The sequence below is a fragment of the Oncorhynchus keta genome, chromosome 22, assembly GCF_023373465.1.
Source record: "Oncorhynchus keta strain PuntledgeMale-10-30-2019 chromosome 22, Oket_V2, whole genome shotgun sequence".
Classification (NCBI taxonomy): Eukaryota; Metazoa; Chordata; class Actinopteri; order Salmoniformes; family Salmonidae; genus Oncorhynchus; species Oncorhynchus keta.
This window is the reverse complement of record NC_068442.1, coordinates 34,552,008-34,624,096: the sequence shown is the minus strand read 5'-3', so window position 1 is coordinate 34,624,096 and position 72,089 is coordinate 34,552,008. Positions and strand designations below refer to the sequence as shown.

The following is a 72,089-nucleotide window of genomic DNA, read 5'->3' as shown; positions in this document are numbered from 1 at the left end:
ATTTGGGGGGAAAACAAGGTAGGGCAACATGTGACACGTTTATGTTTGTGTTACTTTTACCCCCATCTCTACTGGAAATAGCTGACAGGTTCAGTTGTAATCTTGTCCCCCAGACCATGGTATGGCATTTTTGTATATAAATAGAGCAGTAATTCCACATAAATGAATAGAAATGAAAAGGCTGGTTGTTTTTATCCAAGTAAAGACAAAGGAGATGATTATGGACCAGGAAAAGGAGAACCGAGCACGCACCCATTCTCATCTACGTGGCTGTAAAGGAGCAGGTTGAGAGCTTCAAGTTCCTTGGCGTCCACATCACCAACAATCTTACATCGTCCAAGCACATCAAGACAGTCGTGTAGAGGGCACGACAGAACCTATTCCCCCTCAGTAGACTGAAAACATTTGGCATGGGTCCTCAGATCTTCAAAAGGTTCTACAGCTGCACCATCGAGAGCATCTTGACGGGTTGCATCACAGGCTGGTATGGCAACTGCTCGGCCTCCTACCGCAAGGCACTACAGAGGGTAGTGCGTATGGCTCAGTACATCACCAGAGCCAAGCTTCCTGCCATCCAGGACCTCTATACAAGGCGTTGTCAGAGAAAGGCCCTAAAAATTGTCAAAGACTCCAGCCACCCTAGTCATAGACTGTTCTCCCTGCTACCTCACGGCAAGCAGTACCGGAGCGCCAAGTCTAGGTCCAAGAGGCTTCTAAACAGCTTCTACCCCCAAGCCATAAGTCTCCTGAACTGCTGATCAAATGGCTACCCAGACTATTTGCCCCCCCTCGACACCGGTGCCCCTACACATTGACACATTGACTCTGTACCGGTACACCTTGTATATAGCCCCACTATTGTTATTTACTGCTGTTCCTTAATTATTTATTTTTCTTATCTCTTACTTTTTTGGGGGTATTCTCTTAAAACTGCATTGTTGGTTAAGGGCTTGTAAGTAAGCATTTCGCTGTCGGGTCTACACCTGTTGTATTCGGTGCATGTGACAAATACATTTGGATTTGATTTGATTTAAATATGTATTTGAACAAAGCTTTACTTCTGTTTTTTCTTAGCAAGATTTGTTTGTCTTTGCTGTGTGTAACAATCTTGTTCAGTAGAGGTAATATAGATGTGTTTGTCTTTGCTGTGTGTAACAATCTTGTTCAGTAGAGGTAATATAGATGTGTTTGTCTTTGCTGTGTGTAATAATCTCGTTCAGGAGAGGTAATATAGATGTGTTTGTCTTTGCTGTGTGTAATAATCTCGTTCAGGAGTGGTAATATAGATGTGTTTGTCTTTGCTGTGTGTAATAATCTCGTTCAGGAGAGGTAATATAGATGTGTTTGTCTTTGCTGTGTGTAATAATCTCGTTCAGGAGAGGTAATATAGATGTGTTTGTCTTTGCTGTGTGTAATAATCTCGTTCAGGAGAGGTAATATAGATGTGTTTGTCTTTGCTGTGTGTAACAATCTCGTTCAGGAGAGATAATATATACAACAGTTTGGGTGCTTTTTATCCCTTCCTAATTTAATTTATATTTGATGTAACATAACATAAATGTATCATAATTTATGCTAGTTCTCTATTCCTCAACATACCATTTGTAAGACAATGGTCACAAACTGTGTCAGGATGTTAAAATAACTCAGTGAATGTTAACGTTTATGTCAAGATTTCACCTCATCCTATTTCCACTACAGCTATGACAGGGGGCCACGCGATTATTTAAAGTTCTGCTGAAAGTTGTTTACCAGAAAAGTCAGCAGTAATCATACAGAGAATGAACCGAGTCTCCTTACCAGGAACAAAAACACACAGTTCATTTGGCCAACGACAGATGACTACATCTGCGTCTGTTAAAGCAGTAAGCAAATATATTTGTGTATCTGACAGCCTTCACAGGGTCAAATTGAAAAACAATCTGTGGAAAAAGCTCTCATTCAATTCCACCCCGCAACACAGCTCTTGTGACAAGGCTATTGTGTTGGTCGTTTACATGGTCCGTTTCTGCATATACTGTGGGAGGCTAAGGGCACATTTATTTGAGTCCATCTAATTGACATTTGCGGATCGATGAAACAGAAAGCTTCTCTGCAAAGCCAGCCAATACAGACCTATTCCCCTGAGTGTCCCGGGTCCCCCCCAACATGCGTACGAGGCCAGGCACATCATTAGTCACAACTATAGGTCCAGTCACAACATTTTGCACCTGCCCCACCACACAATCCCCATTGATCAGCAGGGGCACCGTATCCCTCCTCCATGAGGCTCCATATTGTTGGAGGGACAGCTCACCGGCGTTAGTGGATGTGTCACCGGTGGCAATGACTTGTCTATTGTCGACCAATTCCATGGGTATAACTCAGCTACAATAGAATGAAATAACCTTGTCAGGATTTCCTATGATAAGTCATAAGAACCGCTGGCCCTTTGATGATTAGTGGGCCTGTGTAACCTTATGACGTGGACTAGTTCTAATGACAGTCCATTTGGCAGTTCCAGCTCTGAAGCATAAGACCCTGCTGAACAGAATTACACAGATGTTTTCCATGTTACTTCCAGTGTCGACAGAGATGGCTGCCTCGCTTCACGTTTCTAGGAAACTATGCAGTATTTCGTTTTTTTACGTGTTATTTCTTACATTGGTACCCCAGGTAATCTTATGTTTTATTACATACAGTTGGGAGAAACTACTGGATATAAGAGCAACGTCAACTCACCATCATTACGACCAGGAATAGGACTTTCCCGAAGCGGATCCTCTGTTTTGCCCACCACCCAGGACAATGGATCAGATCCCAGCCGGTGAACCAAAACAACAATGCTGTAAAACGGGCAGACGAAGCGGTCTTCTGGTCAGGCTCCGGAGACGGGCACATCGCGCACCGCTCCCGAGCATACTACTCGCCAATGTCCAGTCTCTTGACAACAAGGTTGATGAAATCCGAGCAAGGGTAGCATTCCAGAGAGACATAATAGACTGTAACGTTCTTTGCTTCACGGAAACATGGCTCACTCGAGACACGCTATCGGAGTCGATACAGCCAGCTGGTTTCTTCACGCATCGCGCCGACAGAAACAAGCATCTTTCTGGTAAGAAGAGGGGCGGGGGGGTATGCCTTATGATTACGAGACGTGGTGGGCTCATAACAACTTACAGGAACTAAAGTCCTTCTGTTCACCTGATTTAGAATTCCTCACAATCAAATGTCGTCCGCATTATCTACCAAGAGAATTCTCTTCGATTATAATCACAGCCGCATATATCCCCCAAGCAGACATAACGATGGCCCTGAACAAACTTTATTTGACTCTATGTAAACTGGAAACCACATTTCCTGAGGCTGCATTCATTGTAGCTGGGGATTTTAACAAGGCTAATCTGAAAACAATACTCCCTAATTTCTATCAGCATATCGATTGTGCTACCAGGGCTGGTAAAACCCTGGATCATTGTTATTCTAACTTCCACGACGCATATAAGGCCCTCCCCCGCACTCCTTTCGGAAAATCTGACCACGACTCCATTTTGTTGCTCCCTGCCTATAGACAGAGACTAAAACAGGAAGCTCCCGTGCTCAGGTTTGTTCAACGCTGGTCTGACAAATCTGATTCCACGCTTCAAGATTGATTCGATAAAGTGGATTGGGATATGTTCCGCATTGCGTCAAACAACATCATTGACGAATACGCTGATTCGGTGAGCGAGTTTATTAGCAAGTGCATAGGCGATGTCGTAGCCACAGCAACTATTACAATATTCCCAAACCAGAAACCGTTTATTGATGGCAGTATTCACGTGAAACTGAAAGCGCGAACCACTGCTTTTAACCAGGGCAAGGTGACCGGAAACATGACCGAATACAAAACAGTGTAGCTATTCCCTCAGCAAGGCAATCAAACAAGCTAAGCGTCAGTATAGAGACAAAGTAGAGTTGCAATTCAACGGCTCAGACACAAGACGTATGTGGCAGGGTCTACAGTCAATCACGGATTACAAAAAGAAAACCAGCCCCGTCGTGGACCAACATGTCTTACTCCCAGACAGACTAAACAACTTCTTTGCTCGCTTTGAGGACAATACAGTGCCACTGACACGACCCGCTACCAAAACCTGCAGCCGACGTGAGTAAAACATTTCAACGTGTTAACCCTCGCAAGGCTGCAGGCCCAAACGGCATCCCCAGCCGCGTCCTCAGAACATGCGCAGACCAGCTGGCTGGTGTGTTTACGGACATATTCAATCAATCCTTATCCCAGTCTGCAGTTTCCACATGCTTCAAGAGGGCCACCATTGTTCCTGTACCACCCCGTAGCACTCACTTCCGTCATCATGAAGTGCTTTGAGAGACTAGTCAAGGACCATATCACCTCCACCCTACCTGACACCCAAGACCCACTCTAATTTGCTTACCGCCCCAATAGGTCCACAGACAACGCAATGGCAACCACACTGCACACTGCCCAAACCCATCTGGACAAGAGGAATACCTATGTGAGAATGCTGTTCATTGACTACAGCTCAGCATTTAACACCATAGTACCCTCCAAGCTCGTCATCAAGCACTGGGTCTCGACCCCGCCCTGTGCAACTGGGTACTGGACTTCCTGACGGGCCACCCCCAGGTGGTGAGGGTAGGTAACAACATCTCCACCCCGCTGATCCTCAACACTGGGGCCCCACAAGGGTGCGTTCTGAGCACTCTCCTGTACTCCCTGTTCACCCACGACTGCGTTGCCATGCACGCCTCCAACTCAATCATCAAGTTTGCAGACGACACTACAGTGGTAGGCTTGATTAACAAAAATGACGAGACGGCCTACAGGGAGGCTGTGAGGACCCTCGGAGTGTGGTGTCAGTAAAATAACCTATCACTCAACGTCAACAAAACAAAGGAGATGATCGTGGACTTCAGGAAACAGCAGAGGGAGCACCCCCCTATCCACATCGACAGGACAGTAGTGGAGAGGGTAGTAAGTTTTAAGTTCCTCGGCGTACACATCACTGACAAACTGAATTGGTCCACCCACACAGGCAGTGTGGTGAAGAAGGAGCAGCAGAGGCTCTTCAACCTCAGGAGGCTGAAGAAATTCGGCTTGTCACCAAAAGCACTCACAAACTTTTACAGATGCATAATTGAGAGGATCCTATCTGGCTGTATCACCGCCTGGTATGGCAACTGCTCCACCCACGTAAGGCTCTCCAAAGGGTAGTGAGGTCTGCACAACGCATCACTGGGGGCAAACGATCTGCCCTCCAGGACACCTACACCACCCGATGTCACAGGAAGGCCATAAAGATCATCAAGGACAATACCACCCGAGCCACTGCCTGTTCACCCCGTTATCATCCAGAAGGCGAGGTCAGTATTGGTGCGTCAAAGCAGGGACCGAGAGACTGAAAAACAGCTTCTATCTCAAGGCCATCAGACTGTTAAACAGCCACCACTAACATTGAGTGGCTGCTGCCAACACACTGACTCAACTCCAGCCGCTTTAATAATGGAAAAATGTATTTAAAACAATTTATCACTAGCCACTTTAAACAATGCCACTTAATATAATGTTTACATACCCTACATTACTCATCACATATGTATATACAGTACTCTATACCATCTACTGCATCTTGTCTATGCCGTTCTGTACCATCACTCATTCATATATTTTATGTACATATTCTTCATCCCTTTAAACCTGTGTGTATATGGTAGATGTTGTGACATTTTTAGGTTAGATTACTCGTTGGTTATTACTGCATTGTCGGTTCTAAAAGCACAAGCATTTCACTACACTCGCATTAACATCTGCTAACCATGTGTATGTGACAAATAACATTTGATTTGATTTGAAGATTGGTCTTCTGAGTGGATTTATGTTCTTGGTTGGATCATAACTGACAGTCAATGTAACACTCTGGTACTGTTGACGTACATCACTTCCTGGTGCACCCAGAGTGTCTGGTTCTTCAGTGGTGGGGATGTTCTGAGAGTGGAAGACATGTTCAGAGAGGAGTGAAACCCAGGCCACCCCAGCACCCAGAACACCTCTGGCTGTTTCAGGAGAAATAGGGTCTGGGTGGGGAGGAGAACAAATCTGTCTGGATGATTATAGAAGGCAAACAAGCAGACGTGCAGGGGAGGGGATGAGTAGGTGAGGGGCAGGGTGTATGTTCTCGTGAGTTCTGGGGGGTTAGGGATTCCTGGAGAGATTTAGGTGGCATTTCAGAGGAGGCTCAGCGTGGGTGGCTCAGGGTTAAGTCAACCCCTCCCACCCCCCCTCCTCCTCTTCATCCCAGACCCCCCAGTCCTCCCTCTGCACCCCCCCCCCACCTCCACTGCATGCCTAATTCACAATCAGTTCCTCCACTCTACCCATACCAGTGACACACCCCACCCTTCGCCTAACACACAATCTAAGTAGAGTCTCTCTCATGGATTCAGCCTTGAGGGCCAAACAAAGTCTGAGCCCCATCTCCAAGCCTCCATGCTGATAGACCAGTAGCCTCATCAGCATTAGGGCATAATTACCATCAGTGAAGCCATAATTAGTGAGGAATTTTTGTAGCGTTGGTGTGAATGCTGCTGGTTTAATGAGCCAGTGGGGAGAGAGGTCAGGCGAGGAGAGCAGATACAATAGGGAGCATCAGCCTGAGAGCAGGCTCAACCACTCAGGGTCATATAGCATACAGCCGCTCTAAAAGGGGGGGGGGGGTAGATCAGCTTTAATATTGCAGATAGATTGTGGCTTCCATCAATGTAATATATTTCTTGGTACAAATATAGATATACACTACCGTTCAAAAGTTTGGGGTCACTTAGAAGCGTCCTTGTTTTTGAAAGAAGGCCAGCATCCCGGAGTCGCCTCTTCGCTGTTGATGTTGAGACTGGTGTTTTGCGGGTACTATTTAATGAAGCTGCCAGTTGAGGACATGTGAGGCGTCTGTTTCTCAAACTAGACACTCTATTGTACTTGTCCTCTTGCTCAGTTGTGCACCGGGGCCTCCCACTCTTCTTTCTATTCTGGTTAGAGCAAGTTTACGCCGTTCTGTGAAGGGAGTGGTACACAGCGTTGCATCAGATCTTCACTTTCTTATCAATTTCTCGCATGGAATAGAATTCATTTCTCAGAACAAGAATAGACTGACAGGTTTCAGAAGAAAGTTATTTGTTTCTGGCCATTTTGAGCCTGTAATCGAACCTACAAATGCTGATGCTCCAGATACTCAACTAGTCTAAAGAAGGCCAGTTTTGTTGCTTCTTTAATCAGAACAACAGTTTTCAGCTGTGCTAACATAATTGCAAAATGTTTTTCTGATGATCAATTAGCCTTTTAAAATTATAAACTTGGATTAGCTAACACAACGTGTCATTGGAACACAGAAGTGACGGTTGCTGATAATGGGCCTCTACACCTATGTAGAGATTCCATAAAAAAATAATCAGTTTCCAGCTGGAATAGTCATTTACAACATTAACAATGTCTACACTGTATTTCTGATCAATTTGATGTTATTTTAATGGGAAAAAAATATATTGTGGACAAGCTGACTTTTATCAATATATATACACTACCATTCAAAAGTTTGTGGTCACTTAGAAATGTCCTTGTTTTTGAAAGAAAAACACATTTTTCTTTCAAAAACAAGGACATTTCTAAGTGACCACAAACTTTTGAATGGTAGTGTATATATATTGATACAAGTCAGCTTGTCCACAAGAGATTTAAATGGTTATCAAAATGTCACTCAAGGGTAAGACTACACGAAACACAGCCCTTATTTTAAGTGTTTCTAAAAATGCTTTCCTTTCAAAAACAAGGACATTTCTAAGTGACCCCAAACTTTTGAACAGGAGTGTATATTGGGAGTAGTGCCTTTCCTCAGCCACAGTGTGTTATGTTTGCAAAAGTACTATCTCACAACTCGATGAAACCTTCACTTGTGTGCAGACATTTGGAAACCAAACATGCCAATTTGAAAAATAAAACACAGGAGTTTTTTGAGCGAGAAATAAGATGACTTTCAAGAAACGTCTTATATGGTGAGCTACCGAATGGCTAGGACAGGCAAGCCCCATGCTATTGTGGAGGACTTAATTATCCCTGCTGCCACGGATATAGCTGGGACAATGGTGGAGGAAAGGCCAAAAAACTACACAAACGATGCCTTCATCAAACAACACTGTTTCACGATGCATCAGTGACATGGCAGGAGATGTTTTGAAACAATTACTGCTTCACATACAAGCCAGTGAATTCTATGCGTTACAGCTGGATGAGTCAACAGACATGGTAGGCCTGTCACAGCTCCTGGTATATGTCCGCCACGTTTATGGGGGTCAAATAAGGAAGACATCCTCTTCCGAAAACCACTGGAAACCAGAACAACAGGAGAGGATATTTTCTAAGTACTGGAAAGCTTTGTGACATCAAATGGACTTTGGTGGTCAAGATGTGTTGGCATCTGTTCTACATGACATCTTGTAGTTCCAAGATGGCGTAGCAGTCGGATGTGTGTGTTTGTCTTTGTCTTATACCGTGTCTTATCCCATGTAAATAGCCGGTCTTTTTCATATATATCTTAATTTCACTTTCTATCTACAAACTAAATATACTTTCCTGCAACCCGCCTCACCCAATGTGTTAAGGATCTGCTATGTTTATGCCTTGTAACTGGAACTTCCATCAAAAGCTAGCCAGCTAACTAGCAACTAGTCTTTATTAGCCATGGCTAGCGGTCTTCAACCTTTTCTCGGCCACCAGCCAGCCTTAACTCAGACAACACCTGTCAGTCTGCACAGCGCGATATCAACCCAGAGAATATCGGATTGCTTCTCTCTACCACATCAACGGATTCCTGCCTCTCTGGATCATTACACCGGATCATCGAAGCTAGGTAGCTGCAAACGAGTGGCTACTGTTAACTAACGCCTCTGTTACGAAGCAAGCACCAGCTAGCCTTGAGCTAGCCTCGAACTAGGCCCATGTACCAACTAATTCTAGGGCTATAATACCTCCTTTGCCAATTTGCCAATTGGCCTGGACCCTTTATTGTTGACACGGAGCCCCGCCGATCCATCACGACTGGACTGCCAACGTGATCGACAGATGTGGTCTTAACAGGCTATTCTGTTACGATGTCGCCGAAGAACCATCTACTTTCCCCGGCCCGCTAGCTTTTCTGAACGCTGTGTCCCCTGCTCGCCAAGCGTAGTAGTGACTATCAAATGGCACCCTGACTCACCTATTGCTGCTCTTGTGACCCTATGATCACTCGGCTACACAGCTGATGCCCCCTGGACTGTTTCAATAACATGGTACCTCATTTTGTTTACCTGTCAGCCCCAGCCTCAAACTGAGGTCCTGTATGTACCTAACTGACCCGCTCTGTCCATTCATCGCCAATTACCCGTTCTTGTCTTAGCTCTCCTGATCAACAACTGTGATTGCTTTATGCCTCTCTCTAATGTCAATATGCCTTGTCTACTGCTGTCTTGGCTAGTTCTTATTGTTTTTATTTCACTGTAGAGCCCTCAGTCCCACTCAAAATGCCTTTGATAGCTCTTTTGTCCCACCCCACACACATGCGGAGACCTCAGCTGGCTTAACTGGTGCCTCCAGAGACGAAACCTCTCTCTTCGTCACTCAACACCTAGGGTTACCGCCACTGTACTCACATCCTACCAAACCATTGTCTCAACATTATACCCTGAATCTTTTCTACAACTCCCAGAAATCTGCTCCTCTTATTCTCTGTCCCCAATACACTAGACGACCAGTTCTTATAGCCTTTAGCCATACCCTTATCCTACTCCTGCTCTGTTCCTCTGGTGATGTAGAGGTTAACCCAGGCCCTGTAGCCCCCAGGTCCACTCCTATTCACTAGGCGCTATCATTTGTTGACTTCTGTAACCGTAAAAGTCTTGTTTTCATGCATGTTAACATCAGAAGCCTCCTCCCTAAGTTTGTTTTATTCACTGCTTTAGCACACTCCACCAACCCTGATGTCCTAGCCATGTCTGAATCCTGGTTTAGGAAGACCAACAAAAATTCTGAAATTTCCATCCCCAACTACAAAATTTTCCGCCAAGATAGAACTGCCAAAGGGGGTGGAGTTGCAATCTGCTGCAGAGATAGCCTGCAAAGTTCTGTCATGCTATCCAGGTCTGTGCCCAAACAGTTCGAGCTTCAACTTTTAAAAATCCACCTTTACAAAAATACGTCTCTCACTGTTGCCCCTTGTTATAGACCCCCCTCAGCCCCCAGCTGTGCCCTGGACACCATATGAATTAATTGCCCCCCATTTATCTTCAGAGATTGCACTGTTAGGTGACCTAAATTGGGACATGCTTAACACCCCGGCAATCCTACAATCTAAACGAGTTGACCTCAATCTCACACAAATTATCAAGGAACCTACCAGGTACAACCCTACATCTGTAAACATGGGCACCCTCATAGATATCATGCTGCCCAACCTGCCCTCTAAATACACCTCTGCTGTCTTCAACCGGGATCTCAGTGATCACTGCCTCATTGCTTGCGTCCGTAAAGGTTCCGCAGTCAAACAACCACCCCTCATCACTGTCAAACGTTCCCTATAACACCTCAGCGAGCAGGTCTTTCTAATCGACCTGGCCCGGGTATCCTGGAAGGATATTGATCTAATTCCATCAGTAGAGGATGCCTTTTGATTATTCTTTAAAAGTGTTTTCTTCACCATCTTAAATAAGCATGCCCTGTTCAAAAAACATAGAACTAAGAACAGATATAGCCCTTGGTTAACTCTAGACTTGACTGCCCTCGACCAGCGCAAAAACATCCTGTGGTGTACTGCATTAGCATCGTATATACCCTGCAATATGCAACCTTTCAGGGAAGTTAGGAACCAATATACACAGGCAGTTAGGAAAGCAAAGGCTAGCTTTTTCAAACAGAAATGTGGATCCTGTAGCGCAATCTCCATAAGGTTCATGGAGAATAAGAACACCTCCTCCCAGCTGCCCACTGAAGCTAGGAAATACTGTCACCACCAATAAATCTACGATAATCACCAATTTCAAGAAGCATTTTTCAACGGCTGACCATGCTTTCCACCTGGCTACCCCTACCCCGGTCAACAGCTCTGCACCCCCCACAGCAACTTGCCCAAGCCTCCCGCATTTCTCCTTCACCCAAATCCAGATAGCTGATCTTCTGAAAGACCTGCACTTCTGGACCCCTACAAATCAGCTGAGCAAGACAATCTGGTCTCTCTCTTTCTAAATGTATCCACTGCAAATGTTGCAATCCCTATTACTTGGCTGTTCAACCTCTCCTCTTTTCGTCTGACATCCTTAAATATTGGAAAGCTTAAATCAAATCAAATTCTAGCCCTTGCTAGAAGCATGTGTTTCAGACATTAGGAAGTGGATGGCTGCAAACTTTCTACTTTTAAACTCTGACAAAACAGAGATGCTTGTTCTAAGTCCCAAGATCTTCTGTTGAATCTGACAATTAATCTTAATGGTTGTACAGTCGTCTCAAATAAAACTGTGACGGACCTCGGCGTTACTCTGGACCCTGATCTCTCTTTTGAAGAACATATCAAGACCATTTGAGGGACAGCTTTTTTCCATCTACGTAACATTGCAAAAATCAGAAACTTTCTGTCCAAAAATGATGCAGAAAAATGAATCCATGCTTTTGTCACTTCTAAGTTAGACTACTGCAATGCTCTACTTTCCGGCTACCCGGATAAAGCACTAAATACACTTCAGTTAGTGCTAAATACGGCTGCTAGAATCCTGACTAGAACCAAATAATTTGATCATATTACTCCAGTGCTTGCCTCACTACACTGGCTTCCTGTCAAAGCAAGGGCTGATTTCAAGGTTTTACTGCTAACCTACAAAGCATTACATGGGCTTCCTCCTACCTATCTCTCTGATTTGGTCCTGCCGTACATACCTACACGTACGCTACGGTCACAAGACGCAGGCCTCCTAATTGTCCCTAGAATTTCTAAGCAAACAGCTGGAGGCAGTGCTTTCTCCTATAGAGCTCCATTTTTATGGAACGGTCTGCCTACCCATGTCAGAGACGCAAACTCGGTCTCAACCTTTAAGTCTTTACTGAAGACTCATCTCTTCAGTGGGTCATATGATTGAGTGTAGTCTGGCCCAGGAGTGGGAAGGTGAACGGAAAGGCTCTGGAGCAACGAACCGCCCTTGCTGTCTCTGCCTGGCCGGTTCCCCTCTTTCCACTGGGATTCTCTGCCTCTAACCCTATTACAGGGGCTGAGTCACTGGCTTACTGGGGCTCTCTCATGCCGTCCCTGGAAGGGGTGCGTCACCTGAGTGGGTTGATTCACTGATGTGGTCATCCTGTCTGGGTTGGCGCCCCCCCTTGGGTTGTGCCATGGCGGAGATCTTTGTGGGCTATACTCAGCCTTGTCTCAGGATGGTAAGTTGGTGGTTGAATATATCCCTCTAGTGGTGTGGGGGCTGTGCTTTGGCAAAGTGGGTGGGGTTATATCCTTCCTGTTTGGCCCTGTCCGGGGGTGTCCTCGGATGGGGCCACAGTGTCTCCTGACCCCTCCTGTCTCAGCCTCCAGTATTTATGCTGCAGTAGTTTATGTGTCGGGGGGCTAGGGTCAGTTTGTTATATCTGGAGTACTTCTCCTGTCCTATTCGGTGTCCTGTGTGAATCTAAGTGTGCGTTCTCTAATTCTCTCCTTCTCTCTTTCTTTCTCTCTCTTTGGAGGACCTGAGCCCTAGGACCATGCCCCAGGACTACCTGACATGATGACTCCTTGCTGTCCCCAGTCCACCTGACCGTGCTGCTGCTCCAGTTTCAACTGTTCTGCCTTATTATTATTCGACCATGCTGGTCATTTATGAACATTTGAACATCTTGGCCATGTTCTGTTATAATCTCCACCCGGCACAGCCAGAAGAGAACTGGCCACCCCCCATAGCCTGGTTCCTCTCTAGGTTTCTTCCTAGGTTTTGGCCTTTCTAGGGAGTTTTTCCTAGCCACCGTGCTTCTACACCTGCATTGCTTGCTGTTTGGGGTTTTAGGCTGGGTTTCTGTACTGCACTTTGAGATATCAGCTGATGTACGAAGGTCTATATAAATAAATTTTATTTGAAGATTTCATGTACCAAATAAAAATCGAAAGTTCAGTGTGTTTCCATCGCATATTCAACTCTACCCTTAATTTGGTCACAAAAACTGTTACGTTAAATAGCAAATGTGTCACTCTGGTCATGGCATGTGCACTCTAGCCAACAGCTCACAGATACAGTAGGCTGTGCAGGTAGGCTAATCTACAGTTGAAGTCGTAAGTTTACATACACCTTAGCCAAATACATTTAAACTCAGTTTTTCACAATCCCTGAGATTTAATCCTCGTAAAAAAATCCACATCTTAGGTCAGTTAGAATCACCACTTTATTTTAAGAATGTGAAATGTCAGAATAATAGTAGAGAGAATGATTTATTCAGCTTTTATTTCTATCATCATATTTCCAGTGGGTCAGAAGTTTACATACACTCAATTAGTATTTGGTAGCATTGCCTTTAAATTGTTTAACTTGGGTCAAAGCGTTTCAGGTAGCCTTCCACAAGCATCCCATAATAAGTTAGGTGACTTTTGGGCCCATTCCTCCAGACAGAGCTGGTGTAATTGAGTCAGGTTTGTAGGCCTCTTTGCTCGCACATGCTTTGTCAGTTCTTCCCACAAAATGTATATAGGATTGAGGTCAGGGCTTTGTGATGGCCACTCCAGTACCTTGACTTTGTTGTCCCTAAGCCATTTTGCCACAACTTTGGAAGAATGCTTGGGGTCATTGTCAATTTGGAAGACTTATTTGTGATGTCTTGAGATGTTGCTTCAATATATCCACATAATTTTCCATGCTCATGATGTCATCTATTTTGTGAAGTGCACCAGTACCTCCTGCAGCAAAGCACCCCCACACATGATGCTGTCACCCCCGTGCTTCACGGTTGAGATGGTGTTCTTCGGCTTGCAAGCCTCCGTCTTTTTTCTCCAAACATAATGATGGTCATTATGGCCCAACAGTTCTATTTTTGTTTCATCAGATCAGAGGACATTTCTCCAAAAAGTACAATCTTTGTCCCCATGTGCATTTGAAAACTGTAGTCTGGCTTTTTAATGGCGGTTTTGGAGAAGTGTCTTCCTTGCTGAGCGCCATTCAGGTTATGTCGATATAGGACTCGTTTTACTGTGGATATAGATACTTTTGTACCTGTTTCCTCCGGCATCTTCACAAGGTCCTTTGCTGTTGTTCTGGGAGTGATTTGCACTTTTCGCACCAAAGTGCATTCATCTCTAGGAGACAGAACTCGTCTTCTTCCTGAGCAGTATGACGGATGCGTGGTCCCATGGTGTTTATACTTGCATACTATGGTTTGTACAGAGGAATGTGGTACCTTCAGGCATTTGGAAATTGCTCCCAAGGATGAACCAGACTTGTGGAGGTTTACTATTTTGTTCTGAGGTGTTGGCTGATTTCTTTAGATTTTCCCATGATGTCAAGCAAAGAGGCACTAAGTTTGAATGTAGGCCTTGAAATACATCCACAGGTACACTTCCAATTTACTTAAGCTTCTAAAGCCATGACATGATTTTCTGGAATTTTCCAAGCTGTTTAAAGGAACAATCAACTTAGGGTATGCAAACTTCTAACCCACTGGAATTGTGATACAGTGAAATAATCTTTCTGTAAAAAATTGTTGCAAAGATTACTTATGTCAAGCACAAAGTAGATGTCCTAACTGACTTGCCAAAACTATAGTTTGTTAACAAGAAATTTGTGGAGTGGTTGAAAAACGAGTTTAAATGACTCCAACCTAAGTGTATGTAAACTTCCGACTTCAACTGTACATTATGAGATTATTATAGATAAGAGCAAGAATATTTTTATTTGTCAAACGGCAGTCAAGCATCGATCATCACGTCACCAGAATAAGACCCTCAATGTTTATTGGAAAGGAGCATCAAGATCACTGTGTACTTTCAACACCCTGCGAAGTTCACCATCATTTATTTAATCTGTAGCCTAATAAACACTGCAATAATCTACAGTACGTGGTTTCCCGAGTCGTGGTGTGAGGATCACGCACCATATCATCGTGTGACCCCAAGTTTACTTCAGTATGATGGTTATTTTATCAATACTTGCACGTAAAGGCATTTCCACCTCCATTTCTCACATTATACATTTGTCAAACAAACAAATGATCTGTCGGCATTTATAAAACTGTACCAAAACTTCCTGTTTCCATCACAGCTGTCGTGATTTTTTTGTAATACAGCATGATTTTACTCGCATAAAAATGTGGATGGAAACATGGTTCTTAACTGATATCCAGCAACACTGACACCAAGCCAGTGAACTTCTCAGATTGAGATGCATCATTTTGATAATGGCTGGCTGGATATGTGTTTTCAATACAGATCACAAAACCAAAAATGTGGGTGACAAGGTCAGAAGGTCACTTGAACAATACATTTAAACAATGACATCAGAAAATCACAATGCATTGTTATTATTGCTCTCTTATCGTGCTGTTACACAAGAACATGTTTGTAGTATTTGTCACACTTGAGCAATGGCTGTCATTATTTAGACTGCAGTACTTAAACACTGTCCTTGATTGGATACAGTACATAGTGAACATATGGCCTTTGCCAAGAGAGACATTTTCTTAAAAGGACAATGCTGTCAAAACATTTGGCATTGCTCTCATTATTTTTTATAAGCATTTGAAAGTTCATCCGAGACTTTGTTTGTTTTATGTCTCCCGCAGCTGCTCCCTCTTCGTCTCTATGTACTAGAAATGACGTCAAGATAAAGGTGAGCCTTCCTCGCTGCTTATGGTTTCAGTTTGTTACCATGGAAGCACTCTCTACTTCCTGCCAGAGTAGGGCTTCCTGTGTTCATTCATTTTTTTGTGCGTGTGCTTCAGAGGAGTTACTAAGAGGTGTTTACAATACCATATAAGGGGTTTTATGAACAACGAGCTCAGGGCTTTCCCTAAATAAAATAAACATGGTTAAGGACGTGGCTGTGATTATCATAAGCATGTCTGTCATCCTGATGACGAGTTAAGTGAATTCCTTTCATACACGTGAGAATATACAAACGTGTGTGAGTGCACACACACACACACACACACACACACACACACACACACACACACACACACACACACACACACACACACACACACACACACACACACACACACACACACACACACACACACACACACACACACATACACATACACACACACACACGCACACACACTTCTGTCCCTTTCCAAAACTCTTTTCTTACATTCCAATCTCCACCCATTTGCAAAGCAACAAATTATCCCTACTTAAAACAGGCAAATGTTTAAACAGCTTGACATGTTATTTCAAGAGACCGTGAAATTGTAGCTACAAAACCAAAAAGTGGTCTATCTTGGTCAAAATCTGCTCTTTCATGTGATTGAAAGTGCTCTTTGGCATTGCCATTACATATATAAACACTGGTCGCAAACGATAAACCATGTTTTAGGTGTGTTTTCAAGGGTGTGAGATTCTCTGTGCCTCTCTGTGATGTTCACCAGAGATCTGTGTCATAGGTACTTAGGACCATCTGTCCTCCCAGCCACCTCCTCTTCCTCTGATAATATAAAACTGCTGAGCAGACAACCATTATGTCATTAAGACAGGCCGTTCTCTCTCTCTTGCTCTCTCTCGTACTTCAACGCCTAGACAGAGATCTTTGAGCAGGGTGCAGCGGTTTGGCCATGAGTGGGTTTATCATATTTTCCACTGAGGCCAGCCTAGAGAATGTGAAAGCAGTGCATACACAGCAAAGAGATCGCAGCGAGGCTACTTCGAGCTAGACACCCTGGTATAAAGAGTCATTGCTGCATCTAAGATGCAGCAGCGGTGACATTCTATTCTTGCAGCTGTATGCTCTTTTATTATGCTATCTCACATATTTTGGGTTGTTTGCAGAATCCCTGCCCTGCTGTCAAAGAAGGAGGGGCAGACCGGAGGACCTTCCTTCCTCTGCCTGGGCCTCGGCTGCAGTGTGGAGCTGGAGTCAGGCCAGCTCCCTTATATCCAGCCCTGTGCTGCGCTATGTATCAATGACCTCAGCTGTTTCTCCCCACTGTAATGACATTCCATAACTCATAGTGCCACATTTACTGATGAGGGTGGTAAATGTGGCACTATTCTGGGAAAGAAAAATGCAAATTAATTCGGCCTACAGTACTGTACTCAGACTGCTGAATAGCACCTGTTGGAAGGCAACCAAAACACCGCCTGCCTCGCCCTGCCCTTTCAGAAGAGCAGTCCACTATATAAAACACATGATTTGTACAGCAGGCCTGGTCAGCTCGGAGCAGCAGTACACATTACAATTAAGTTAGACAGCTTCCTAATTAGGCAAGGAGCCAGAGTGTCTAACAGAGGTTTAGCCTACGCTGAACACGATGTGGTGGGAGTGTTAAGGGCTGGTGTGTAGGTCAGGTTAGGGCCCGTGTCACAGCCAGAGATGAGCAACAGGCGAGCAGCCACTGATCATTAATTTGTAAAGGCACCCTGTGACTGGCTGTGGCTTTGTAGGCGAGAGGTGGTAGCAGTTTGGTGGGCGGAGTGTAGAGGAGGGCGGATGGGAGCAGGGCCTGTCAGGTGAAATAAGCTCAGCTCACCTCACCATCTTTCTCACCACAGCTGCTAAAGGTCACCAAAGCAACTACATGCCAAGCCAAGCCCTGCTCTTTACTAGAAAGAAACGCCTCTAAATAAAAAGTGTTCAGCACAGTCGCAGAAGAGGCCACCAGCTAATTCTACTGTGAGCAACCACAATATCTTTAGCAGGTGTGGACGTGGAGGACCTCACACAAACCAGAATGTCAAGCCTGAATGTTAACCCAAATTACCATGAGAAGCTCACCTTCACCTTGTGGTACTTTTGAACTTTGCATAAAGGAACAGTAGGCTCCACAGTATACTATCCTACAGTATACTATGACTAACCTGCCTGCCTTATCTCAGCTCACTGGTCACCATAGCAACACCCACCCGTAGCACGTGGTCCAGCAGGTATATTTCACTGGTCATCCCAGAAGCCAGCACTTCCTTTGGCCGCCTTTCCTTCCAGGTCTCTGCTGCCAATGACTGGAGCGAATTGCAAAAATCACTGAAGCTGGAGACTTATATCTCCCTCTCTAACTTTAAGCATCAGCTGTCAGAGCAGCTTACCGATCACTATACCTGTACACAGCCAATCTGTAAATAGCCCACCCAACTACCTCATCCCCATATTGTTATTTATCTTCTTGCTCTTTTGCACTGCAGTATCTCTACTTGCACATCATAATCTTCACATCTATCACTCCAGTGTTAATGCTCAATTGTAATTATTTCACCTCTATGGTCTTTTTATTGCTTTACCTCCCTAGTCTTCTACATTTGCACACACTGTACATAGTTTTTTCTATTGTGTTATTGACTGTATGTTTGTTTATGTATAACTCTGTGTTATTGTTTTTGTCACACTGCTTTGCTTTATCTTGGCCAGGTCGCAGTTGTAAATGAGAACTTATTCTCAACTGGCCTACCTGGTTAAATAAAGGTTAAATAAATAAATAAATACTGCTCCTATACCCTTTTTAAAAGTAAACATGACTCAATCTGATGTGGATCCTTCTCAGAAACATTTGAACTTTCCTTCATCTTTCTATCCCTAGAAATGAGACAGTGATATATCTGTAAAATGTTATTCTCCCACACCGATCACCACTGACAGTTGACAGTTGAATAGTGGCTGCCACATGGTTGTGTTGGTCTACATCCTGTTTACGCTAGGTCTATTTTAACCTTGACCCCTTTGTCATGCGTGGGCATGCTTTAAGGTCAGCTCTGAGAGGTCAGTGCTCATTGATATGAATGGACAGCTGCCCCCACTGTTCAACTGACCCTCCATGTGCTGTTCAGTGCAGCTCATTACGGAGGACTGCAGGAAGAGCCTGAACAGATATCAAAGGTCCCCTCAGCTCACAGCTGCATAAATATCCACCAGGTATTATTTCAAACAGATCACCATTCTTCTCTTTTGAGTGGGCAGGGACAAACAAGAACGGGACAAAAGGCAATGGAATCCCAACAGCAGAAGCCACGAGAACTATATCCGTACACGAGAACTATATCCGTACACTAGAACTATATTCGAACACTAGAACTATATTCGAACACGAGAACTATATCCGTACACGAGAACTATATCCGAACACGAGAACTATATTCAAACACGAGAACTATATCCGAACACGAGAACTATATCCGTACATGAGAACTATATCCGTACACGAGAACTATATTTGAACACGAGAACTATATTTGAACACGAGAACTATATCCGAACACGAGAACTATATTCGAACACGAGAACTATATCCGTACACGAGAACTATATCCGAACACGAGAACTATATTCGAACACGAGAACTATATCTGAACACGAGAACTATATCCGTACACGAGAACTATATTTGAACACGAGAACTATATTTGAACACGAGAACTATATCCGTACATGAGAACTATATCCGTACACGAGAACTATATTTGAACACGAGAACTATATTTGAACACGAGAACTATATCCGAACACGAGAACTATATTCGAACACGAGAACTATATCCGAACACGAGAACTATATTCGAACACGAGAACTATATTTGAACACGAGAACTATATCCGTACACTAAAACTATATTCGAACACTAGAACTATATTCGAACACGAGAACTATATCCGTACACGAGAACTATATTCGAACACGAGAACTATATCCGTACACGAGAACTATATCCGAACACGAGAACTATATTCAAACACTAGAACTATATCCGAACACGAGAACTATATTCAAACACTAGAACTATATCCGAACACGAGAACTATATTCAAACACGAGAACTATATTCAAACACTAGAACTATATCCGTACACGAGAACTATATCCGAACACGAGAACTATATTCAAACACTAGAACTATATTCGAACACGAGAACTATATCCGTACACGAGAACTATATTCGAACACGAGAACTATATCCGTACACGAGAACTATATTCGAACACGAGAACTATATTCAAACACTAGAACTATATCCGAACACGAGAACTATATTCGAACACGAGAACTATATCCGTACACGAGAACTATATCCGAACACGAGAACTATATTCGAACACGAGAACTATATCCGAACACGAGAACTATATCCGTACACGAGAACTATATTTGAACACGAGAACTATATTTGAACACGAGAACTATATCCGTACATGAGAACTATATCCATTACACGAGAACTATATTTGAACACGAGAACTATATTTGAACACGAGAACTATATCCGAACACGAGAACTATATTCGAACACGAGAACTATATCCGAACACGAGAACTATATTCGAACACGAGAACTATATTTGAACACGAGAACTATATCCGTTACACTAGAACTATATTCGAACACTAGAACTATATTCGAACACGAGAACTATATCCGTACACGAGAACTATATTCGAACACGAGAACTATATCCGAACACGAGAACTATATCCGTACATGAGAACTATATCCGTACAGAACTATATTTGAACACGAGAACTATATTTGAACACGAGAACTATATCCGAACACGAGAACTATATTCGAACACGAGAACTATATCCGTACACGAGAACTATATCCGAACACGAGAACTATATTCGAACACGAGAACTATATCCGAACACGAGAACTATATCCGTACACGAGAACTATATTTGAACACGAGAACTATATTTGAACACGAGAACTATATCCGTACATGAGAACTATATCCGTACACGAGAACTATATTTGAACACGAGAACTATATTTGAACACGAGAACTATATCCGAACACGAGAACTATATTCAAACACGAGAACTATATCCGAACACGAGAACTATATTCGAACACGAGAACTATATTTGAACACGAGAACTATATTTGAACACGAGAACTATATTTGAACACGAGAACTATATCCGAACACGAGAACTATATTCGAACACGAGAACTATATTAGAACACGAGAACTATATTTGAACACGAGAACTATATTTGAACACGAGAACTATATCCGAACACGAGAACTATATTCGAACACGAGAACTATATTTGAACACGAGAACTATATTCGAACACGAGAACTATATCCGTACACTAGAACTATATCCGAACACGAGAACTATATTCGAACACGAGAACTATATTTGAACACGAGAACTATATTCCAACACGAGAACTATATCCGTACATGAGAACTATATCCGTACACGAGAACTATATCCGTACACGAGAACTATATTCGAACACGAGAACTATATTTGAACACGAGAACTATATCCGAACACGAGAACTATATTCGAACACGAGAACTATATCCGTACACTAGAACTATATTCGAACACGAGAACTATATCCGTACACTAGAACTATATCCGTACACTAGAACTATATTCGAACACGAGAACTATATCCGTACACTAGAACTATATCCGTACACTAGAACTATATCCGAACACGAGAACTATATTCGAACACGAGAACTATATCCGTACACTAGAACTATATTCGAACACGTGAACTATATCCGTACACGAGAACTATATCCGTACACTAGAACTATATCCGTTACGAGAACTATATCCGTACACGAGAACTATATCCGAACACGAGAACTATATCTGTACACGAGAACTATATTCGAACACGAGAACTATATCCGTTACGAGAACTATATCCGTACACTAGAACTATATCCGTACACTAGAACTATATCCGTACACGAGAACTATATCCGCACTAGAACTATATCCGTACACGAGAACTATATCCGTACATGAGAACTATATCCGTACACGAGAACTATATCCGTACCTAGAACTATATTAGAACACGAGAACTATATTCGAACACGAGAACTATATCCGTACACGAGAACTATATTCGAACACGAGAACTATATTCGAACACGAGAACTACATTCGAACACTAGAACTATATTCGAACACGAGAACTATATCCGTACATGAGAACTATATCCGTACACGAGAACTATATTCGAACACGAGAACTATATCCGAACACGAGAACTATATTCGAACACGAGAACTATATTTGAACACGAGAACTATATCCGTACACTAGAACTATATTCGAACACTAGAACTATATTCGAACACGAGAACTATATCCGTACACGAGAACTATATTCGAACACGAGAACTATATCCGAACACGAGAACTATATCCGTACATGAGAACTATATCCGTACACGAGAACTATATTTGAACACGAGAACTATATTTGAACACGAGAACTATATCCGAACACGAGAACTATATTCGAACACGAGAACTATATCCGTACACGAGAACTATATCCGAACACGAGAACTATATTCGAACACGAGAACTATATCCGAACACGAGAACTATATCCGTACACGAGAACTATATTTGAACACGAGAACTATATTTGAACACGAGAACTATATCCGTACATGAGAACTATATCCGTACACGAGAACTATATTTGAACACGAGAACTATATTTGAACACGAGAACTATATCCGAACACGAGAACTATATTCGAACACGAGAACTATATCCGAACACGAGAACTATATTCGAACACGAGAACTATATTTGAACACGAGAACTATATTTGAACACGAGAACTATATTTGAACACGAGAACTATATCCGAACACGAGAACTATATTCGAACACGAGAACTATATTAGAACACGAGAACTATATTTGAACACGAGAACTATATTTGAACACGAGAACTATATCCGAACACGAGAACTATATTCGAACACGAGAACTATATTTGAACACGAGAACTATATTCGAACACGAGAACTATATCCGTACACTAGAACTATATCCGAACACGAGAACTATATTCGAACACGAGAACTATATTTGAACACGAGAACTATATTCCAACACGAGAACTATATCCGTACATGAGAACTATATCCGTACACGAGAACTATATCCGTACACGAGAACTATATTCGAACACGAGAACTATATTTGAACACGAGAACTATATCCGAACACGAGAACTATATTCGAACACGAGAACTATATCCGTACACTAGAACTATATTCGAACACGAGAACTATATCCGTACACTAGAACTATATCCGTACACTAGAACTATATTCGAACACGAGAACTATATCCGTACACTAGAACTATATCCGTACACTAGAACTATATCCGAACACGAGAACTATATTCGAACACGAGAACTATATCCGTACACTAGAACTATATTCGAACACGTGAACTATATCCGTACACGAGAACTATATCCGTACACTAGAACTATATCCGTACGAGAACTATATCCGTACACGAGAACTATATCCGAACACGAGAACTATATCTGTACACGAGAACTATATTCGAACACGAGAACTATATCCGTACACGAGAACTATATCCGTACACTAGAACTATATCCGTACACTAGAACTATATCCGTACACGAGAACTATATCCGTACACTAGAACTATATCCGTACACGAGAACTATATCCGTACATGAGAACTATATCCGTACACGAGAACTATATCCGTACACGAGAACTATATTAGAACACGAGAACTATATTCGAACACGAGAACTATATCCGTACACGAGAACTATATTCGAACACGAGAACTATATTCGAACACGAGAACTACATTCGAACACTAGAACTATATTCGAACACGAGAACTATATCCGTACATGAGAACTATATCCGTACATGAGAACTATATTTGAACACGAGAACTATATCCGTACACTAGAACTATATTCAAACACGAGAACTATATCCGAACACGAGAACTATATTCGAACACGAGAACTATATTTGAACACGAGAACTATATCCATACACGAGAACTATATTCGAACACGAGAACTATATTTGAACACGAGAACTATATCCGAACACGAGAACTATATTTGAACACGAGAACTATATCCGAACACGAGAACTATATTCCAACACGAGAACTATATTCCAACACGAGAACTATATCCGTACATGAGAACTATATTCGAACACGAGGACTATATTTGAACACAAGAACTATATTTGAACACGAGAACTATATCCGAACACTAGAACTATATTCGAACACGAGAACTATATCCGTACACTAGAACTATATCCGTACACTAGAACTATATCCGAACACGAGAACTATATTCGAACACGAGAACTATATCCGTACACTAGAACTATATTCGAACACGAGAACTATATCCGTACACTAGAACTATATCCGTACACTAGAACTATATCCGAACACGAGAACTATATTCGAACACGAGAACTATATCCGTACACTAGAACTATATCCGTACACTAGAACTATATCCGAACACGAGAACTATATTCGAACACGAGAACTATATCCGTACACGAGAACTATATTCGAACACGAGAACTATATTCGAACACGAGAACTATATCCGTACACGAGAACTATATCCGTACACGAGAACTATATTCGAACACGAGAACTATATCCGTACACGAGAACTATATTCGAACACTAGAACTATATTCGAACACGAGAACTATATTCGAACACGAGAACTATATCCGTACACGAGAACTATATCCGAACACGAGAACTATATTCGAACACGAGAACTATATTCGAACACTAGAACTATATTCGAACACGAGAACTATATTCGAACACGAGAACTATATCCGTACACTAGAACTATATTCGAACACGAGAACTATATCCGTACATGAGAACTATATCCGTACATGAGAACTATATCCGAACACGAGAACTATATTTGAACACGAGAACTATATTCGAACACGAGAACTATATTCGAACACTAGAACTATATCCGTACACTAGAACTATATTCGAACACGAGAACTATATCCGTACACTAGAACTATATCCGTACACTATAACTATATCCGTACACTAGAACTATATTCGAACACGAGAACTATATCCGTACACTAGAACTATATTCGAACACGAGAACTATATCCGTACACGAGAACTATATTCGTACATGAGAACTATATTCGAACACGAGAACTATATTTGAACACGAGAACTATATCCGTACACTAGAACTATATTCGAACACGAGAACTATATCCGTACACTAGAACTATATTCGAACACGAGAACTATATCCGTACACGAGAACTATATCCGAACACGAGAACTATATCCGTACACTAGAACTATATCCGAACACGAGAACTATATTCGAACACGAGAACTATATCCGTACACTAGAACTATATCCGAACATGAGAACTATATCCGTACACGAGAACTATATCCGAACACGAGAACTATATTCGAACACGAGAACTATATCCGTACACTCGAACTATATTCGAACACGAGAACTATATCCGTACACTAGAACTATATTCGAACACGAGAACTATATCCGTACACTAGAACTATATCCGTACACTAGAACTATATCCGTACACTAGAACTATATTCGAACACGAGAACTATATCCGTACACTAGAACTATATTCGAACACGAGAACTATATCCGTACACGAGAACTATATCCGTACATGAGAACTATATTCGAACACGAGAACTATATTTGAACACGAGAACTATATCCGAACACGAGAACTATATCCGTACACTAGAACTATATTCGAACACGAGAACTATATCCGTACACTAGAACTATATTCGAACACGAGAACTATATTTGAACACGAGAACTATATCCGAACACGAGAACTATATCCGTACATGAGAACTATATTTGAACACGAGAACTATATCCGTACACTAGAACTATATCCGTACACTAGAACTATATTCGAACACGAGAACTATATTTGAACACGAGAACTATATCCGAACACGAGAACTATATCCGTACATGAGAACTATATTTGAACACGAGAACTATATCCGTACACTAGAACTATATTCGAACACGAGAACTATATCCGTACACTAGAACTATATTCGAACACGAGAACTATATCCGTACACGAGAACTATATCCGAACACGAGAACTATATCCGTACACTAGAACTATATTCAAACACTAGAACTATATTCGAACACGAGAACTATATCCGTACACGAGAACTATATTCGAACACGAGAACTATATCCGTACACGAGAACTATATTCGAACACGAGAACTATATTCAAACACTAGAACTATATCCGAACACGAGAACTATATTCGAACACGAGAACTATATCCGTACACGAGAACTATATCCGAACACGAGAACTATATTCGAACACGAGAACTATATCCGAACACGAGAACTATATCCGTACACGAGAACTATATTTGAACACGAGAACTATATTTGAACACGAGAACTATATCCGTACATGAGAACTATATCCGTACACGAGAACTATATTTGAACACGAGAACTATATTTGAACACGAGAACTATATCCGAACACGAGAACTATATTCGAACACGAGAACTATATCCGAACACGAGAACTATATTCGAACACGAGAACTATATTTGAACACGAGAACTATATCCGTACACTAGAACTATATTCGAACACTAGAACTATATTCGAACACGAGAACTATATCCGTACACGAGAACTATATTCGAACACGAGAACTATATCCGAACACGAGAACTATATCCGTACATGAGAACTATATCCGTACACGAGAACTATATTTGAACACGAGAACTATATTTGAACACGAGAACTATATCCGAACACGAGAACTATATTCGAACACGAGAACTATATCCGTACGAGAACTATATCCGAACACGAGAACTATATTCGAACACGAGAACTATATCCGAACACGAGAACTATATCCGTTACGAGAACTATATTTGAACACGAGAACTATATTTGAACACGAGAACTATATCCGTACATGAGAACTATATCCGTACACGAGAACTATATTTGAACACGAGAACTATATTTGAACACGAGAACTATATCCGAACACGAGAACTATATTCGAACACGAGAACTATATCCGAACACGAGAACTATATTCGAACACGAGAACTATATTTGAACACGAGAACTATATTTGAACACGAGAACTATATTTGAACACGAGAACTATATCCGAACACGAGAACTATATTCGAACACGAGAACTATATTAGAACACGAGAACTATATTTGAACACGAGAACTATATTTGAACACGAGAACTATATCCGAACACGAGAACTATATTCGAACACGAGAACTATATTTGAACACGAGAACTATATTCGAACACGAGAACTATATCCGTACACTAGAACTATATCCGAACACGAGAACTATATTCGAACACGAGAACTATATTTGAACACGAGAACTATATTCCAACACGAGAACTATATCCGTACATGAGAACTATATCCGTACACGAGAACTATATCCGTACACGAGAACTATATTCGAACACGAGAACTATATTTGAACACGAGAACTATATCCGAACACGAGAACTATATTCGAACACGAGAACTATATCCGTACACTAGAACTATATTCGAACACGAGAACTATATCCGTACACTAGAACTATATCCGTACACTAGAACTATATTCGAACACGAGAACTATATCCGTACACTAGAACTATATCCGTACACTAGAACTATATCCGAACACGAGAACTATATTCGAACACGAGAACTATATCCGTACACTAGAACTATATTCGAACACGTGAACTATATCCGTACACGAGAACTATATCCGTACACTAGAACTATATCCGTACACGAGAACTATATCCGTACACGAGAACTATATCCGAACACGAGAACTATATCTGTACACGAGAACTATATTCGAACACGAGAACTATATCCGTACACGAGAACTATATCCGTACACTAGAACTATATCCGTACACTAGAACTATATCCGTACACGAGAACTATATCCGTACACTAGAACTATATCCGTACACGAGAACTATATCCGTACATGAGAACTATATCCGTACACGAGAACTATATCCGTACACGAGAACTATATTAGAACACGAGAACTATATTCGAACACGAGAACTATATCCGTACACGAGAACTATATTCGAACACGAGAACTATATTCGAACACGAGAACTACATTCGAACACTAGAACTATATTCGAACACGAGAACTATATCCGTACATGAGAACTATATCCGTACATGAGAACTATATTTGAACACGAGAACTATATCCGTACACTAGAACTGTATTCAAACACGAGAACTATATCCGAACACGAGAACTATATTCGAACACGAGAACTATATTTGAACACGAGAACTATATCCGAACACGAGAACTATATTCGAACACGAGAACTATATTTGAACACGAGAACTATATCCATACACGAGAACTATATTCGAACACGAGAACTATATTTGAACACGAGAACTATATCCGAACACGAGAACTATATTTGAACACGAGAACTATATCCGAACACGAGAACTATATTCCAACACGAGAACTATATTCCAACACGAGAACTATATCCGTACATGAGAACTATATTCGAACACGAGAACTATATTTGAACACAAGAACTATATTTGAACACGAGAACTATATCCGAACACTAGAACTATATTCGAACACGAGAACTATATCCGTACACTAGAACTATATCCGTACACTAGAACTATATCCGAACACGAGAACTATATTCGAACACGAGAACTATATCCGTACACTAGAACTATATTCGAACACGAGAACTATATCCGTACACTAGAACTATATCCGTACACTAGAACTATATCCGAACACGAGAACTATATTCGAACACGAGAACTATATCCGTACACTAGAACTATATCCGTACACTAGAACTATATCCGAACACGAGAACTATATTCGAACACGAGAACTATATCCGTACACGAGAACTATATTCGAACACGAGAACTATATTCGAACACGAGAACTATATCCGTATATCACGAGAACTATATCCGTACACGAGAACTATATTCGAACACGAGAACTATATCCGTACACGAGAACTATATTCGAACACTAGAACTATATTCGAACACGAGAACTATATTCGAACACGAGAACTATATCCGTACACGAGAACTATATCCGAACACGAGAACTATATTCGAACACGAGAACTATATTCGAACACTAGAACTATATTCGAACACGAGAACTATATCCGTACACTAGAACTATATTCGAACACGAGAACTATATCCGTACATGAGAACTATATCCGTACATGAGAACTATATCCGAACACGAGAACTATATTTGAACACGAGAACTATATTCGAACACGAGAACTATATTCGAACACGAGAACTATATCCGTACACTAGAACTATATTCGAACACGAGAACTATATCCGTACACTAGAACTATATCCGTACACTATAACTATATCCGTACACTAGAACTATATTCGAACACGAGAACTATATCCGTACACTAGAACTATATTCGAACACGAGAACTATATCCGTACACGAGAACTATATTCGTACATGAGAACTATATTCGAACACGAGAACTATATTTGAACACGAGAACTATATCCGTACACTAGAACTATATTCGAACACGAGAACTATATCCGTACACTAGAACTATATTCGAACACGAGAACTATATCCGTACACGAGAACTATATCCGAACACGAGAACTATATCCGTACACTAGAACTATATCCGAACACGAGAACTATATTCGAACACGAGAACTATATCCGTACACTAGAACTATATCCGAACATGAGAACTATATCCGTACACGAGAACTATATCCGAACACGAGAACTATATTCGAACACGAGAACTATATCCGTACACTCGAACTATATTCGAACACGAGAACTATATCCGTACACTAGAACTATATTCGAACACGAGAACTATATCCGTACACTAGAACTATATCCGTACACTAGAACTATATCCGTACACTAGAACTATATTCGAACACGAGAACTATATCCGTACACTAGAACTATATTCGAACACGAGAACTATATCCGTACACGAGAACTATATCCGTACATGAGAACTATATTCGAACACGAGAACTATATTTGAACACGAGAACTATATCCGAACACGAGAACTATATCCGTACACTAGAACTATATTCGAACACGAGAACTATATCCGTACACTAGAACTATATTCGAACACGAGAACTATATTTGAACACGAGAACTATATCCGAACACGAGAACTATATCCGTACATGAGAACTATATTTGAACACGAGAACTATATCCGTACACTAGAACTATATCCGTACACTAGAACTATATTCGAACACGAGAACTATATTTGAACACGAGAACTATATCCGAACACGAGAACTATATCCGTACATGAGAACTATATTTGAACACGAGAACTATATCCGTACACTAGAACTATATTCGAACACGAGAACTATATCCGTACACTAGAACTATATTCGAACACGAGAACTATATCCGTACACGAGAACTATATCCGAACACGAGAACTATATCCGTACACTAGAACTATATCCGAACACGAGAACTATATTCGAACACGAGAACTATATCCGTACACTAGAACTATATCCGAACACGAGAACTATATTCGAACACGAGAACTATATCCGTACACTAGAACTATATTCGAACACGAGAACTATATCCGTACACGAGAACTATATCCGTACACGAGAACTATATTCGAACACGAGAACTATATTCGAACACGAGAACTATATTTGAACACGAGAACTATATCCGTACACTAGAACTATATTCGAACACGAGAACTATATCCGTACACTAGAACTATATTCGAACACGAGAACTATATCCGTACACGAGAACTATATCCGAACACGAGAACTATATCCGTACACTAGAACTATATCCGAACACGAGAACTATATTCGAACACGAGAACTATATCCGTACACTAGAACTATATCCGAACATGAGAACTATATCCGTACACGAGAACTATATCCGAACACGAGAACTATATTCGAACACGAGAACTATATCCGTACACTAGAACTATATTCGAACACGAGAACTATATCCGTACACTAGAACTATATTCGAACACGAGAACTATATCCGTACACTAGAACTATATCCGTACACTAGAACTATATCCGTACACTAGAACTATATTCGAACACGAGAACTATATCCGTACACTAGAACTATATTCGAACACGAGAACTATATCCGTACACGAGAACTATATCCGTACATGAGAACTATATTCGAACACGAGAACTATATTTGAACACGAGAACTATATCCGAACACGAGAACTATATCCGTACACTAGAACTATATTCGAACACGAGAACTATATCCGTACACTAGAACTATATTCGAACACGAGAACTATATTTGAACACGAGAACTATATCCGAACACGAGAACTATATCCGTACATGAGAACTATATTTGAACACGAGAACTATATCCGTACACTAGAACTATATCCGTACACTAGAACTATATTCGAACACGAGAACTATATTTGAACACGAGAACTATATCCGAACACGAGAACTATATCCGTACATGAGAACTATATTTGAACACGAGAACTATATCCGTACACTAGAACTATATTCGAACACGAGAACTATATCCGTACACTAGAACTATATTCGAACACGAGAACTATATCCGTACACGAGAACTATATCCGAACACGAGAACTATATCCGTACACTAGAACTATATCCGAACACGAGAACTATATTCGAACACGAGAACTATATCCGTACACTAGAACTATATCCGAACACGAGAACTATATTCGAACACGAGAACTATATCCGTACACTAGAACTATATTCGAACACGAGAACTATATCCGTACACGAGAACTATATCCGTACACGAGAACTATATTCGAACACGAGAACTATATTCGAACACGAGAACTATATCCGTACACTAGAACTATATCCGAACACGAGAACTATATTCGAACACGAGAACTATATCCGTACACTAGAACTATATTCGAACACGAGAACTATATCCGTACACTAGAACTATATTCGAACACGAGAACTATATCCGTACACGAGAACTATATCCGTACACGAGAACTATATTCGAACACGAGAACTATATTCGAACACGAGAACTATATCCGTACACTAGAACTATATCCGAACACGAGAACTATATTCGAACACGAGAACTATATCCGTACACTAGAACTATATCCGTACACTAGAACTATATCCGAACACGAGAACTATATTCGAACACGAGAACTATATCCGTACACGAGAACTATATCCGTACACGAGAACTATATCCGTACACTAGAACTATATTCAAACACGAGAACTATATTCGAACACGAGAACTATATCCGTACACTAGAACTATATTCAAACACAAGAACTATATTCGAACACGAGAACTATATCCGTACACGAGAACTATATCCGTACACGAGAACTATATCCGTACACGAGAACTATATCCGTACACTAGAACTATATTCAAACACGAGAACTATATCCGTACACGAGAACTATATCCGTACACTAGAACTATATCCGAACACGAGAACTATATTCGAACACGAGAACTATATCCGTACACGAGAACTATATCCGTACACTAGAACTATATTCGAACACGAGAACTATATCCGTACACGAGAACTATATCCGTACACTAGAACTATATTCAAACACGAGAACTATATTCGAACACGAGAACTATATCCGTACACGAGAACTATATCCGTACACGAGAACTATATTCGAACACGAGAACTATATCCGTACACGAGAACTATATCCGTACACGAGAACTATATCCGTACACTAGAACTATATTCAAACACGAGAACTATATTCGAACACGAGAACTATATTCGAACACGAGAACTATATCCGTACACGAGAACTATATTAGAAGACGAGAACTATATCCGTACACGAGAACTATATTCGAACACGAGAACTATATTCAAACACTAGAACTATATTCGAACACGAGAACTATGTTAGAACACGAGAACTATATTCAAACACGAGAACTATATTCGAACACGAGAACTATATTAGAACACGAGAACTATATTAGAACACGAGAACTATATTCAAACACTAGAACTATATTCAAACACTAGAACTATATTCGAACACGAGAACTATATTAGAACACGAGAACTATATTCAAACACGAGAACTATATTCGAACACGAGAACTATATTAGAACACGAGAACTATATTAGAACACGAGAACTATATTCAAACACGAGAACTATATTAGAACACGAGAACTATATTCAAACACTAGAACTATATTCAAACACTAGAACTATATTCGAACACGAGAACTATATTAGAACACGAGAACTATATTCAAACACGAGAACTATATTCGAACACGAGAACTATATTAGAACACGGGAACTATATTAGAACACGAGAACTATATTCAAACACGAGAACTATATTCGAACACGAGAACAATATTAGAACACGAGAACTATATTCAAACACGAGAACTATATTCGAACACGAGAACTATATTAGAACACGAGAACTATATTAGAACACGAGAACTATATTCAAACACGAGAACTATATTCGAACATGAGAACTATATTAGAACACGAGAACTATATTAGAACACGAGAACTATATTCAAACACGAGAACTATATTCGAACACGAGAACAATATTAGAACACGAGAACTATATTCAAACACGAGAACTATATTCGAACACGAGAACTATATTAGAACACGAGAACTATATTCAAACACGAGAACTATATTCGAACACGAGAACTATATTAGAACACGAGAACTATATTCCAACACGAGAACTATATTCGAACACGAGAACTATATTCAAACACAAGAACTATATTAGAACACGAGAACTATATTAGAACACGAGAACTATATTCAAACACGAGAACTATATTAGAACACGAGAACTATATTCCAACACGAGAACTATATTCAAACACTAGAACTATATTAGAACACGAGAACTATATTAGAACACGAGAACTATATTAGAACACGAGAACTATATTCAAACACGAGAACTATATTAGAACACGAGAACTATATTCAAACACAAGAACTATATTAGAACACGAGAACTATATTAGAACACGAGAACTATATTCAAACACAAGAACTATATTCGAACACGAGAACTATATCCGTACACGAGAACTATATCCGTACACGAGAACTATATTCGAACACGAGAACTATATTCGAACACGAGAACTATATCCGTACACTAGAACTATATCCGAACACGAGAACTATATTCGAACACGAGAACTATATCCGTACACTAGAACTATATTCGAACACGAGAACTATATCCGTACACTAGAACTATATTCGAACACGAGAACTATATCCGAACTATATTCACGAGAACTATATCCGAACTATATTCAAACACGAGAACTATATTCGAACACGAGAACTATATTCGAACACGAGAACTATATCCGTACACTAGAACTATATCCGAACACGAGAACTATATTCGAACACGAGAACTATATCCGTACACTAGAACTATATCCGTACACTAGAACTATATCCGAACACGAGAACTATATTCGAACACGAGAACTATATCCGTACACGAGAACTATATCCGTACACGAGAACTATATCCGTACACTAGAACTATATTCAAACACGAGAACTATATTCGAACACGAGAACTATATCCGTACACTAGAACTATATTCAAACACGAGAACTATATTCGAACACGAGAACTATATCCGTACACGAGAACTATATCCGTACACGAGAACTATATCCGTACACTAGAACTATATTCAAACACGAGAACTATATCCGTACACGAGAACTATATCCGTACACTAGAACTATATCCGAACACGAGAACTATATTCGAACACGAGAACTATATCCGTACACGAGAACTATATCCGTACACTAGAACTATATTCGAACACGAGAACTATATCCGTACACGAGAACTATATCCGTACACTAGAACTATATTCAAACACGAGAACTATATTCGAACACGAGAACTATATCCGTACACGAGAACTATATCCGTACACGAGAACTATATTCGAACACGAGAACTATATCCGAACACGAGAACTATATCCGTACACGAGAACTATATCCGTACACTAGAACTATATTCAAACACGAGAACTATATTCGAACACGAGAACTATATTCGAACACGAGAACTATATCCGTATTCAAACTATATTAGAACACGAGAACTATATCCGTACACGAGAACTATATTCGAACACGAGAACTATATTCAAACACTAGAACTATATTCGAACACGAGAACTATATTAGAACACGAGAACTATATTCAAACACGAGAACTATATTCGAACACGAGAACTATATTAGAACACGAGAACTATATTAGAACACGAGAACTATATTCAAACACTAGAACTATATTCAAACACTAGAACTATATTCGAACACGAGAACTATGTTAGAACACGAGAACTATATTCAAACACGAGAACTATATTCGAACACGAGAACTATATTAGAACACGAGAACTATATTAGAACACGAGAACTATATTCAAACACAAGAACTATATTAGAACACGAGAACTATATTCAAACACTAGAACTATATTCAAACACTAGAACTATATTCGAACACGAGAACTATATTAGAACACGAGAACTATATTCAAACACGAGAACTATATTCGAACACGAGAACTATATTAGAACACGGGAACTATATTAGAACACGAGAACTATATTCAAACACGAGAACTATATTCGAACACGAGAACAATATTAGAACACGAGAACTATATTCAAACACGAGAACTATATTCGAACACGAGAACTATATTAGAACACGAGAACTATATTAGAACACGAGAACTATATTCAAACACGAGAACTATATTCGAACACGAGAACTATATTAGAACACGAGAACTATATTAGAACACGAGAACTATATTCAAACACGAGAACTATATTCGAACACGAGAACAATATTAGAACACGAGAACTATATTCAAACACGAGAACTATATTCGAACACGAGAACTATATTAGAACACGAGAACTATATTCAAACACGAAAACTATATTCGAACACGAGAACTATATTAGAACACGAGAACTATATTCCAACACGAGAACTATATTCGAACACGAGAACTATATTCAAACACGAGAACTATATTAGAACACGAGAACTATATTAGAACACGAGAACTATATTCAAACACGAGAACTATATTAGAACACGAGAACTATATTCCAACACGAGAACTATATTCAAACACTAGAACTATATTAGAACACGAGAACTATATTAGAACACGAGAACTATATTAGAACACGAGAACTATATTCAAACACGAGAACTATATTAGAACACGAGAACTATATTCAAACACAAGAACTATATTAGAACACGAGAACTATATTAGAACACGAGAACTATATTCAAACACGAGAACTATATTAGAACACGAGAACTATATTAGAACACGAGAACTATATTCAAACACGAGAACTATATTAGAACACGAGAACTATATTCCAACACGAGAACTATATTCAAACACTAGAACTATATTCAAACACGAGAACTATATTAGAACACGAGAACTATATTAGAACACGAGAACTATATTCAAACACGAGAACTATATTAGAACACGAGAACTATATTAGAACACGAGAACTATATTCCAACACGAGAACTATATTCAAACACGAGAACTATATTCGAACACGAGAACTATATTAGAACACGAGAACTATATTCAAACACGAGAACTATATTAGAACACGAGAACTATATTCAAACACGAGAACAATATTCAAACACGAGAACTATATTCCAACACGAGAACTATATTCCAACACGAGAACTATATTCCAACACGAGAACTATATTCCAACACAAGAACTATATTCAAACACGAGAACTATATTCCAACACGAGAACTATATTCCAACACGAGAACTATATTCCAACACGAGAACTATATTCCAACACGAGAACTATATTCCAACACGAGAACTATATTCAAACACGAGAACTATATTCCAACACGAGAACTATATTCCAACACGAGAACTATATTCAAACACGAGAACTATATTCAAACACGAGAACTATATTCGAACACGAGAACTATATTCCAACACGAGAACTATATTCAAACACGAGAACTATATTCAAACACGAGAACTATATTCCAACACGAGAACTATATTCCAACACGAGAACTATATTCAAACACGAGAACTATATTCGAACACGAGAACTATATTCGAACACGAGAACTATATTCCAACACGAGAACTATATTCAAACACGAGAACTATATTCAAACACGAGAACTATATTCCAACACGAGAACTATATTCCAACACGAGAACTATATTCAAACACGAGAACTATATTCCAACACGAGAACTATATTCGAACACGAGAACTATATTCAAACACGAGAACTATATTCCAACACGAGAACCTGAGAGAATTTTAGTTCCGTTCTAATGTTTGTTTGTGCTTCATTACCCAGACGCAGGTTTCAGCCAGGATTTCATCACAAGAGGTTGTTCTCATTGTAGACATAATTCTTATGCAACACGGTATTCACAGAGATGAGTAACCATCAGACACAAAGGAAGACTTCATAAACAGTTGAGTTGAATCAATGTTGTTTGTTGTCATCAAAATGTATCCAATCACCTCGAACAAAGTAAGCCTAGATTTGTAAACAGAAACACAACACAACACAATATAAAGGATGTAACATAATGCCCTTTCATCAATTTTGTTGTTTAGTGAGATGTCAAGGTTTTTCCCATTGGTGCACTCTTCTCTGTCACACGTGAGGTATACAACTGAGGCTGACTGGTCTGACCACAGTTAAAAGTTTGAAAACCGACCAACAGTACTGAACTGCATCCAGGGACTCCTGTATCCCAGAGCCACAGGAATTTCAGTTTGTGGTGGCAGCTGTGGTCTCAGGGAACACACACGGTCTCTGTCTTTCCCTCCTGCTCAGTTTCACTCTCGACTCAAACACACACACACACACACACACACACACACACACACACACACACACACACACACACACACACACACACACACACACACACACACACACACACACACACACACACACACACACACACACACACAGTAACATCAGGCCTGCCGTCAGCAGACTCAAAGTGTGGAGGCAGAGAAGTTCACCAAGTCAGCGTAAAAACAGAGGGCCTCTTCTGGGAAATTCATCAACCCATGGTTGTAACATTACTGTAAACATCCAGTATGTGTGAACGTCAGAGTTCTCTCTATCTCTGCTCTTGCTCTCTCTTTGTTCATTTAGTACAACACACAGGAGGGTAATAGATGGCTACAGTGGCAGGTGAATATGTCATAGGTGTGACTCATTTGCATGTTTAACCTAACAAGATTTTCTATTGGTTAATTGCCTGGTCATGTGACTTGAGCTGCATGTATTTAATTCCCCTGTTGCGTGTTACTTGGTGCTGCCCATAAGATGTTAATGCAATCTGGAGGTATGCTGGAGCCTAGGTTTTTCCAGAGCATGGGATGTCTTGTTTTGGTCAAAGCACATGGCTAATGTGATTTTGTTTGCGCTGGCCATGTTCTGTTATAGTCTCCACCTGGCACAGCCAGAAGAGGACTGGCCACCCCTCATAGCCTGGTTCCTCTCTTGGTTTCTTCCTAGGTTTTGGCCTTTCTAGGGAGTTTTTCATAGCCAATGTGCTTCAACACCTGCATTGCTTGCTGTTTGGGGTTTTAGGCTGGGTTTCTGTACAGTACTTTGAGATATCAGCTGATGTACGAATAAATTTGATTTGGTGATTTGATTTGAAGTGAGATCTTTAATAAAATGGACGCCTGCCTCCTGGGCTGCATTGCTTCCTGTGACCCTTTGGAAACAAATCAAAAGAATGGAATGGAGAAACTGAAATGTGTTGAAATGGAACATGCCTTAAAAAAACATGCCTTCAATTTTTTTTTTAACTGTCTTCTGTGTTCTGCCTCTGCTTCCTGATACCTGCTCAATCCCAGAACTTTCACCTTTCAAACTCGTAACAAATACACAAACTGTAAAGACATCAAATGTACAGGGGGTGCAATTGGGTTTGTGATATTTTCAGGAAATGTATGTCAGCATCTTTTTTTCTCAGTTGTGTTTTTGTTTGTTTACAGCTGTCACGTTCTGACCTTAGTTCCTTTGTGATTTCTTTTTTTCAGTATGGTCAGGGCTTGAGTTGGGTGGGCAGTCTATGTTCTTTTTTCTATGATTTGGGATTTCTGTGTTTGGCCTGGTATGGTTCTCAATCAGAGGCAGTCAATCGTTTTTTCCCTGATTGAGGACCATACTTAGGTAGCCTGTTTTCACCCTTGAGTTGTTGATGATTGTTTTTCTGTTTAGTGAGTTTTGCACCTGACGGAGCTGTTTCAGTTGTGCTCTTTTGTTTCTTTGTTTGAAAGTGTTCAGTTTAAATAAATAACATGAACAAGTACCACGCTGCGCTTTGGTCCTCACCTTCTTCCACCGACGACCGTTACAACAGCTATGGGTTTCTCCTAACTGATCAAAGCCAGAGCAGACAGACAGTTATGGTAACAGGCAAACCTAATTTCTTACACACCTGCACCAAGGAATGTCTGCCTCCTAGACGTTTGATGCCACCAATTCTACTCTACCCGATTACATTATCATCCATACATTATCATCCATACATTCTATTGTTTTCTGAGGGGTGACCAAATCAATAACTCCGGGGTACCCCAGGGTTCAACACTGGGTCTCTTTACATTTCTCCCCCACATGGACTCACATACTGCATATCATCGGAATAGTTACTGAGTTTGAGTCCTATTCTCAGCTAAAAGGGTCAATTGAGAACTGAGAACTGATCCCGAATCAAATGGGAGGACGCTGATCAATGTCTAATCTTTCATCAATATTCTGCCTTACGGGTATCGAGGATTTATTCATTGCTGTATGCCGTGTACCTGGTGGGTAGAGAAGGGCAGCAAGTGGGAGGGTTTGATTATCTGCATCTATCATCATGGAGAAAAGGGGTGAGGGATAGATCTCTACAGTCCTTTGCTATTATCTTCACCATCAACATGAAGGTGCAACCAAGGCTATGCATCTGCTGGCTGGAGGTTGGCACAGTTGCTATTTATTGCATTCTAATCAGATAGCAAAAGCATCAGGCTCTGATAAAACGTCAGAGATAAAAGAACAACCAGATATTTGGTCAAAGTAGATTATTAGTAATTGATAAAGGACTCCGAACTTCATAGTATTACACAGCACTTTAGCACTTAATGATAAAATTAAACAAATTGCTTCTTCCTCTTAAGTGTTACTCTACTATACCCCCACCCACAGGTATTACCTCCAAAAAATGATTGTCCATAATTTAGCAGACCTTGTTACAAGATCACTATATCAACACACATGACCAATTCCAAAAGAACCATTTCCAAAATGTCCCAGCTTTGCTGCTTTTGCCCTGTAAATAACATCCATCCAGGGACTGTGTTGCAGCATTAGCCTGACATATTCTGAGCAGCAATGCCTTGACATACAGTAGCTTTGTCCTTTCAAGTGCACGTCTTTCAGGCATTTCCGCATCACCAAGTCATGCTGTTCTGTTCTGAGCAGCCTTCCTTCCCCAATCTGAGTGTGTGCTTCAGAACCTGACGATGTAACTGCAGGCGTCAGAGAGCTTGCTGTACATGTTCCACTTGCTTACTGCTCTTATCTCTCTCCAATCTGTCACTCCTTTTCTCTTCTCTACTCCCTCTCATCCTCAGCCTGACTGACAGATAGGGAGATCTCATCTGTCTGTTCTTTCAGCCCTGGGAGCTTCTCTCTCTCTCCTCTCTCTCTTCTATCGTTCTCCCTAATGGTAAAATGAGCCAGCAGATATACTAACTAACATATTGCCATTCTATATGATGGGTGAATTGATACTTTATTAATGTACTTTCTAGCTTTTCTGCTTTTTAATAATGTAACTGTTATCTGATTACCTTAAGAAACAGACTCTCGTACAAAATACAACTCTTATTTGGTACATTTCACTCAATACTCAAAACGGAATATTCTTCAATAAGGATTTGAACACCCACACGGACGACTGGGTCTACTCATTTTGTATTTTTATTTATTACCTAAAAAAGAAAAATGTTCTATCACAAGTCACACTGAAATGTATTGCTTAAGAAAAAAATATATTGATATATTTTTTTTGTTTTTTTGGGAAACATGATTTCCGTTATATTCCATCAAATAGGACATAGGAATTAGTCATTGCTATGTCCCAACCACCTTGTCCCACTTATACAAATGCACAAAGAAATACATCATTCACAGTTACCGTTTTGGTTTCATAAATTAATAGTCACACATGTGCTACACCGGTCTATAGCTAGAACATTGTAAATTGTATTCTTGACTCTTGTCATTATTTTCAATGGTTGGCTACAAGAAATAACAGGCAACTTAAATGACGCGATCAGAACTCCACCAACAAACTGTTTTAAATGCCCTCCCCATCCCCTCTTTTGTCCCATCTCATCCCATGTCATCTTTTAATATATTTATTAAATTTTTTATTTTATTTTTATTTCACACATAAGTGAGGCAGACACAGAGTATATTTCATACATGTATACAAAATTCTATTAAATTTAGGGGGGGGAGTAATTTGTCCTTTGAAATGTCTTATCCAAGGAGACAGGAAGTGCATGTCATGTCATCTCACGTCCTCAGAGGACACCTGCCAAGTCAGTCAGGCCACTTTGTTGCCATAGTTGCACATTGCAGTCAAAACTTCCACGTCAGGTACTTTGTTTTGTCAATGTGTTGATTTTCAGCTTGTTGGTGGGCAGGACAGAGGGGAGGATTTGGACAAAGTAGACCAACAAACATGGCAACACAATGGAGAGAAAATGGGAAAACCGATTGAGGAACAAACACATCAATATTAATTCACTCAACGTGCTTACCCCTAAAAACTACAGCTCTCGTGTGGTTACAGATTCTTAGATGAATTCATTAATCAAAGGAAATAATTTGTTCATCGTATATTTGACACACTCTGCAAGGGCAACGTTTAAGGCACAGAAGCCTTGACATAAGACTCCACCCTTTAAAAGCACAAACAAGAGATGCCCGAATCCTCAGTGACAATAGCGTTGTGACAAAATACAGGTAAAGAAAGAAACCGTGTCCCCCCAGTCCACACCCGTCTTGTTTAGTGAAAGATAAGGCCACTTAAAAAAAGAAGAGGTTCACCAAACAAGGTAATCTCTCACTGCAAACTCTGAGTGCAATCATGGTAGGGTGGTCAGACATGGTGTGTTTCTCCATACAGGTTTGGGTTCGGGGATGTGTACGCTGGTCCAAAGGGTCTCCCTGTTAGTCCTAAACATGCAATGTGTTGAACACTATGTTATTAAGTAGGCTGAGGGGGGTTATAGTTGGCTGCTGCCAGGGTACTGGTCTCTGTGTTGAGGAGATTGGTGTTGGTTGAACTAGCGTTCAGGGAGGAAAGTCAGTTGCTCTTTGCTCATGATCATCACGGTCCAGGGAATGTTCAGTCCAGGGTAAGATATGAGTCCAGTCTTCTGTTTTGGTTTGCTTTGAGAATACTTGGAGCAGGACACTGCTGTTGTTTTTCAGAACATAAAAACCTAACCAACAAAAGCAGCTGATCATTATTCATGCATGTTTTAGTTCCTCTTCAAAGCACCCATTTCTCCTCTATTTGTTTTCTTCCAACAACAACAAAAATATCAGGATAATTCACACTTTTTGCATGCAAAGAAAAGTTACTCTTTTCCCTGTCTATCAAAGTCCCATGTAGCAGCAAATCTCTTAGAAAGTCTGTCAAAGGCCTAATCTGATATGTGGGGGAATCCACTGGTGGAGGCACTAGTTGATGAAAGTGGAGACAGGTTCCCTGCTTGGGATTTCTTAGCTTTCTTCCACCTCTCCTTTCCAATAGTAGAAAGTAGCTTGACGTAATCACATTTTTCTAACAAGGGCATTGGTTAAAGTGTGATGTAGGTTCCAAAAGGAATATATGGGACACGTGCCTACATCATCTCAATGGTAAGGAATGGAGAGAATCGTCTGTACCGAACCTCCATGGTTTGAGTGACAAAAGGGATGAATCAGCCATGGTAATGAATATACACAAATGTCACACACACACACACACAAACACACACATTTGTGATCCCCACCTATAAGTGAAATAGGTCTGTAAGACACAAGTTGGATTCAATAGGATTTTTTCTCCATTATTTGTTTGTGGCAATATGACCCTAATGAGTGAATGAGCTGATGAATGATTGGATGAATACGTTTGTTAGTTATCAATTTAATGAATGGCTTGACCCAAGCAAAACTGGACTAATGTTTTCTTTAAACAGCAGATGAAAAGTTAAACAGATTTCATTCCAAATACATTTTTAAATCATGATTTTAAAATCCTCTAAAGCACTCCATTAATATTATCTTTGTTTATTAATGAATGAATTCCTATTAATATCCTACTGTATGTCACTGAGGTTGCCTTTCATGTAAGTCTGAACTTTAGTCAAATGCCCATTTCCCATGAGTCATTGCTCCTCGCATCCTACTTCCTGCACACTCTGACCTGCTGTTCCAAAATCATGAAAAATTGGCAAATCAACGACTACTTTTGAAACTGTCGATGAAAACCTGAATGCTTTGTGAACAATGCTACATAGTTCTTTAGAAAAAAACAAACAAACAATACATTTCAAATTAAAATAAAAAGATTACCCAATAAGAAAAAAGTGAACTCTTGTCGGTGAAGTGGAGACCTAGAATGCCCATTAGAGTAGGCCAGGGATGGCTCTGGGGCCAGCGGTTATCTGTCTGTCCTGGGTAGTTACACCACGGCCCCAGCCACCATCACTCCAGCTCACAAGTCCAGTGTGGATCTCTCTCCAGAGTTCTGCTTGAAAAAAATACATGGAAAAAAAACCCACACCAAAACACCACCACCATCCAAGTCTGCTATGCTCAGTTCTGTTTTTTTTCTCTTCTCATAGGCAGTACGTATTTGCAGTCTATATGCATAACTGTAGTCTCGTAAGTCCAGACATATCCGTTCCCAGTCTAAATGTCAAACACCTGTTTCTGTTGTTTATTTCTAATGGTAGGAGGCTGTGGGGGACATGACAAGATGAAAGTCAGCAGTGAGCCTTTTGGTGTGACAGTTGGTTGTCCCACCGAGAGAAGACCATGACCAGCTTTCTTCCCTCTCTCTTTTTTTTTCTCCATGCTCCACACTCGGCTCCAGCCTGTTTTCCACACCTCCGAAACCATCCCCAACTTCCTCTCGCTTAATCCCAGAGTCTGGCTGTCCATTATCCAGCCAATCGGTATCCTCGTCTTTATCATTACGCCATGACGAACTCGGACTTCATGTCGGCCTTGACGTCGGGCTTCCACACAGAGTCGTCAAAGTCGAGGTCCATGGATCCCTCGCTGGACACACTGCTGTTGCTGTTGCTGCGTCCCGCCTTGCGGTTGGGCAGCCAGTGGTAGGGCGCTCTGGAGTCCCGCCTTGCCTTCCTGCGCAGGCGCTTCTGCTGCATCAGGAGCTGCAGGCGCTCCACCTTGCAGCGAGTTGCACGGTTCTCTGTCTGACGCACACGGTCACCTGGAGGAGGGAGGAAAGGAAAGCAGAAGGTCAATCAACAAACCAAACCAGCTTTTTTCAAACAGTCATACTTTTCCATTACCCTGCTTTGCAAGATGTATAAAGTACAGTAAATAAATAAAGCATTGGTAGGAGAGGTTGTATATGTGATGGAGGGGAGAGGGAACAGAGAGCTCTGTTCAGTGTGCATCCAGTGTTATCTAAGGCCAGGCAGAGGAGAACTCAGACTAGAGTGATGACTATGCCGCAACTCAGACAGAGAGACAAAAAGACATGCTGCTATGGTCATTCTTAAGTGCCTCACACACACACACACACACTGGTTAGTGTCTGGATTGTGTAGTGAAATTCCCCACTGTGTTCTATTAGCCCTGTGTCCTTCTTCACACCCCCCTTTAACCCTGTTTGGGAGAAAATGACTGGGACAGAAGTCTCCTTGAAATCTCACAATCACAGAGAGAACACACTCACTCATTCTTGCACAGACACACACACACTACACAACCTCAAATTTCTGCCTTATCATATGCAGACACATAACTACGACTGGCAATCCAATTGAGTGCCATCGTAAGAGCTGTGTGACTAAGTCCATTTCTAGCTGTTGATATGCTTATATGAGAGGCTGATCTCCAAGGAGAGGCCTTTGGTTCCATTGTGAATGGCTGCCCACACCACACCACACAACCCAACCTTCATTTCATTTAGAAATATATTCAGGAGCTGGGGAGGAAGGCAAGCACAATCTATTAGCTCCATTAGTATCTGTCTCGGAATGAAAGAATGGCCTAGAATGTCAATAACCCAAAGCCCTCTCTCTCGAAAACACACAAACACGGACAAACACATAAAGCGCATGCACACACACACACACACACACACACACGCACACACACACGCACATGAACACACAAGTGTGTACACACTAACACACAAACACACACAGCAGCCGCAGCAGCAGTAGCTTTTAACATGGATCGATGGCAAATGAAAAAGACCTATTGATTAAACCTTAGCTCTAGTGCAGCCATCCATCTCCAGCCGAGGACACTGCTATTGGCTTTCAATAGAAAATGCAAGCGAATGGAAATTGTAAGCGAAGAGAGCTTGGCTTCTTCTTTATGGCTGCAGCATCCTACTCCCAGCTCATTGATCCATCACCCTCCCACTGCCTCCCCTTACCCCTCTACCTCCAGCCCACCACCCCCCTTCATGGGCCAGTCTCCCCAGAGAGGGCTAGGTGGAGTGGAAGGGTGGAGGGGAGGGGCGCGGGCAGTGGAATTCCGCCCCACGGGTGATGGGGAATGGGGGAGGCGAGGGTAAGGGATCAGATGTAGCTGGCAGTTTTTCACAATCAATTGTGCCCTCTCTCCTCCTCCTCCTCTTCCCCCATCGGAATGAATTCCTGACTCTGTGTGGGCTTAATTTACCTCTTCCCTTCATTTGCTTATCGGATTGAGCAGAGCGATTCTCTGGCTATAAATATTCACTACACCTGGCAATGCATGCTAACTAACTCTCAGCCCTGCTGGTGCTTCAGAAAGAATAGAGCTGAATGAAGGAGCACTGAATTAAATAGTACAAGGTCTATTTTGCACAAGTTATTCTACGTTTTCCTCACTAGATAAGACTGTGTGTCTACATGAGGTCCTATGCCACAGGACTATATTTCTTGCCTGGTTTATATTATAGGGGGTAACTAGTGGGTTATTGTGTGTTAGGGGCATTGTTCAGCTGCCTGCATGTGAAGGCTATACATTCTGCCAGGGGCTTTGTTCCCCCTGCGCCCCTCCTCTCCCCCCTCCTCTCCTTCCCTCTCCTCGGCTAAGTCCCTTCAATTACACAGAAAAGAAACCCCACCACATGCCCTCTACTTTCTCTCTCTTTTGCACTCTCTCTCCGAGAGAAAAGGGATTTCTCTCCTCTCCAGCTGCCCTTTATTTATCTCTCTCCCTCCTTCTCTCTCCCTCGCTCTCTATTCTAAACCCACAGACAAACGTGGGGTTGTCTCCTGCACCTCAAAGCTGGTCAGGCGTGGGTCACATAGCTCAAGCCCTGCTTAATGAGGAGTGACTGGCGCCTGGGGCGCGGACTCCTTATAGAACACACACGGGAGGGAGGGAGGGAGGGAGGGTGATAGAGGTGGAGGGAGGGAGGGAGGAAGGGAGGGTGATAGAGGTGGAGGGAGGGAGGGAGGGAGGGAGGGAGGGTGATAGAGGTGGAGGGAGGGAGGGAGGAAGGGAGGGTGATAGAGGTGGAGGGAGGGGAGGGAGGGAGGGAGGGAGGGAGGGAGGGAGGGAGGGAGGGAGGGAGGGAGGGAGGGAGGGAGGGAGGGAGGGAGGGAGGGAGGTGGATGGGGGCAGGGAGAAAGAACACAAAGGCATAACGCAATCACTAGCAGGGTGAAACCCTCCACATCTTCCTTCTTGTTGGTTTCTCTATGGCCTGACAAACACAGCTCTCTGACGCACTCAGCACCGAGGAGGAGGAAGTAATAACACATATTTTCTTGGAAGCCACCACAGGCAAATATTAGGCAAGGGACCGGTCAGGAGCAGAGAGAACAAGGAACATACAACAGAGGGCATTCCCTCCCTCTTTTTCTTCCTCCTTCCCTCTCTTTCTCTCTGGTTATGCAACCTTCCTGCACCCTGTGCTGCTCCTCCATCAGCACTGTATTGTCTCTACCCGTCCCCCCTTGGAGCGAAGCTGTGTGTGTGTGTGTGTGTGTGTGTGTGTGTGTGTGTGTGTGTGTGTGTGTGTGTGTGTGTGTGTGTGTGTGTGTGTGTGTGTGTGTGTGTGTGTCCTCAGTACACACTTTCACAGGCCCAGTAAAAGCCTACAGTGACTAAAGGCATTGACAGGATTGCACCAGTCACAGAGCTGTAGCTGACTGAGCTATGAGGACAAAACCCTCTCCAGCGCCCCCCTGCTGTCCAGCTGCTCAGGGCAGGCCACAGAGGACCACGTACAACATGGTGCAGGGACAGAGGAGCACAGCAGAACAAACCACATGGGAGGGCTGTGGGTGGTAGTAGGGGTAGTATGGAGGGGGTAGAGACTAACCTAAAAGCCCCTGTGGAATCCCAGAACTCCACCCAGCCAAAAAACACTCTGCACCCTCTACTGTTTCCGAGAATGACTGCATACACTTCATAAACACACAGGCTACTTTACACACAGCACTGCATGCAGCTTGGGGGTGGGGTATCCCAGCTGGGCTGTGGCAGTAGCAACTGACCACCATGTTGCAAGGCAGAGAGAGACCGAGACAGAGAGAGACCGAGACAGAGAGACCGAGAGAAGAAAAGACCGGCTATGTGCACACTGCCCACAAAATGGAGGTGGAAACTGAGCTGCACTTCCTAACCTCCTGCCAAATGTATGACCATAGAGACATATTTCCCTCAGATTACACAGATCCATAAATAATTAGAAAACAACCCCAATTTTGATCAACTCCCATATCTATTGAGTGAAATACCAGGGTGTGCCATCACAGCAGCAAGATTTGTGACCTGTTGCCACAAGAAAAGGGCAACTAGTGAAGAACAAACACCATTGTAAATACAACCCATATTTATTTACATTTATTTTCCTTTTTGTATTTTAACATTGTTACAACACACATAATATGACATTTGAAATGTCTTTATTCTTTTGGAACTTGTGAGTGTAATGTTTACTGTACATTTGTATTGTTTATTTTATTGTTTCTTTAGTATCTACTTCACTTTCTTTGGCAATGTTAAAATATGTTTCCCACACCAATAAAGCCCTTGAATTGTGAGTGAGTGAGTGAGTGAGTGAGTGAGTGAGTGAGTGAGTGAGTGAGTGAGTGAGTGAGTGAGTGAGTGAGAGAGGCTGATCTATGAACAATCAATTTGTCAGTCAGTCTCCTGGCCTTCTTGAGCCTGGGCCAAGTAGGAGGGCTACAGTAGGACAAATACAGAGGAGATTAAAGGAGCTTCTCCTCCTATCGTTTCCTTATAGATTCCGCTTCATTAACAGTTGTCCAAGTGTTGTTGATTGTTTGTTTGCCTTCATAATTCTTGTGATCTCATGGAAGGAGAGTGTTGTTTGCCTTCATAATTCTTGTGATCTCATGGAAGGAGAGTGTTGTTTGCCTTCATAATTCTTGTGATCTCATGGAAGGAGAGTGTTGTTTGCCTTCATAATTCTTGTGATCTCATGGAAGGAGAGTGTTGTTTGCCTTCATAATTCTTGTGATCTCATGGAAGGAGAGTGTTGTTTGCCTTCATAATTCTTGTGATCTCATGGAAGGAGAGTGTTGTTTGCCTTCATAATTCTTGTGATCTCATGGAAAGAGAGTGTTGTTTGCCTTCATAATTCTTGTGATCTCATGGAAGGAGAGTTGTTTGCCTTCATAATTCTTGTGATCTCATGGAAGGAGAGTGTTGTTTGCCTTCATAATTCTTGTGATCTCATGGAAGGAGAGTGTTGTTTGCCTTCATAATTCTTGTGATCTCATGGAAGGAGAGTGTTGTTTGCCTTCATAATTCTTGTGATCTCATGGAAGGAGAGTGTTGTTTGCCTTCATAATTCTTGTGATCTCATGGAAGGAGAGTGTTGTTTGCCTTCATAATTCTTGTGATCTCATGGAAGGAGAGTGTTGTTTGCCTTCATAATTCTTGTGATCTCATGGAAGGAGAGTTGTTTGCCTTCATAATTCTTGTGATCTCATGGAAGGAGAGTGTTGTTTGCCTTCATAATTCTTGTGATCTCATGGAAGGAGAGTGTTGTTTGCCTTCATAATTCTTGTGATCTCATGGAAGGAGAGTGTTGTTTGCCTTCATAATTCTTGTGATCTCATGGAAGGAGAGTGTTGTTTGCCTTCATAATTCTTGTGATCTCATGGAAGGAGAGTGTTGTTTGCCTTCATAATTCTTGTGATCTCATGGAAGGAGAGTGTTGTTTGCCTTCATAATTCTTGTGATCTCATGGAAGGAGAGTGTTGTTTGCCTTCATAATTCTTGTGATCTCATGGAAGGAGAGTGTTGTTTGCCGAGCATCAGGGTCCAGTTTTTCAAAAGCTATCTATCTGGATTTCACCTACCCAATAGGATTACATGCATAGAAATATAATTAATAGAATGGGAAAATCATTGACTTGAATGGGGACACCTGTTCTATTCATTTTATTTCTGATAGCTGAAATCCGAAAAAAATCTCTTTTAAAAAACTGGGCCACAGGGGATCAGGTAGAGGGTGTGAAGGCTCAAACTGCAGCAACAATAGCCTGGGTTTAAATACAGGAAGAACCTTGCTTTTTACAGTCTTATAGTAAATCCCACCAAGATCTACAGGAGCTGAATGGGACCGGATCCTTGCATCCTCCATTTGTATCCAGTGGTGGAGCCCCACCTATTCTAGAGTCACTAGAACTGAAAACGTACTACATTCACACAATTCCCATTTATTCCCCGATAATAACCTGACACTCTTAGGCCTACTACTCTGAGGAAAGCCAAAGTAATTTTCCAAAACATGACAGAGCCAATTCTCTGCAGCTTTGCCTTTCCCCCTGTGCTCCTCTACTCTCCTAGTCATCCATACATCACTGCAGCTACAGGCCCATCCTCCAACACAGACACATGTCATTCCTGGTTGGCTTGGGCCCTGAGTACAGCCCAGAGGGTGAACACAGGCCTGGAGTACACATAGCCCTGCTTTTGTCCTGCCATCCATCCTAGCCATCCGGAGCGCAAACAAGAAGACAGAGAGACAGAGAGGAAGAGGTAGAGGAAACCCAGAGGAAAAGGGCCAAACTGAGGGAGTCAGACCAGTCAAAAGGAGCGAACGTCCCTGTTTTGACAGGCGTTGAAAGGGCATCGACAGCCCTGCAGGGGCACGAGCTCTTAAATGACTTTTAGAAGCAATTAACATTCACTTCTTTTTTCTCCTTCTCTCGTCGTTAGACAATGAAAGGGCACCTGACGTGGTTGGTTAGCTGGCACTGTTATAGGTCGAGGCTGATAGGTCAGGGATGGGGTTAGACGGCTCGGTTACTGTTGCTCATCAACGTGTGTGTGTTTCACTGGCCGGGTAGCTGCTTACATGCTCGCTGACAGCTGGCGATGCTGGTCAATTAATTATGCATAGTGCCCCGGTTGCCCTACCTTGGTGGGTCAACCATGCAGAAGCACGACAGACAGAGTGAGCAGGGTGAGGGATCAGGGCACCTGGTCAGGTCGACACTGATACCCACACACACACACACACGTCAGAAACAAGGAGAGGAGACAAACATAGTCCAGAGTTGAAGAGAGGACTGAGACAGACATTATATAATAGGGGAGAACCTGGCAAAGAGCTTCCACAGTAGAACAGAGCTAGCATTTCAGAATTAGCCATGTTGACAATGCTAACGCGAGGCAGTGGCAGACTACAGAGCGTTAACATTTCAACATAGATTTGTCTTCCAGTAGAATGCACCGACTGCAAAGGCCATTCGCTCTGGGCTGGATTAAACAAGCTGGGAGAGGAATTTAGGCATTCCCACCCAATCCCTCTATCGCTAGCTCTCTCTCCCTCTTTCTCTCTCTCTCTTTCTCTCTCTCGCTTGCTCTCTTTCTCTCTCTTTCTCTCTCGCTCTTTCTCTCTCTTTCTCTCTCTTTCTCTCTCTTTCTCTCTCTTTCTCTCTCTTTCTCGCTCTTTCTCGCTCTCTTTCTCTCTCTTTCTCTCTCTTTCTCTCTCTTTCTCTCTCTTTCTCTCTCTTTCTCTCTCTTTCTCTCTCTTTCTCTCTCTTTCTCTCTGCACACACAGCTCCACCCTGCCTCCCTCAGCCAGAGCTAGACTAACCTGACCTGACAGATAGTGAGGAGATGGGAGGGAGGGAGGAAGAAACAGGAGGGGGAGGAGAGGAGAGTTACCCCCTGCCTTCCTTTTTTTTCACAACTTATTTTGTTCCCTTTTTCCCCTATCTGTTGAACCAAGCAGCTGCAGAGGGGTGGGTCTTTAAAACCAGGTCTAATCATGAGGCATGGAGGGCTACCTCACTCTTTTCCTCCCTATTTTTCTCTTTCCTTCTCTCCTTCTCTCTCCCTTCTTCTCTGCCTTACAATGGCTGAGCCTGGTTCCCTGCATGGAGCCTGGGTCACAGCAGACAGACAAAGGACTGGGCCGGGCAGCAGGCTAGGGGTCCCACTGAGCACAGGAATTCAGCTAACAATTAGCCTAACACCCCCTTCTAAAGTCCTCCCCTCAGAACCTAGCCACAGGCCCTGCCTCTGGCCCTGAGCCTAACAAAGACCTGCATGCAGCAGTCACCACCACCAAAATCTGCCATGTTGCCACCCCACAACCAAAACCAGACTTTTCTAGCTAATTAGCTAGACTAGCTTTTCCAGCTATCTCTGGATCGACCAAAGCTCTTTATTCAAAGCCCTCTTCTATCCTCCCGTCTCTGCACATTAACTTGCAGTGGAAAGGGTAAAGGCTCTCTGGAGATAGCAGAGCTATGTGACATTTTCAAGAGGCTGTCTCAACCTGAGGTAACGTAACACAGACATTAAACGTCTGAGAAGGTACTAAGCAGTAAGCACAGGTTATTCCTGTCGTCCAATGGAAGCAGGCTTCTACGAAGAGTTAAGCTGTGAAGTCTTTCACCAGGTGTCGGCTGATAAGACCGTCGTCTCAGGGTTTTACCGGAGCACTTAGTCATCTGCCTTCGAAAATGTTCCTCACCAAGAATTCCGAAGTCACGAAGCTAAACAGACAGACAGCTTCTGTCCGTACAGAAAAGCCCCAGCTCATTAATTGATAAGCAAGTGGATTCAGCCGGTCGCCAGTCTTACTCCAAAGGCATTTATTTAGCCCTTTGTTTTTTTCAGTGAAAGTACAAATGAATCTGTGGGCAGTTAGCAGAGGCCGGATATAAACAACAATCTTATGAAAGGAGGTTTAATGTGTGTTGTATTTTCTTCCTCCCACTGCCCTACAAACACAATGTGCATTCTTTTAGCACTCCATTTTTTTAGCATAAATCTATCTATTTAAAGTCCGAGTGAACACAAGCCGCCATTGATGGTGTCCTGGGCTGGACGAGACCAGAGAGAGATGTATTTTACAGATGAGGCTAGTTTTGGACAGCGACTGAGGAAGCAGTGGGACGGCCAATTCACGGGAGAGACGGGGGGGAGAGTGGGACAAAGAAAGAGAGAAAAAGCATGGGATGACAGCTGAGTGGAGGAGTGGGAGAGGGGTAGTGGTGAGGGAAGGGGTCTTCCTGGGTTAAGAAAATAAGCATGTATTATTCAACTGTGCAGAACTTTTTTAAAGGGCTCACTGGGTACTGCAGAGTTCCCTGGATGTTCGGTGCACTTTCGGTCCGTGCTTCGATTAAGTGATCCATTCTATCGCAATGCCAAGTTACAATACAAGTGCTGATGTCAGTCCTTGTCTACCATGGAATTCATGTTTTTCTTTCAAACAAAGAGACCACATAAAACTTTAATCAGAGTCATTCAGAGATCCTCCTCCACTATCCATCTCTATTCAACATGCAACAAGAGCAGACTCATGGAAGAACAGTTCAATTTCCTCTGGTACAGTTTAAACAAGCAGAGCGTGGACAATGCGCTTCAGCACTAAGACTAACTGACACATGCCTGTGAATGTTATCAGTAGATCTGGATCTGTCCTAGCCTCTGTGTGGAGGGCAGTAATCCCCAGTCCGGCCCTCCGAGGGGTAAACCTATCCCCTCTGCCCAGAGACAAAGACAAGTCTTCTGCTGCGGCTGGGTCTGCCTGACAACTGAGCCTGATGGAACAGCCCTACAGGAGCATCTCCTTCCCCCCATACTCCTCTCCTCCCTCTTCCAACCCCCGCAACAACCTCTCTGCCAACCTCTGTATTCCCTTTCTTTCTCTTTCCTTTTCAGCAAGGTTCTGAAAAGTTCTTCTGAGAGTTGAAAGAAAAAGCTTGTTTCTCATAATTGTGTTGATCAGAACTGGCATCTGATCCAAGTGTCTTATCGAGTCCAGCAAAACATGTGGGTATAATAAGTTGAACAGCATTTGAACAGAAACACAACTGCAGAAACAAAGCCGTTGATGAATCCTCTTATGGGCTCTACAACAGACCAGCGGCTCATCTAAATTCCTTAACAAGCTCTTGACTAGAGTCCTTTCAATCACTCTCATCCACAACAACAACATCTGTTGCTCTGCTGCAACGGGGCTCAAAGACAGTGAAGGGCCTTTTGTGTGTGTGTGATGTTATCAATGCTCACCAGGGGGCTTGCACATGCGGATCTGGCTCTGGCACTGCACCAGCGGGTGGAGGGGGGATGAGATGGGGTTTCTGGCGGGCACCGAGGTAGCTTTGGCAGAGATGCCCGCGATGCCAGCGGTGGTGGCTGGGGGCGAAGGGGGGGGTGAGGGAGGCGTGGAGGCGGGGGAGGGCGAGCCACACTGCGTCTGGTAGCGGAGCTGGGTGAGGGAGGGAGGCACTCCCTGGTAGTGGCGCGTGGCACTCAGGAGGTCGTTGAGGATCTGCAGGATGGTGCTGATGTCTCGCCTGGGCCGCCCAGTGCTGTCCTGACAGTTAGGATGCAAAGTGCCTGAGGGAGGGTAGGAGACAGAGACAGAGACAGAGAGAAAAAAAGAGAGAGAGAGATGGAGAGAGTGTTACAAACCACTACAACTCCCCTCAGCTCCAATCTAACCACAGATAACACCCCCACCCAGTAGGACACAGCAGTAATCTGAGCCGCTGACAGAGTGCTATGCCATAGACTTAGAGTTAAAGCCTTAGTGTAATGGTATTGGCCTTCACTCACCTGAAAAAGTCCCTGAGAAGACCCCAGGAGCGTGGTTGACAAAGCTTTCGATGATGGCACCTGGTTTACGGGAGGAGGAGGAGGAGTGCACTGAAGCACTAGTGCCGTTGCTGGGGCTCTTAGCACAGTTAGCCTGTAGAGGAGAGGAAAGGAGACTAACGTTAGAGATAAACCTTCAACAAACCAACACTCTCCCTGCAGTGAGTGATAGGAAATATACTGCCACTGGACAGCAGTTTTTAGTAGTTGCATTATGACCATGAGATGCATGTATGTAATACATGGTCATGTAAGACACACATAGAACATGCTACTGAAATAGAACAGTTTATCAAAATCCATGAAGTGACAGTGACTTGAAGCTGGTGTTGTAACATATATGTTATAATTAAGCAATAATGCCAGAGGAGGTGCGGTATATATATATATATATATATGTGTATGTATGTATATCTTATTTTGGGGGGGGGGGCAATATACCAGGGCTAAGGGCCGCTCTTATGCACGATGCAACGTCACAAACCCCTGAGGTGCCTTATTGCTATTATAAACTGGTTACCAACGGAATTAAAGCAGTGCAACTAAACATTTTGTCATACACGTGGTATATGGTCTGATATACCATGCTTTTCAGCCAATCAGAATTCAGGCCTCAAACCACCCAGTTTATAACAGCCATGTTGTAACAGCGAGTGATGTTGTAAGTAACCCTAATGTAAACCATGTCGTTCCTCGTATAGGGACACATAAGACTCAGAAGAAACTGAGTCCAGGGAGCTCCTTTTACTGTCCCTGACAACAGACCTATCCGTTACCTGCCCTGCTCGGCTTTGTGAACTGAAAGTGAAAACCTACAGGAGGAAGAGGGGGAGCGAAAAGGGGAGAGGTAGGGGGACATTTCAGAGTGGAGAAGTTTATTTCATTGTTCTATGTGGCCTCTAAACTACGCCAACCCATATTTAGTTTGTTTCTGAAAACTCATAGAGTTGACTTCAGGTGAAGAGAGAGAGAAGACAATAACAACCAAGTTGGTGGAAATCAACTGTCAATAAAAGAGTGACAGATAGCTCCTAGCTCCAGGCTGCAGTGAGAGAGGCTTGCTGACCAGCAAGACGGCTAATGATCAACAAGACAACAACCTACACAGACTAACTCATTAACTCCTCTCCCTCTTTCTTCCCTCTCTTTCTTTCATCCTTTCATCTCTCCTGGTCTCTGGCGAGGTAATAATGGTGTGTGCTGTGTCCTGGCCCGCCTTTGTGTAAGTGTGGTATGCACTGAGTAATACAGTGTTATAAAGCAGTAGGTATGTTGATTGATTAGTGGAGGTCTTACCTCAGGACAGGGGGCTGCAGTGGGGGTGCTCTGGGGTTCGGAAGCGGGGCTGGGTCGACCCGGAGAGGGATGGTGGGAGCGACTAAACAGACTGCCGGGCAGCTGGGAGGGACGAGGAGCAGGAGGAGGAGTGCTGCAGTGACTTGAGGGGGCGGAAGAGGAAGACTGGTACATGGGAGGAGAGGGCTGTTGTGAGGGGGCAGGGGGGAAGGCCGCTGTGCTGGTAGAGGGGAAGGGCACTGGGTGGGCCTGGGACTGGTTAGGATGGGGGCGAGAGTGGAGGTGAGAGTGGTGGTGGTGGGGGGTGGGGGCGCGAGGGTGATGCCCGCTGCTGAACCCTCCAGAAGCGCCTGTGGACTGTCCCATGGTGCCCTCTGTACCCCGCGGGCGATGAGCTGCCTGTGCTGTAAGTGCTGCCCTCCAGACTGCTGGGCAGCCAACTGCAGCTGGACAAACATCATATGATCACCTACTCGCAGCGCCAGGGTCAGAGGAGAGCGGCCGGACAGGAAGTCACTGACCTAGAGACAGGAAGAGGAGAGAGTTAAGCTACCTAGTTCATGGACTATAGACTACAAAAACTCAGTATATATTGAATGCTTATGCAACATACATTAAATGCATACGAACTACATGTTTAATATACCAGAAATAGGTAGGTCTATACACATCAAGAGAAGGTCTGTTAGCTCTACATCATTGTTTTCCAGGCTTGGGGCTTTGTTAATGAGTTTAACAAAAGCACATGTATGGATGTGAAAGCAGAAAGACAGAAGAGTGCATTGAGCTGCATTGAATTGCCCCAGCAGAGAGGCTGGTATGCCACACTATCCCACCCTGTAATCAATCACTGCCCTGGACACTGAAACACTGGGTTATTAACATTTGCTGGGGGGGGGTTGAAAGGAGCTATTGGAACACACACACATCTAAACACACACAATCAAGCACGCACACTGGTGCACACATATATACCATGCCCACCCACTCCTGTTTCAAATGCCCCTATAGTCCAGAGTCTGAACTTCGTTCCCAGGCATACAAAGGCCACCCTTCTGTTTGGCCCCTGGCCTGAAAAATCAGAACTTCGATACAGGATGCAGCGTAGACCCACTCGCCCCACAGCCTCACACACTCATAATACCCGATTGTTTGATGGTCTGCAGCAGGTCTTGAAGGGCTGCCCATTTTAGGAGTACGAGAATGGGCCCCGGAGCCAAGAATGGAGGCCCTGACCCACTCACTCCAGGCCACACCACAGAGAGCGTTGTCATGACTTGGCCGTAGGAAACATTAGCGCCACACTCCTCCTGTTGTCTCACCCTTCCAGGGACCTTGTTACTGCACTGGTAAAGGGAGAGCATTGACGGGTCAGAGAGTTCATCTCCCCCAGGACACTGAGGTAATGACGTCTCAGGCTCTCCCCAAATATATCGTCCTTATCTTTGAGTCCCTCCTGTCATTCCAAACATCCTCCCTCTGTGGTTCAGAACAACCTGTACACAACACGCCGCAACACCTTAAAACGAATGGCGTGACTCAGCAAGGCCATCTATACCTCCCTCCAGCCCTGCATTCCCCCTGTCTGGCCCGGCCCGCCATGCTCCCTGGGGGAGTGGAGTGACTGGAAATGACAAGAGGGGTGACCGAGGTGACTCATATATTGTTAGATCCCACTATTGGCATCTGTCCGTTTTCAGACACAATAACAATTCTGGGTCTTATTCAGAGACCAGCGTTGGCTGGTGGAGGAGGGTGTTGGGAGGAGGAGGTGAGAAAACGTAGAACAGAAATGTAAGAATGTACTCCTCAGGGACCTGGCCAAGACACCGCCTCCCCAAAGACAATATATGTACTTCCTCCAGGACAACATGGCAATCTTCTCCTCCCTCCTATCCTTCCAGCTGGGCTACACATTGATTTAGAAATGGCCTCGTAGCACTGTTTCACTCAATTGGCTCCAGCCTATGTGGAAAACAGTCATCGAGGAGACCTAAACCTAAAAGCTTGACTCTCGGCCATTGTTTTGTATTGGAGGGTCGGTTAGCTAGGCAGGATTTGTGGATTTGACTGGGGTTTATGCTTTAAAAGTGGAACAAAAGGGTGAGGTGGGGGAAGGGCCGTGTGTGGGGGATGGTTAGGTTATGGGGCTTGGTTTCATACAAGCATCAATGAGCAAACACTCTATAACATACAAAGGACTGGACAATCCTTATTTTCCAAACTAAAACATCAAGCAATAGCAGCTAATGAAGCTGACTATAACCAGCCATGGTAAACATTACTCTTCATCGACATACCATATTTCTCATACACAGACTCTGTCTGAGTCCAATTTCGAGGGAGGCATTTTCTCATTCTTCCATCAACAGAAGAAAGCCTCTTAAATATCGTCCCATTCCACCTCATGAATTATAAAGCAGGAATCAATTCTCCCTGATAGAAACACATCAAATCAGGTTTATACTGGCATTCTTATTTTACTGGGCATATGAGCCCATTGAATGACTTACCAGGCAATAGTTCCACCAGCTCACATTCTTACAGTAAAGTCTTGGAGACAAGAGGCACACTTGATGAAGGAGGAAGTCATACCAAAGTGACTCAAAATGACTATAGGTCTTAACTGCTGTTACATACCATATTTCTCATACACAGACATTACATCACTATACTCTGTCTGAGTCCAATTTCGAAGGGGCATTTTCTCATTCTTCCATCAACAGAAGAAAGCCTCTTAAATACAGTTTGCTCCACAGAGACGCAATCCCAGGCTCAGCTCAACCTAAGCCTATCTCGGGCAGACAGAGGGTGCAAAACCAGCCCAGTCTTGATGGACTTTCAGGAGGTGGTGGCTTAATGGAGCTTAGAAGTCAGGAGAAAATTTGCCTGGGAAGTCAAGCAGAGGAATTAAGGGAGCCAGTGCCCTTGACAGAGTCCAGCCTATTCTACCATAGTCAAAATACATCAGGACATACAGTCGACTGCAGGCAGCAGGCAGGCACTGGGCAGAGAACAAGACTTGCAAACCACAGCACATTCAAATGATAGGGCCATTGATGAGTTCCGATAATTGGCCTCCCTTTCCATAAAACACTTTCTTTCCTGCTCCACGAAGTCTGAAATAGTTCTCTCCCGGGAAGCCACCTGACTGGGCAGCGAGCTGAGTATTCCTCCAGAAGCAGACTAGAACCATTATAAACTGGGCTTCTATGAACACAGTGGACTTCCTGGCACATTACCTGATCTCCAACCCTGACCAGACAACACATATTTGGGGGGAGGGAGGAGGATGAGGGAGGGAGAAGCTTAAGCTACCAATTTTCCCGAATGTTACCAGCCAGCCACTAGCCTGGCTATTTTGGAATGCGGGGGGGGTATCAGACACTTCTAAGAGCTCAGTGCATTGATTGATTTTTGATAGCCCCCAAGTTGGAGGAAGCGAATGGGAAAGCTTGTGTTCCTATTTTTTTAATCTTACCCGGTATCTGTAATCTCCCCCCAATCTATATCGTCCCATTCCGCCTCATGAATTATAAAGCAGGAATCAATTCTCCCTGATAGAAACACATCAAATCAGGTTTATACTGGCATTCTTATTTTACTGGGCATATGAGCCCATTGAATGACTTACCAGGCAATAGTTCCACCAGCTCACATTCTTACAGTAAAGTCTTGGAGGCAAGAGGCGCACTTGATGAAGGAGGAAGTCATACCAAAGTGACTATAGGTATTAACTGCTGTATATGCCCTTTCCTGTTGACTGCCTGCCCCCGAGAGGAGGAGAGGCGAGGCCTTGAATACAGAGCTGAGGCAAGTCAGGGTAGAGACTGTTTGAGGTTGTCACTGTTGAATTATGGGAAAGCCTTGACTAGTGGAAACAGCAGTTAATGTGGGCCGCCCAGCGAGGGCGTACCGCATGATGAGAAAGGCGTGCTTCCAGCACACCCAACTCCCACCCACCCACGCACACACACACAAACACACTCACTCATCTGTCGTCACCACTGTGCTGTGTGCAGGCAGGCTAGGGGCTGAGCTCACACACACACTAACGCCAGGATTTCCAGTGAAAAATATCAGCGGGAGAGAAGCCACACTGAGATTTTGACTTGCTGCTATGTGTTTTACCCGTATGTGTTTCCTGTCCTCAAACTTCATTATCTTGACATTAGTAGGAAGTAAAACTTGCTACTTCAAAAACACATTCACAACCCCCAAATATTGGTGTGCTACTGGTCCATTTTATGTCAAGGTCTTATCTAACATTAGAAACATATTTTTACTGCAACTATGTGCATCACAGACTTAACAACACACCTGGAGTCAGTCAGCTGCTGAGACAGTACGTCATCGCTGTTGTCAGTGCCATCGACTCTCTCACCCGCTCTGAGGTTGAGGAGGTGAGATCAGACTTGATCCCTTTACTTTCACTATTTATCATATCAGGGACTCACACCACTGACTCATATTCTTACTGTATTTCAACGGTTCCACAAAGGTACATCAAGTTCACGGGCACTATGTACTCATGCATGCATTCTATGCTTCCAGGAACTATAGGACACTATTGATCGAAACGCCCATCTGTCAATTTAATCTCCGTTTATGAGTTGAGTCTATCTGTGTTGGCTTCGTGGAGGAAGCTCTATATGGTGAGGGGAGAGCCAGCCAGGGCTCTGCACGGATGGGGGTTTGACTGAACTCTCAATCAGGCCCATGTTGGGTTACACACACACACACACACACACACACAGAGAAGTTGCCAGGAGACTAGAAGGTGTTGGTTTTAATATCCACAGTGGCCAGCTTGCTTGTTTAAGAGGCTAACATTAAACATGGAAAGAGCTGTGTGTTCATCAGCAACCTCACTCTTATCTTAGCTCTTCTCTAAACTATTTTTGACTGCTCCAGCTTGACATGCAAACAGATCTCATTCACTTTTAAACATAATTCAAATCAATGATGTAATCATGGTATGATCTCTAAAGCAGGTATACTAAATGATCTATTCATGAAGGCCACTTAAATAAAATGACTTGAAAGAGTTCTTACCTGAGTTTCTGTTAAACTCTCCAAAGCTTGCATCACTGACTGTTCTGGTCTTGATGCTTGAGACTTCAAAGAAAGGACGAGGAGAAAAGCATGATTTACTTGTAAGCCTAGTAGACAAAGGAGAAAGGCTTGTGCATGCACAGATATGAAGGAGATGAGACCAACACATACTTAATTACCTACATTAACCTGTCTGATATTAATAACACTTTTATTATCTTGAGGCCAAAAACCCCACCTGGGTTTATAGCACAACACACACTGTTGAGGTGTCTGATAATCCTTACCATTAAGCCTGCTTCAACTGTAGGTACAAGTGTTAACTTGCTCCCATCAGATATCCCTAGGTCCTGGAGTTTTCCTGAACTCAGACGCCTGAGGGGGAGAAAAAAACACCCTGTTAGTTTATAGACAAACTGACATTTTAACCGACTAACTCCTGCATTTAGGAACACTTCCGCCTATTTACTGGATAGCCATTTCATGTGTCATTCTGAGCGGTCCTTTTCAGGACCTCATCAAGTCACAAAAAAAAAAAGAAGTGGAAAAAAGTTAATGTCATTTTCAGGTTGATGAATGATAATGTAATCACATAGACCACTCGCATTGTCACTTTAATGTCACTCTTCTTAACTGTGACAGTAGGCTAGTGGAAGAGTTGCTTTGTGAAAAGCCTATGCTACTGTATTGTACAGTGTGAACTAAATGTCACCTCTAGCTGAACAAAGGGAGTCAGCAGCCCTAAATTCAGCTATTTGGAGAGATGTTTAAAAAAGGTACTCTGTTTAGGGGATGATTTGATTTGGAGGCGATTATTCTAGGGTGATGTGGGATGGTTGTTATTTAAAAGAAAAACAATGCGACAGGGCGATTTGCATCAAGTGACAAAGACATCCTTATCATACCACAGCTCTTACGTTGTCATTTAACGCACGAAAATCCGAATCAATTGAAAACCGACTAAAACAGTTTCAGTTGGCTTTATTAAATAAAAAATGTGCAACACACGACTGTAAAGCGTTGTTAAACTATCGTCATATACTCAAAAGCTCCCCTTATCAAAATTGCAATGATGTTCTCTCCATTCATTTGGGATTGTCTCCAGGGGGATTCCTCGTAATAAAACGTGAGCAGAAAACAGTGAATATGCGTTCGCTGGTATGCAAGGTGATTGTAGAAAGTTGTGTGTAACAATCTATCACGAAAAGGGAGAAATTAAAGAGATTCCTTGCGTTCGTCTTCACCTAACCTTCACATAACACTAACCATGGAATACAATGGCGCACCCCACTTGCGTATAGATAGCATCAATTAGATTCTAAACCCAAAGCCTCAGCATAATTGTGTATTTATTTAAGATCAAATATAATGGTCAGACGGTAGCTATATAAATTAAGTAAACATGCACCATTGCTCGTATGCATTTCATTCAGCAAATGCATAAATCTTAGCTGTTAATCATTTGTAAAATATATTTAATCAGTAATGGTATTTATAATGACGCTGAAGGAATCGATGCAAGTATGCCCCACAAGTTCCTCATCAATAGACTACGGCTCCAACCCGTGACTGACCAGTTTGCGTTTCCATGCCCCATTCCAATACTGGTAGCACTGGCCAATATCGTCTTCAATTGAATATAGTGCTGATACCCAACCTATGTAATTCTTGATCTCCACAATGTTCTACCGTTTAAATAAATGCTAAATATTCCTGTAGACATCAGGGACTTTAACATAGCAAATAATATATAATGTATGCATATGTTATACCGTATGACACTGGGATATACTGACGTTTATAGATGTAGTCTACTCACGTTTCTTTATGTAGAAGGGCGAGTCTTTCTTTTGGTACTTTGAGTCTCTGAGAAAGTCTTCTCTTCAGTCCTTCCACAGTCTCCTCCAGGGGAAGAGCGAGCTCGAAGCGTGTGCCGGTTGTGGAATGGATGTACAAATTCATGGAGGGTTCACTCGGGACGGCCTCGCAAGACGGAGCCCCGCGGCTGGTGCAGCTCCGGGCGCTAGGATGTTGGTCCATTCGATAGCCTGTTGTCAGGGGGGAGACAATGCGAGTTGAACGGGGTTGGAGAGAAAGAGCCGACCCTTTACGCAGTGTCCCTTGTTTTCAGAGAGAGAAACTGCTTGCATTCAAAAGAGAGAAAGAGGCTCTCTCTCTCTCTCCTGGTGCCTTTCTTTCTCTGTATGCGGATAGGTTGAATAAACCCGAGTCCTCGCTCTTCTGATACGACCATGAGAATATTCCCAGAGCTAGTCTTATAGAGAAAGGCTTTTATTGCGCTTTTCTTGTGTATGGAACTTGCTCAAGAGAGGTTCCAACGACTACTCCAAATGTTCCAGGTTTTTTAAACGCTTCAGATGTGAATGAATGCCAAGCAGCAATACAAGTATTTGTTTCACAGGGAATATGCCACGGACCATCAACTACGCAAATAACTATTGACTTTCTGAGAGAAAATGCGCAACACATGCTATAGCTTTCTGTCCTTATTATTGTTTTAAATGTATGGGACTGAAAGCTGCCTTGAAGCCAAATACAATACCTACAGAATGCAAAAGCCTCGTAAGATTAATATTGTTTAGCTATCCACTGGGCACCCATGACCATAGCAGCTCGAATGAAAATCGACTATGAACATTGTCTCAAAGTAACTCACTTCCACGACGATAAAAAAAAAAATACACTCACAGTCCGCAGACATTCTACCCAATCACAAGATAAGTTATCGAAGACGCTGTTGATCTAAGCCAATGGCAAAAGTAGATTTACACCCACGTGGTGAACAGATGCCTCCCATTTTCTCTCCCACACCATTTTGTCACAAATAACCAATCGGCTTGAAGGGGGCCAGGCCTTGGCGCGTCAAGCAATAGGATCGTTCCAGCACTCAGGCAACTTTAGCCATTCTAATATATTAGTCACAGAAGATAACTCTATATGTGGTGGAATTTCAAATCCAATACCGAAGACTGCATTAATGAAAACATCCTACCTCATATTCTTACATAGCTAATGTATGTGGGTAGGCCTTTAAATGTAGGACTATGTTTTATTATAGGTTATGCAGGCTACAATGGCAACAATGCACGTAGGTTGCACAATGCACTTAAATTGCCACATTGTCCATTTCCTATAACTATGTCACGAAATGTACTATACGATCTTGCGCAACTTCAGGTTACACACGTTGGGTATCATCGTCATTACTAATAGTACAGTGCTGACGTCATCTCCTTCCTTCGACTGGCTGCATCCAAAACCATTAAAGTAATCGCGCACGGTAAGCAAATTACGCATTAGATGGGGTATTCCCTTCATGAAGTGCGGTTCTTCATCAGCTCTTTGAGATGTTCTCGGGATATAATGTACACTGGAGATATATATACAGGGTTCAGTTCCTACGTCATGCAATTCCTACAATCAGCGTTATAAGAAAAAGTGGCAATATTGGCTACTCAGTTCGACACTATCCCCATGTTTATCCACTTCTCTGAATGCACATACTATTTCTTCTGCAACATAAACTCACATACCCTACTTGGGCAACTGTTATACCTGTCAACCCCTAAATATCAAAGACATCAGTTTACTTAAAATAACTGTAAAAAATAACTGTCTCCAACCCCAGTTAAGCCGATCCTGAAAAATATCAATTTGACCACCGACCCACGGGATACATAGCTTTAAGAGAAAAGTTTAAAACGGGTCGCTTTGACTACTGTAAATATCGTAGCCTACATAGTAAAGTGCGAAATATGTATTCCATAAAGAGCAAATGTTGACAGAGTTTATGATAGGAGCTTGGGAAAAACAAGACTCGCTCGCCATCCAGTGGTCAATGGAGGCACTTGGGGAGCCTTTACTTGTCTATTTGTTGTTGAAGATGTTTATAACACATTTCGAATGAAAAGTAGGCTAGCCTACGGGGAATTTCCCTCTGAGTACAGCTGCAGCTAACTGTAATCTGTAATCTGGATAAGGATATAATATCACAGACTCTGCACTTGGCATCCATATAGAAGGTAGGCTAGACTGTGTTGTCGGTTTATAATTGCATAACATATGGATGCGTGCTGTCATCAATAAAAAACAGCACATTCACGGTCTGCAGATAACACCAATTCCATTGACAATATCAATGTCATTATTAAGTCAATTGGCTACATGTAGATGCATAGTTTAGAAACTCTTAGAAGTTGGCAGAAATCCATCTGAATGCAATGCATGTAACCAAAACAAACGTTGAGACAATGTATCAACAATGTCCGCTATCAAATAGGTGCCCCAGGTGACCTTTTATAAACATAACAAAGATAAGAGTTATATGTCCAAATCTAACCCACTCAAATTTCTAACCTTAATTCACAGGTAGGCTATTAAAACTTTAGAATCATCAATGTACATAGTTATCAAATATTCACTAAGACTACTCTTAGGTTTGACGTGAGTCCAACGTTTGAATGTAACTTACCAATTATTGTGGCGAGAACTTTAAAGCTTTGCGATAAAGCTTGGGTTTTTCCAACACGTTTCCCCAGCTTTGGCATGTAAATCTTCCTAAACTATGAGAAATACTGAAGTAGGCTATATCCAGATAGGTCAGTAGGCTATATCCAGATAGGTCAGTAGGCTATCCACTGTGACAGTAAATTCGCAGACAAATGTGTGCGTCTCGACTGTAGGAGTAAGGACAGGCTCTGTACTCCTCTTGCTCACTGCTTGAGATCCAGTTGTCCTAAAATGCCTGTATGACGTTTACCCACCAGTGTCTTTCGTATTACAAGTGCAATTCGGGAGGCGAGAGACCTTTTAAACGAGCCCTCTCAGTTATGGGTGGAGAGTAGACTACGGTTCTTGCTATGTCAGGTTGCCATTTAAGGTAGCCACGGAATTCTTCCTCACGTGAGAGTTCGTTTCCAAAATCTGCTGCCTAATTCGTTCTCCACGGTTGGAAAGAATGCTCTTGGGCAGAGCTTTAAATCATGCACGGGATTTGTAGTGTCTGTGATTGCGCATCTATTGTAGTCTAAACAAGGGTAAGGACTTTTATCCCGAAGAACAAAAACATAAATCATAGTCAACTGAGTTACGACCTTAACAAAGAGTTAACGAAGTAGCGATTTCAGGAGGGGGTGTAACCTTCCACTGACGACAGAAAAGAAAAAAAAACATCGCTAGGCAACCAGTGCAGGACAACACAATGCATGGATACAGCCTACCTGGATATACATAAAGGTTTATTTGGCAAGGGACCAGTTCTGCAGTTGATGACTTCCAGGTTGTTCCTCAAACAATGACAATCCTATGCCAGGAATCATACCTTGACAGTTATTACACATTAATACAAGTGATTCATTGTTCATGTAGTAGGCTAAGACCAAGTATTGTGTGCAAACTTATCAATAAACCCTTACCTGAAGTCCACAAGTAGATGTGATACAGTAAATCGCTATGTAGATAGTAATGTTACATTATAAGTAGTTATATTCATTTGTGTCGTGTGTCATCATGGTAGCACACTTTACAAAGATGCCAATATAGTTTGAAACAGAATGATTTGATAAACCCGATGCCCCTTATTTCCTTGAAGACCGGGGACACAGTCTTGTTGAGGCAAGTGAGGCTGAAGTGCTTCAATGATGAACCCATACCCACAGGCAGAGACGCTGCAGAGATGCCTCTAAACGAGTCACAGTCCCAAACATCACAGCATGATGAGTCAGCCTCTCCCAGGACCAGACAGAGGGGAGTGGGGGTGAGAGAGAAAGAGAGAAGGATTGAGAGAGGGGGGATGAGAGACAAGCACCACACTGCTGGAGGAGTCTGAGAGATGCACAACATGACCAAAAGTATGTGGACACCAGCTCACTGAACATCTTATTCCAAAATCATGGGCATTAATATGGAATTGTTCTGCCCTTTGCTGCTATAACCCCCTCCACTCTTCTGGGAAGGCTTTCCACTAGAAGTTGGAACATTACTGCAGGGACTTGCTTCCATTCAGCCACAAGAGCATTAGTGAGGTCGGGCACTGATGTTGGGCGATTAGGCCGGGCTCGCAGTCAGTCTGTGTTCAAATACATCCCAAAGGTGTTCGATGGGGTTGAGGTCAGGGCACTGTGCAGGCCAGTCAAGTTCTCCCCCAACGATATCGCAAGCCACTTCTATATGGACCTCGCTTTGTGCAAGGGGGCATTGTCATGCTGAAACAGGAAAGGGCCTTCCCCAAACTGTTGCCACAAAGTTGGAAGCACAGGATAATCTAGAATGTCATTGTATGCTGTAGCGTTAAGATTTACCTTCGCTGGAATTAAGGGGCGTAGCGCGAACCATGAAAAGCAGCCCCATACCATTAGTACTCCTCCATCAAACTTTACAGTTGGCACTATGCATTTGGGCAGGTAGCGTTCGCCTATCATCCGCCAAAACCAGATTAGTCCGTAGAGCTACCAGATGGTGAAGCTCGATTCATCACTGCAGAGAAAGCGTTGCCATTGCTCTAGAGTCCAATGGCGAGCTTTACACCACTCCAGCCGACACTTGGCATTGGGCATGGTGATCTTAGGCTTGTGTGCGGCTGCTTGACCATGGAAACCCATTTCATGTAGCTCCCGACGAACAGTTATTGTGCTGACGTTGCTTCCAGAGGCAGTTTGGAACTCGGTAGTCAATATTGCAACTGAGGACAGACAATGTTTACGCGCTACGCACTTCAGCACAAGGCTGTCCCATTCGGTGAGCTTGTGTGGCCTACCACTTCGCAGATGAGCCGTTGTTGCTCCTAGATGTTTCCACTTCACAATAACAGCACTTACAGTTGACCAGGGAAGCTCTAGCAGGGCAGAAAGTTGACAAACTGACTTGTTGGAAAGGTGGCATCCTATGACGGTGCCACGTTGAAAGTCACTGAGCTCTTCAGCAAGGCCATTCTACTGCCAATGTTTGTCTATGGAGATTGTATGGCTGTGTCCTCGATTTTATACACCTGTCAGCAACAGGTGTGGCTGAAATAGCCGAATCCACTCATTTGAAGGGGTGTTCACAAACTTTTATATATGTAGTGTAAGAGAATACATTTATGGCACTGAGCACCACACACACACAATATGGTGAAACACTGCTCCTATTGAAGCTCTGAGGCTATAGGCTACCTCATGATTGCACCCCCGCACACACACGACAGCTTCCTGGCACTGATACATATGCTGGTTGTCCAGTGTTTACAGGACAAAAAAAGGGTTTCATAATCAGACAAACAGCCTGTTCTCCTCAGGGGGCAAAAAAACGTTTTTGGCTGAAAAGCAGGCATTTCTTTTAGAGGGAGTGACACATTCTACCATCGCCCTTTGCTTATTTCTTAAAAGTTTAATCTGTTGGGGGAGGGGGATTCTAAACTGGCATATGGAATTGTTTAAAGAAGGTCATACCATAGATCATTTAGCTAGAATTTTATGACCCCTTTAGATATCTTCTGAAGATATGTGAAGTGAATGTCTCCTGGTCTGACAAACATAAATGTAGCTCTGCCACTTCCCACCGCAGAAGCGGAAGAGCGACATAGGCGGATGAGGTGGATTAAGACACCGCCCATGTAAAAAACATATCTAGCTTAAATTGATGGATATTGATGGGGATTTTTTTATTATGTTACTTAGATTTACAGGTCAATAGACTCTAGGGGCTTATAGGGCAAATATTATCATAGGGATCAGAAGATCATAAGAAGACAGCCATACATACGGATTACTGTATGTGGTTGGGTAACCATGTGTAGGCATACTAACAGAGTTAACATATACAGTATACAAAGCAACTTCTCACATACTTCTGGACAGGAAAGAGTTTATTGACAAGGGAGCATGGGAGTGGTGTGGGTGGGTGGGTTGTAAACATTTCACATTTGATATCAGATGTGTGTGACAGTGAGTGTGAGTATGTTTGTGGGAGTGTGACACTGTGAACGTGTGTGTGTGTGTGTGTGTGTGTGTGTGTGTGTGTGTGTGTGTGTGTGTGTGTGTGTGTGTGTGTGTGTGTGTGTGTGTGTGTGTGTGTGTGTGTGTGTGTGGGCATATGTGTGTGGGTGAACGGCATTCCAGTCCATCAAAGTCACCAGTGGGCCGCCCTCGGCTTTGGAGAAAGAGACAAGCCGGATTTAAGCGGTTCACGGCTTGTTAATCTCAAGCGATGATATCTTCCTGAATCACACGGCAAGGCAGTGGGACACACCTGCCACAGCCTAATGACACTGTATATAAAGAGAGTAAGTGGATACACAGACACAGATGAATTTACGCTGTGGGAAGTTAACCAACCTGAGAGTTTAGAGATGAGTCAGAACTTTAAATTAAATGTAATGTAATGTAACTTGAGTTATTCAAGTAAGTCATAGGTGCACCTATATACTGGAGGGCAGAATATTGTTATTCAGATCATATAGCCCATGGCAGATCATCAAACCTCTTAGAATACATGGAATTTACTTATAGGAAAGCTCCCACTCACCACTACAACCAGTTATCTGACCCCCAGGCCTGTTTGAAGAGAGAGCCTGGGAAGTACAGTAGTAGGGCTGGAGGGCTGGGCTGGGGTACAGTCAGGGCTATGATCCCACACCTGCACCAGGAGGAACTCCTTTCAACTGAAGTGGTTCACAGCTCAGTCACAGACGGTTGATGACACATCAGTGGTTTTCCAGACGACAGCGCAGAACATGCGATTGAAACGTGCCAACTAGGTTATTCAATGTTCACATTATAAATGGTTAGACTAGTAAGTCAAACATGGTTTCCAGAATAAGTAATCAACACCATTTGTCATGTTTTAAAAATGTATGTGTACTGTACACTACAAATCCATACAACAACAGAAATCCCTTCATATATATACTCTCTCATTAGTGAGTTTAACTTTGAACCAGAAACTTGGTAGCCTCTTGATGGATATAGTCCAAGCATTTCACCATCAGGCTGACATTTACTCCATACAACATATGGCAGTTACGGTGTATCTTGGCACACTGTTCTTCTATCTTTCAACTGTCATTGAACAACATTTGAGGTGTCATCACACGATCACAGTCTTGGTCAACACATTCCTAAGTATCAGTTATAATAGGATAAACGTACCTTTTCTACTGTGTAATCAAAGAAACCATTTGTCAATGATAGGTCATTCAACTGTTGAGTAACATGACTAGCTCTTACACCTGGACCAGTGTCTATAGGCAGGGCTGTGTCAATCAGGAAGAGAAGTGTGGAGCTATGAGCTTGGCCCTCCAGGCATCAACCGTCAATGATGGCTATCTAAACATCAATTACCTCACCATCCATGACTAAGAATTCTGACTTGAATTCTAACTATTTGGTTCAGTATGTAGTGTACTGCTGCTACATCATTGGACAAACACCAGGAAATGACTCAAAGCTGGTGGTTGTTTTCAGATCATGTCCTGAGCCATAATTATTTCTCTCAGCAGGCCCTACACCCAAACAAGGGCACTGCGTTCATCCACCTCTGGCCTGCTCGCCTCCCTACCACTGAGGAAGTACAGTTCCCGCTCAGCCCAGTCAAAACTGTTCGCTGCTCTGGCCCCCCAATGGTGGAACAAACTCCCTCACGACGCCAGGACTGCGGAGTCAATCACCACCTTCCGGAGACACCTGAAACCCCACCTCTTTAAGGAATACCTATGTTAGGATAAGTAATCCTTCTCACCCCCCTTTAAGATTTAGATGCACTATTGTAAAGTGACTGTTCTACTGGATGTCATAAGGTGAATGCACCAATTTGTAAGTCGCTCTGGATAAGAGCGTCTGCTAAATGACTTAAATGTAAATGTAAATGATTGGCTATGAAAAGCCAACTGACATTTACTCCTGAGGTGCTGACTTGTTGCACCCTCGACAACTACTGTGATTATTATTATTTGACCATGCTAGTCATTTATGAACATTTGAACATCTTGGCCATGTTCTGTTATAATTTCCACCCGGCACAGCCGGAAGAGGACTAGCCACCCCTCATAGCCTGGTTCCTCTCTAGGATTCTTCCTAGGTCTTGGCCTTTATAGGGAGTTTTTCCTAGCCACTGTGCTTCTACACCTGCATTGCTTGCTGTTTGTGGTTTTAGGCTGGGTTTCTGTACAGCACTTTGAGATATCAGCTGATGTCAGAAGGGCTATATAAATAAATGTGATTCTTATTTCACAGCACATCCCTTTTCGGGAGGCGGACAGTCGGGACACCCTGACTGGCTCCTCAGCCAGACATCACCCCTCCATCCCAGGAGCCACTCTTACAGAGCACAGCCAGATCCAAATGGCAACTTAACACCCCCACAAAGTGGACCTGATAATTGCTGCCTTTTATGGCAGTGGTGTTGTCACATTGAAAGGCACCACAAAAACACTCCCTGCCCACCCGAGCACGATAAGAACCTTTATAGCGGTGAAATTGGTCACGCCGGGAGGGTGTTAAACTCAATTTGTTTATTTGCTTGTTTGGCAGCCAGATGCAGTGTATCATAGGGACATAGTGTGGACTGGAAAAATGTTAGACGTCAGTTCATGGAATGAGAAGAAGTGCCCGGCAGAGTAGAACATGGGACACCTTGGTACTGAGGAATGAACTTCTGGTACATCACTCATTTCTTCTGTTAAGTCTTAGTGACTTCTTTGAGACTGGCCTTATGAATATGAATCCCATTAGTTATACAACACCTTTCCAGCCAGCGGTCATTGACATAATAGACACTGCCATGTTGCTGTTCCTGTGTTTTCTAGTATATATAATACGTCAAATCAAAGCATACAGGTACACACATTTGCAGGTGCAGCAAAATGCTTTTCTAGCTTGAACAATGCAGTAATGCCGAGCAATACAAAACAATACACACATAATCCAAAAAGTTCAAAGAAAGAAATTAAGAAATATCAGAACAAGCAATGTCAGATTCCT

At 42.5% G+C, this 72,089-nt stretch overlaps 1 protein-coding gene across 1 annotated transcript; it reads right to left on the bottom strand.

Moving 5' to 3' along the window:
- Window positions 1-41,361: 41,361 nt before the first annotated feature.
- Window positions 41,362-65,922, bottom strand: LOC118401387 (midnolin-like). Its single transcript, XM_035798850.2, is given in 9 exon segments — window positions 41,362-44,920; window positions 54,175-54,504; window positions 54,724-54,856; window positions 56,059-56,438; window positions 56,441-56,579; window positions 61,114-61,176; window positions 61,401-61,488; window positions 62,933-63,161; window positions 65,606-65,922. Coding segments are annotated over 9 exon segments (1,701 nt in total). The 5' UTR covers window positions 65,682-65,922; the 3' UTR covers window positions 41,362-44,657.
- Window positions 65,923-72,089: the final 6,167 nt, after the last annotated feature.